General features: G+C 37.0%; 1 long non-coding RNA gene across 1 annotated transcript; it reads right to left on the bottom strand.

Annotated features, from left to right (window-relative positions):
- Positions 1–38,586: 38,586 nt before the first annotated feature.
- Positions 38,587–41,683, bottom strand: LOC113297494. Its single transcript, XR_003333507.1, has 3 exons — positions 41,375–41,683; positions 40,759–41,240; positions 38,587–39,074 (listed from the first exon to the last, which is right to left on the bottom strand). It is a non-coding gene; the product is annotated as an uncharacterized LOC113297494 (long non-coding RNA).
- Between the last annotated feature and the right edge of the window lie 30,406 nt (positions 41,684–72,089).

The following is a 72,089-nucleotide window of genomic DNA, read 5'->3' as shown; positions in this document are numbered from 1 at the left end:
CAAGCTATAAATTTCATTTTCAGTTTCATTTTATGTTTCACTTTCTCTCTCAAGCAGAGAAACGATTTCAACATAAGCACAGAAGACACAGTTTCTAATCGAGATTTTCAGTAAAAACCGATTTCGAAACCTAGATCTAAGCTTTAGAAACAAAGATCCTGATTATCTAACCTAAGTTCAACATCAACATCACTTGTTCTTGGGAGATTCAATGAAAATCAATGGAAAAGAAGTGATAATCGTCATCAGCAAATGAATATGGAGATTCTTGATTTTAACATTTCAATTCAATCGGTAGGTTTAACAGTTTGATTTCAGCTCAAATCTGTTATTAAAATCATAATTCGAGTTAGATCTGATATAATCTCACCTTAATTATACTTTTCAAAGAAAAATTTCTAGGGTTCTTGAATTTTTTGTTTATCTCATCCAAAGTCGGGTTTCAGATTCGAAATTGATGAATCATAATCTATTTTACCCATTTATTTCATTTAATTTGATTTTGAACTGACTTGGGAGATTGTTTTAACTTCAAGTTACATTTGCTACATTCAGTACCTTGTATTGAAGATGAAATCTTAATCGACGAAGATAACTGGAAGCGTACGGTTGAATCTAAGCAATTTCAGCAACTATTTCGATAGAAAATCAGTGAAATAAGATAAGTTTCTTTGAGTTTTTTTTTATGATCCATGAGATTGATGGATAAAACTTGTGGAACAGGAAGGAGAAATATGTGTGAAGTTTGATTTTAGTTTGCTTATCTTGAGTCTTGGCCTACAAATGTGGAGTTTGATTAAAGAATCTGTGGTGGTCTTGGTGCAAGTATTGGAGGAGGATGAGGAGGCAATGGTGGGGGTGGTACTGGATCAGGTTCTGGGGATAACTTGGATTTGGAGTTAGTGGTGGTGTTTTGGTATGAAGCTGAGAGGTTTGGTATGGATGCTGGAGTTGTACTGGATACTGTAAGTGTAGTAAAATTTTCTTTAACTCTCATTAAAACGTGAACTGATAATTGCATACAGTTGAAATTCTAAACTTGTAACTTATCTTGTCTTTCATTTACCATGCTCATGTTCTTCATTTCCATATCTGAGTTATTAGTTCTGCTGTTTTTTAGGGAGAACTCACACAACATGCATGCATTTGCTTTTGAAGATCCCTATCTGCAGGATAGGTTGCCTCTCAAAAACATGTCTTAGTTCCCATTTACTTACCGAATCCATAGTCTTCGCATCCATGTTTGAGCTTTGGTTTTGTTGATTTCGTTAGGGAGAACTCACCCAACATGCATGCATTTACTTTTGAAGATCCTTATTTGCGGAAAAGGTTGTCCAGAAAAATATCACATTTGGCTTTTCCCATTAACCATGCTCGTATTCTTCTTATCCATATCTCAGCTACTTGCTGCTGATTTTTGTAGGGAGAACACGTACAACACACATGAATTTGTGTTTGAGGATCACTATTTGCAGAAATGGTTATCTCTTTAAACTGTAACTTGTTTCTGATTTGTCAAGATCATATTCTGTATACATAACTGAGTGTTTACACAGATGCAAGAGCTCAGTAAAAACACATGGAGACATCTCATCAGGTGATTCTTGCTTTCAATTATTTTGAGATATGGATTTAAATCAAGTATGTTGCTTCTTCTTTGTATCTTTTTTTTCTCTTTCTTGTTGAGAATTCAAGACCCTAATGATTTCCTCCTCTAGTTTTCTGATGGTACCAATAGTTAAAAGGTTGTAAGGCTTCAGATGCTTTTACAATATCTAGTTGTGGTAAATTTACAGGATTGTTGCCTTTTTAGTGGTAGATTTCAAATTTTCAATAGGCTGGATGTTTTATAAAATTATAACCCCTAATTAAGAGTCCTTCCAGTGTATATTGTCTTACTTTTTCCCTTGGATTGATGTTGTATTTATTGGGTGATAAATAACGTAGCACATAATTACCGACACGTTTTGTAGCATATCCCCAATGCCTAAGATGCATAAGATGGTTGATTGAAATATAATATGTTCGGTGATTTGCATATGAAGTGTAGGTAGATCCATTTATCACTTTCCCCATTGGATGTTATCTAGTAATTACTTATATCTATTATCATATATTTGGATATTTATCCATTCAATATCTGTAGCACAAGTATAAGTTCAACATATCTAGTGATTACTAGTTGATTCTTATTAGGATGTTCTCGGGTTATATTATAACGGCAGGAACCCTTTCATTGTAGTAGATAATTAAAATAACAATTCATTTGTTTTTGACAAATAATTCGTGTTTTCCATATTTTACGAGTACATTATCTATATTGTCTACAAGTTGGATCTATTTTTTACATATGAAAATCTTATGCATTTTATTATGGATATATTTTTACATAAGATTTGCAGGATAATTGTTGTGTACTTTGCAGGTAGACAAGCTAATTGGATGTGTAGCTACTAGTTACACATGCTAATTACATGTGTAACTTCCAAGTACACAAGCTAAATAGATGTGTAGCTACTGGTTACACATGCTAATTAGATGTGTAACTTATAGATACACATGCTAATTGGAAGTTGTTCGTTTGTTTCTTGATTATGAAGTTGCAAGTAATTTCGATATATACTTTCTAGTCTAGCTGTGGGTATAAATCTTCATGAAGTTGTTCGTCTATTTCTTGATTATGAAATTGTTAGTCGTTCTACTTTTTTTAATAAGAGAAATGCAAGACCCCCTACGTGCCCGCTGGAATTTTGAGATAATAGAAACCCCTTAATCTTAGTTTCTAACATATACTGGATGTCATAGTTGGTTGGATGGTTTCTCTTATGGATTATGATTTTCAGTTATTCTTTCACAGCACACGCATCTTCCCTGATGATGGATCGTTTGCTGGATTTAAAGAGGCATTTGAGGGGTACAAATTTGTAGATTGCGAATGATACCCATCATGTCATCTTTTAAGTTGTATTTCAGCAAGTTCATCAATTTTTTGGTTGTCATTTTTCAGTTGGCTTATGTTTTCCATTTCTTTTGGAAGAAAAATAATCCTTTAGTCCAATTTAGAAAAGATACTCGTATTTCCAGTGAAGCACCTAACCAGCCCCATGTTATGATGATATTTTCTCGTGGACCGGTGAGCTTCTGTCTTGATTACAAAAACGCATGTGTAATTTCCAATTACACTAGTCATATGCATTTATAACTTCCAATTACGCATGTTACTTGCATGTGTAAGTCTTCATTACACATGATATATGCACGTTTAATTTCCAATTACACATACGAATTAGAGTCCAAAATATATCTATGTTATCCTTGCTGATCTTGTTGGCTTAAAGCTCGCTGGTTAGCCTATAATTTTCCAATTTTCGAATGATACATATTAACGTGCTTTTGAAGTCATTATTATGATGTTAGACTCCATGGTTATTGCGCAGCTTAATCTATAATTTTCCAATTTTCGAATGCTATATGCTAACGTGCTTTTGAAGTCAACATATGTTGTTAGACTCCGCGGTTATTGCACACATAGATAGACAAGACATATGGATGTAGGTACATAGTTTTGTAACTTCTGATTACACATGAATTTTTATATGGGTAACTTCTGCCTACACATGTAATATGCATGTGTAACCAGAAGTTACACATGCATTTTTGTATGTGTACCAGCGGATTACACATTCTATATACATGTGTAACTTCTATTTACACTAATCAGATGCATTTGTAACTCCTGATTACATATGCAAAAACAAAGGTATACAAGCTTTTATGGATGTGTAACTTCTAAGTAGATGCATGTGTACATGCTAAGATAAGTTATCAAGTGCCTTTCTGTGGTCTTTGTTATTCGCCTTGCAATTGTTTTATAATTTTTTCTTTTTGTTCATCCAACCTAATCCGGTTGATGTTTTTATTTTGTTGCAGATATGCAAGCATTTTGGAATCGAGGAAGACAAGAAGGGAAGGGAATATTTCTATTATAAGATGTCGTGGCTTCATTTTAACTCGTTTATTTGTTCAATAACAATCGATTACTATAATTGATGAAAAGATAAATTATTTTAAATGAATATTAAAGTAATACATGTATTTTTTGTATGTTTTCTTTTTGGTGTCTATTTTTTTGATGTGTAACTTCTCATTACACATGTCATATGCATGTGTAACTTCTGGATACACATGTCATATGGATGTGTGACTTCTGATTACACATCCATAAGTTGTTAATGGGAGGCGGTGGTCGTTGGTGGTGGTTGGAGGCGTTGATGGTGGTGGTGGACGCCGATAGCGGTTGGTGGTCGGAGGCGGTGGTGGTAGTTGTGGGAGGCGGCAGTTGTCATACGTGGTGGTGGTCGTCGTCGGAGGTGGTGGTTGTCATAGGTGGTGGTCGGAGACGGTGGTGGTGGTTGTGGGCGGCGGTGGTCGGTGGTGGTGGCGGTCCGTGGTAAAGATAGGTTTAACGTCATGTTTACTATATTTTAATAATTTTGGACTTAAATTTAAATTTTATTTAATTAGGTGCTTGACAATATATATAAGGTTATGAATGTCTTTTAATAATTCGGGACCTAGATTTATACTTCTTTTAATTAAGGGCTTGATTTTAACGGTAACCCATGGGTGGGGCCTTAGCCTAATTTTCCCAAAAATATATTACATTAAGTGGACCACATTGTTTTATATAAGTGCACTAAAATTAAAATATCGCAAATTTTCTATACTAAAATACTGTTGGGCTAGAAATAGGGATGGTCTGCTAGGATCGTCCATATTTTGAACGAGGTAAATGTTATTGAAAAGCAAAAATTCTCTAAAATTTTATACACTTTTTCTTTCTTCTGCATTGTTCGAGTATTTTTTATCTCGCAATAACATAACTGGTTCTGATGATACTTACAAAAATATAATTTCCCAAATTAACTGAATTGATTAAATATTGTTCGTATTTCTCAATGATTAGTGGTGATGTTTCTACATAAAAAAATGTTCAAGCAACAATCATTATATATTTATTTTTTTATTTTTTGCAATTACCGTTGCATGCAATGCAGTTGAGACTTTAAAGTATTAAAAGCAATTAGGGTGTAAAAATGTCGCAAATTAGCCGCAACTAAAGTTTAGTAGTGCTTCTTATAGAAATTAACAAAGCGTAAAGTGTCTTTTATGGCTTACTAAATATTTGGATGGTACAAAAGGTGTCAAGACAATGTTAAGAAATTAACGATGAATACAAATAGCTAAAAACGCCTGTTGATGGATAAAAACGATTTACTAGTTAAGGCGTAAAATGGTGGAGTAGGCGGATGCTCGTCTAGAACTCTTAGCAGATCCACTGCATGTGAGTGCTTTGAGTTCAAGATATCAATTTGTAAGAATCTATCCTTAACCAAGAAATGTTCGTTCCAGATTCAATTCATCCACAAAGAAAGGAGAATGGCAGATCTGTAGGGAGGGAAGCTGAGAATGTGTGAGATCAATGGTAAATGATTGATGATGATGTATTGAACTTCTTTAAAGATGATTTCTCAGTGTTAGACTGAGAGAAAGCTTGATGATATAGTTGTTAGATGGCTGATGTCTGATGAGATGAATTCGGTTTTTGTTGTTAAGTTGTCCATATCATAGGTCGAGGACCTATTTGTAGCACATGTAGTTAACATATTGATCTCCAATAAGTGGTGATGGTTGAAGGGGAGTGGAAGAGGAAGGAAGTGGGAAATCGTGGTTGAACCAGTTCCGCTTCGTTAGGGAGACTTGGTTGATTTTCAGACCCCTACTTCACTTACTCCTTCAACTTCCAACATGACTTGCTCCCTTTCTCATCGTTGATGTATTGATACATCATACATGTTGTAAGCCTCCAGATCAAAACCCTAGTGAACATCCTCATATGTGACATGATTGACGTCTCATGTGAAGTCTTCTTTACAGACGAGTATTTATTTAGTCAATGATTGACTTCGCTGGATTTGAGTCTTAGCATATGCGTGATTCTCAATGATGAATGTGACATGCTCTGTGACTCATTATTTTCATGAATGAAGCATAAGGTGTCTGTTGAGAGAGCAATGATGCTTTGCGTACCATGAACGTTGAGTCTGATGGATCACTGATGATTGTGACATATCATTGTGCCAGCTGAGGCAACAATGATATTTGAATGATTTTGGATTGATAAGCACATGTCTTATGAGATTGTTTGATGAACCAATATATGTTTCGATGTGTCAAGAATCTGATAAGAAATCATATGAGGATGAATAATGTTGAATAATCATAGAAGGTTTATCCTCTATCCACCATGTCATGAGCAATCAGAAGATAAAACAAATATAACATAATATTAAAATACTGGTAGACATACTAATAAAATATTGGTTGATGAACCAATGGAATATTGGTAGCGGATCAATATGAAATATTTCTTCTCAAAGCAATTGAACTTCTCAGAGCAATTGAATATTGATAGTTGAATCAACATGAAAAATATTGCTTCACAGAGAAATTGAATATTGATGGTTAAACCAACATAAATGTTCCTTCGCAGAGCAACCAAATATTGGTAGCTGGACCAATTAATTCATGAATGAAAATACTGGTAGTAAGTCCAAATATTAAATAATTAATTAAAATATTGATAGCTGGATCAGTATGAAAATTATTGGTGCTCAGACCTTATTAGGATTATGCTCTGCAGAACATCAAGTATAAAACCTTAATTTGGTAGGTAATGGACCACGAAGTAATTGAGAAAAAAAACGACCAATGGGTTTAGGAGACTGACCTTTGGTGGTGATGGGATTGGTCGTGCGGGGCCTAGGTTCTTTGCAGAGGATTTGGTGTAAAAAGATTAATTGGTGTTTAAACCTAATTAAAATTATGCTCCGCAGAGCATTAGGTAATAAAATATAATAATAGGAGAGAGAGAGGGGGACCGATCAATGGATAAGAGGACCAGCCATTGGTGGTGGTGGGATAGGGTAGGCGGTGTATAGATGATAGACCAATTAGTGTAAAGAGGATAAACCAAAATGGATCGCGAGGGATTAATTAAATGATCAATTAATGTGTGAAGAGGACCGTCCATGGTGGTGTACGGGCCACCATGTCGCCTGCAGACTGTTGCTGGTGTTTTGGTATTTTTGGTGGCCCTCGAGCATTATTTAGGTATTCATAGAAGAGTTTGATTTTGACTGAAACACTAAATTTTGTTTTGAAGAGGAAGCATGATTTTGGTTTAAAGATCAATACTTTAAAATATTTAGATATATTATATGGTAGAAAGACCTAGTGGTAGCGGGACCACTTTCTTTGTAAACAGTATGAGCCATGGACCAATATTTGATAAGATATGAGAAATCAAGAAAGTTGATCTAAAGAGGAAGTAATTTGAAAATAAAATAATAATTGAATAATAAAATATTAAAAAAGTAAAAAAAAAATGAGACTGGCCACAGTGGTGGTGGCATGGCCAGCCGATGGGCGCTGATCCCAATCAGATTTTTTTTCTTTTTTCTTAATCTTATTTTCTCTCCTCATTTTCTTCATTGATGAGCATTCCATATCCTCTTCAATCCATGTTTTTTGGGTGTTTTTTGGAGCATTATTTCTAAGTACACCAATGCCATTTTCTCGGTGCTTACTCGGTGTGGTGACCTGTATGCTCGAAAGGTGAATACTCATTATTAATTTATATGATTTAGCCAAGAAAAGGTATGAATTTGAGTAATGAAATATATTGGGAAAACAAAATATTTTATAGGAATTCAGTAAATGAGTATAGCACTAGAATTTATTTATAAGTCGCTTTATACTAGTAGACAATCTATTTAGAGAACATTATACTCATTCGAGATCAGGGTACATGATGGTAGTAGTACTGTACCGGATGGTAGTAGTACTGTACCGGTTCTAAATATTTATTCTGTAGGAAACACCTAGAGGGAAAAAATGTTACCAACACCAGTGACATCCTAAAGACATTATTGGTATATACTAGTGGTCAATCCATCTAGGAGTTGTCCAATCATTCTCAATTCAATATAAAAGTTGACTGAGTTGCACAATATAATTGGTGAAACATGCAGAATATTGAAAGCTCAGCTGAGAGACTCTAATTATTCTCTGAAGAGGTTACAAGATTAGTCAGAGATCATCGTAATAGAGCTTTTATATTTAAATTATACAATATGAATCTCACATATTCTTCTGAACCCAAGTCAGAGATATATCTTAACTATGGTTTTACAATTTTATCCCTCGTCAAAAATTTACCATCAACATTACTCTTGCTTAGTGAGATACAGTCATGTTGCACAATAAGCATTGGATGGTGATTTTACTAATTATAAGCGAAATAAGTAATCGAACATAGTAATTAGAATTTTTTTACCAAAAATCTTGATTCGCGGTCTAATGATGTCAAAGTAATCGTCTGAGGAGCAATAGTTGAAACGTGTAAATTCTGGAAGGATGATAGACCATCGTCTGGAGAGCATAAGTTAGATGAAGTATGCTGATTTGGATGGTCGAAGGACCAATTTTGCATATTTGGGTTTGTCTAGCACTACTAGGCCCATTGCTCGAAAGAGTAAACCCTTTTACCAAAATTTGGAAACCAATTCATATAAAAGGGAATGAAACCATTTTTTTTCTTCTTCACCCCCACCAACCATCACATGCGCTTCTCTCTCTCATCTTCATCCCAAGCAACATCAAAAGTCGTTCAAATCAGTTAATGGTAGATCAGCACGGGCGACTTTTTGACCAACTTCCGGCCGACACCGACCAAACTTTTTTTTTTATCTTGGAAGTATGTCCATCTGTTTTTTCAATACGTGGATTTTAGGGTAAAATCAAGTTTTGATTTTTTTAAATCAGACTTTGCTTTTCGATCGTCTTCTTAGGTACTTCAATCATCATTTACGTAGCAACGAGAAGGTCTTCGAAGCATTAAATTTTGTATTATCATCACCAAGTACTAGTGACACTAGAAAACAAGTAAAAATTGGGGTTACTGTTTTCCTTCTTCTATATCGTTTTTAACTGATATGCGTATTGTTATGAGTGATAAAATTATCACCCATATTGTTGCTCTTCAATTATAACCTTATGCAGGAGTATCCATTGATATGATTTTTCTCACATTATTTCCAAAACTCGGTATTACTTTTTTTACGAAACCCGAATAATAATGTATTGTTCAATCATTTCCTAATGTGTTCAAGTCGTTATTTCTCACCATGAATATGATTGGAATGTTTATTGGTATATTCTTGTTTCATTTCGGTGCCATTTATTTCTCAATGATTCCCTACGTGACAAAAAAAATGTTTCCCTCTTGGAGTTATTTAATAATATAAATTTCCCGATAAATCAATGTAGATCTGCCGGTTACCAACTGGTTAACAACTATGGGCCCCACTGCTCATTACTTCGAGTGTGCTCCAACTCAAGAGTGATGCATGAATGTTTGAAGAATTTAAGGTGGCGGTAGGACTATTATTATAATAACCGTGACAAATCCTTGTGATGGAATTTAATTCTTATGATTGATGTTAAATACCCAGAGAACTCAGAAGTAACAAATACGTAATATTCTCTTTGTCAAAGACAACCTTTTAAAACTATAAAAGAAGTTCAGCCGAAGATATATCAACTACGGAATGTTCTTCTTTTTGGAAGAGATATTTCTTCGAGGTGAAATTCTATTTTTGGTAAAGAACAATAACTTTAAAAAAAATCGTATTCCTCTTGAGTTAAAGAAGGAAATTTCGCACCTTTTCGTAAATCAATGCTTTTATGAAGCTTGTGTATCCTTAAGAATCCTAAGATTTGCACTGCTTTTTTTCTTTTGAAAATTAACTTTTTAAAAAAACTATCGAAAATAAAGGAAAAGTAAAACAACACAACCTTTTTCAAGATGAGATATCTAGTCTCCGGTCAAGTAAGATTAATCATTTTAAACTGTTGTTTGTGTTTCTAGCGCCAAAATATAACCGCAAGAAAACTTATCGTTACACCCAAATATGTATGGCATTCCAAATTTAAACCTTGGTTTGAGAGATTAGTGCAAGGATGAAAACAAAAGCTAACTTAGACAAACACACAAGGTTTTACGTGGTTCATTGTTAAAACTTACATCTGCCGAATGATTTCACTGGGTATGATTGAGGTTACAAATATGTAATGGGAAAATCTTCTTCAAGAAAAGGAGGATTTAAGTTGCTGGTAATCTAGTGACCTCTCTTGTTTTGTCTAAATATTTTTTTAACCCTTGTAACGTTGTTCAATTAGTGATAACAGCTCATCTGAATTAATATGGAGGCGATCTACCGAAAAGCATACACAACAAAGTATTTGATTATTTCATGGCGAACTCGCCACTTCAAGCACAACAGGAGACAAATCTGGCCTCGCCATGGTCTTCTGACGATATGACCATTTTGACTCGTGAACATGCAAATCTACCCGCTTCAAACTCCATTGTTCATCTCATGCTCTCTTTACATGTGATATCATTTTGATCAAATGATAGATAGATCTTTTAAAGTAGGGGAAGGATCCGTTGACATGCTTATAATGACATAATCTTGACATTTTGGCGATTTTCTCTACCAAACCCTACCGGCAATGAATTTGAATCTTCGATTTTTGTGACATGTTCCTCAAATAAAACTCTACATTCCCACCAAAAATGAGAGTATTTCGAAATACGAAACTTCACCATCCACAAATTTTAATTTCATATTTAAAATGGTAGATGATGATCTTATACATCTCGGAATGCTCTCATTTTTGGTAGAACTGTGGAGACCTATAAGAAGAACATGTCATCAAAAAATTAGCTTCAAATACATTTTCGGTTGAGTTTGGTAGAGAAAATGGCGTCAAAATGTCAAAATTATGTCACTATAACCATGCCAACGGATCTTACCCCTTTAAAGTAAAGGTGATTATGAGGATTTATTTAGCACTTTGTCACCCATCATTTATTTATGTATTTGTGCCTTGAGATATCTCCATGTGACTCATAAAATTTCTGCCACCACAAATATATTTAGTAATTACATTTTTCACTTCTGATTTTCAAAAGGGAGATGATACGCCGGCCAATTTTTTTTCCAGAAAATTCTCCCGATACACAAGGCCCACACTAGAGGATTATAGGGGGTGGGTTTTGGGCCTCATTAGTGTTTGTTGTGGGAGGGAGAGAGTAGTAAGGGATATATATGGAAAAAAAATAATCTCTTTCCATTTTCTTAATCTACGTGAAAATTTTCCCGATTCACTTATGATTCTCATTATTATTAAGGGATATATATGGAAAAAAATTAATCTCTTTCCATTTCTTAATCTACGTGAAAACACATTTCCCTTCATCTAAAATAGGACGGAGGGAGTAGTAACAAAACTATTTATTTTTAAACCCAATAAAATTGAATAAAACTATTTCCAGAAATATGTCTGTTTTTGTCATTTACCGTAACAATAATGGTTGAATATGATATTTTACCAAACACATTTTGATTGCTTACCTTTAACTTTAATTAATATTTTACCAAACATATAACTGTTTTTTTCTCACAACACAGCACAACAACGCACAACAGAAAAGAGATTTTATAAAAGTTGCAGCAATACCAACCTAAGCCTAAATGTATTAAACACCTAACTTGCAATTTCATAGTTAACGATAAATGTCATTCAAAAACTCTGTAGTCTGTACAGGATTGGTTCGTCACTCAATTTGGTAACCAATCTATGGGAATCACTCAAACTCACTAATATCTTTCATAGGCGTCAATGGCTAATTTGACACTTACGATCTAGTACTCCTTTTTAACCCCTCATCAACAAGTATAGATACCCCTTAAACCAATGGAATTTCTCATGCCATTATATTTCTCCTCGTCCGTCGATAACGAACTCACATATCTTATAATGGGAAGACAAATAATCAAATTACAGGGTATATGATTCCAATAATCGGATTACAGGAATCCATTCCCTGACTTGAAATTTTGTCTGTTTAGATGAACATGTTTGATACGAGGTAATTGAAGTGCGGTAAAAAGAAGTAGTAAAATTACCTCCACCTCTTCACGTATGGTTTGGTTGCACATCTCTCATGCGGGAGTCGTGGCAAACTGTTTTCTTGTGCCGAACAAATTGAGGCGGTTCTGAGGATGAGAACAAGTTTCGTTTGTCCATAACTCACTTGTTTTGTTGGTACTAGGCAAACTGATCCGTGACTACAAGGTCGTTTTTGTTTTCCTCTTTAGACTGTAGACTTTTCGGTTTAAGGTGGGACCAAGAAGTTGTGACCTGATGTGCTAAGATTATGTGTACTGGATTCAGTACACCAATATACGACTTCAAAACCGAGTCTCGGACTCTCAGTAGTTTTGTTTTTAACTAATTCGGATTAATCATTTCTTTCTTTCTTTCTTTCATTTTTCCGGGTCAAGTCGGGATTAATGATTTCTCTCGTATGATTTAAAGGATAGTAAGGAATTCAGTGTGGTGGGACATATTTTAGTTGTTCATTCATGATAACTGAAAACTTGGCCCACGATCAGTTATGCGGCCGAGAAGAGAAATTGTAGAATCCACTAGTGTTCTTCTAGCATTTAGGGTTGCCTTTGTGACAAGCAAGCCAGTTCAATCAGTATCACACAATTAACTCATTCATACATCAATCCCACGTTACTTAAACTGACGTAGAAGCCTAGTTAGCAATTCGGGGTACGGGAAACGTTCGGGACGGCATAGTACGTGTATTATTCGTTTCGACGGAAGGTTAATTTGATCAAAGATCCGGTCAACGGTTCGTGATATGTCAGTCATTAGGGACGGGATACGTACGTGCATAATTCGTTTTGTAGATATGAATTCGGGACATAAAATTCGGCATGTATTAAATACAAATTAAAGAATAAGTAGTGAGGAAATGCTTGATTTGTGCACAAGTGTAGATATATAAAAAGATATGCAACATTATCACCAACAAACCTGTGGTTCAGTGGACTGGAGACGCGTGAATGATTTGCATGATAGGCGTTCGAATCTCTGTTAATGTTGAGCTAATGTTGAGCAGAGATTAATCCGCCGGTTCAATTCGTAGTATTCAAGTTCTGTTCGAAAAAATCGTGTATAATTCGTGAGGCTCAGAAAATTCACGTACTGGAGTCGGAGTTTCATTAAGACGGCCGTTCAGTGCGGGAATTCGTGTTTCACAAAAATTCGTGAATCATTAACGAATGATTCGGCGAATCCCTAACTAGGCCTAGAAGTAGGAGGAGTGGCACTTTTAGAATGCCACATCTCACCCTAACTAGATTTCACCCCGTTTGCCACCAACTATGCTACACTGACAACGTTTTCTTCCGGAATTTATTCCGAGAGTAAATTATGGCAGTTGTGAAAGATTTTTGTTAAAGAGAGAGCAAAAGCAGATCCGAGGAGAGTGAAAATCGTGATTGACTCGCTGAGTTGGACTGATTTTATAAGTTGGACAAAATTACCCTAATTCATCACACGTATTAATTGTACGCACTCAAAAAATGGAATTCAACTCACCCTTTTTTTCCTCACTTATTCCCATCGCAGTTGAAATTCATTTTCAGGCAATCAAAAATCACTCAAAAAAATGAAATTCAATTCCTCTGATATTCCCATGGCAGTTGAAATTCATTTTCCGATAACTAAAACCATTAGACAATTTTTCATCATAATCCAGCAACAATGAATATTTTGTCGGACAGAAGGAAAATGGGAGTACATGACCACTTGTAGGGATTGCTAGACCTGCTTCATCCGCATCACATTTTGTTACCACCAACATCACGTTTAAATTACGATCCTTGGTGTTGATGAGTACATTAGATATCGATGGGTACATTAGCTGTATTAGTCCGTCTTCTTTATTTTATTTCTGATCGACGATAGTAGTATGCCTTTAGGTTTTGATGATCCATTGCTTATCAGACAAAAATATTTCACTTCTCACGGAATAGAACAATCTAAGTCTTTTTTCTTGCGGATTTTGATTTTTCAATCAAACTTATGTATGGATTTTCAAAATGAAATCGAAGTAATTTAACAATCATTATTTGGGTGGAGATCCAACAATAAAGTGGCAACTATTGATAATGGTGGGGATACAGTTACGGCAGTGATAATGTGGGATTAGGTTACGGCTGAAGCGGGCGTTTCCGGTGATGGAAAGAAGAAACGAGACAAGTGGCAACCTAATAAGGGTAATTTTGTCCGATTCAAGTACATTTACATAACCAGGCTCACTCAGTGAGTCAGTCACAATTTTCGCTCTCCTCATATCTGTTTTTGCTCTCCCTTTAATAAAAATCGTTGTGAAAATCCCTCTACCATTTGGATGTGTACGGCTAAATGGGTGATATTTCTCGATTTCATTCCCAGGATATCTAGACTCTAGAGTCATTTTGGCATACTACATCATTCGTCATATTTTGTACGCTAGATATTAATTTTTGGAGTCCCAAAATAGTAATCAAAATCATTCTCCAAGGTGGATCACTCACCTAGTATTTGCTACTAGTTATATAACCCGATGCAATTTCGGATTTTTAGTGATCAAGGCGTCCGACTATGTCGATTCAGACTATTTTTTGAGGAAAGTGAGATGGCGATTTTTTTCGAGTTTTTTTTTTTTGATGAAAAACGAAATTATATTAAGACTAAAAGATATTGTACAATAATTCTACAATTTCATTTTTTGCAAATATATTGGAGATGATACTCTCCTTTTTGACCTTCTGGTGAATGTGGCTAGTCCTGTGTTGAGATCTCGAAATCCTCGCTTCTTTAGCTATTGAGTCCGCCGCTGCATTATGGTCCCTAATTATGTGCCTGATTTTTGCTTGAGGAAGTCCTTTTAGAATTTGCATAATGTCTTCAATAGTATTCTCAGTGACCCAAGAAGTGACCTCACTAGATTTGTTGATAGAATCAGCCAAAATTTTGCAATCTGTAGCTATTGTAACACTTGAGAGGATATTTTCTTCTAACCATTTCAAAGCTCTTAGGAGCGCCTTTGCTTCTGCATGGACGGCTGTGAAAGCCAACTCTGAACCCACTGATATATGCATGAACGCTTCTTGGTCAGTTGAGTAAAGTATGAAAGCGTACCCCATAGAAAAATCCTCCTTTTTAAAAGCAGCATCAACAAATATTATCCAACCTGAATTGAAGTCTGACCAAGAGGATCTATTAGTCTTATTTCCCTTTTTAGTTAAAAGACTGTCGTTTGTGCTTGCCTCTTTCATATAATTCTTGATTTGTTCGATCAGTCGTATGGGATCTGGGTTTGTTTGTTGAAAAACTACCTCACACCTGTATTTCCAAATAAACCACGTAATAGTAGCAATTTTTTCCTTGAATTGTGAGAAATTTGGGTCTTCAATCCAAGTTTTAACCCATTCCTCAATCGAAGCTGTGAAAATTTGCGTATTTGCTGCATCTAGAGAACACCCAAACCATATGGCCCTCGCGAAGGGGCAATTTTTGAAAAGATGTATTTCCGTTTCCACCTCTTGAGAATTGCACATGGGGCAAATTGGCGAGATTTCCAAATTGTGTGATGCCAGTCTACTTTTTGTGGGTAAGGCCTTTTGAATTAACTTCCAGATGAATGGTTTAATTCTTGGGATAATTTGTATTTTCCATAAAGATCTGCAGGGGAAATCCTTGTCGTTCTCATTATCCTGACCTTGATTTATCAAAAAATTGTATATATTTTTTTCCGAGAAGACCCCCGCATCATGGTGTTTCCATCTAATTTTATCCGAATCTTTTATTCTGGGGTGAATTGTCAGAATCTTTTCCTTTATTTCGGGGGTGAATAAGTTAGTTACTAAATCACAGTTCCACTCTCCTTTTGCATTTAATAGGTCTTTGACTTTCTGTGGTAAGGGTTCTTCTTTATCAATTGGTTGGTTCACGATATCTTCATTGGGCATCCAATTGTCTTCCCAAATCTTCACCTGATCTCCATTTTTCACTTGCCAAGTGTAATTTCCTTTGATAATATTCAGACCTTTTTGAATGCTTGTCCATATCCAAGAAAGCTCATAGTTTCTAGTTGCTTCCATTGGGTTTCCGTTATCGAAGTATTTCGCTTCTAAAAGTTTTACCCATAATTGGTCTTTTTCAATTATTAATCTACTGGCTAGCTTTGTGAGCAGAGCTATATTAAACTTGTGTGGGTTCTTGATGCCCAATCCTTCCTAAGATTTAGGTCGACACATATTATTCCACGCCCTTATATATCCACCTTTCTTCTTGGAATCGTCTTTTTTCCACCAAAAATCTCTATGAATTATGTCTAGTTTATCCAAAGTTCCTTTGGGAAGAGCTAACATTTGCATTTGGTAAGTGGGGTATGATTGAAGAGTAGCTTGTATTTAAACTGTTCTTCCCGCTTGAGATAGCAATTTTGCCTTCCAAACCTGAAGGGTGTTGTAACATCTTTGTAGGAGAGGTTCAAAATTTTCTTTTCTATTTCTGTCGAAGAAAAGGGGAGTTCCAAGATATCTATCTTTTTTCGTCATTAAGGGAACTTCTAGAATTTTTGTTATTATTTTCCCATGTTTGGGATGGATTTTTGGGCTGAAGTAAATTCCATATTTTTGGAGGTTTACCATTTGGACAGTGATCTCCCCGAATGAGGATATGATATCTAGAAGATTTTTTGCTTCTCCCAGGTCGGCTTTGGTGAATAAGAAACAATCATCGGCAAAGTAAATGTGCGAGATGGTTGGGGCATTTTTGTTTATTTTTAGCCCAGAATTTTTTTTCTCTAAGGTAGTTTTTTCTAAAAGTCTGGAAAGGATCTCCATGCTAATGAGGAAAAGATAGGGGGATAAAGGGTCCCCTTGTCTGAGACCTCTTGAGGTAGTGAAAATTGGACCTGGGGAGCCATTTAGGAGGATTGAGAACGAAGTAGTGGAGATGCATTGAGAAATTAGGTTGACCCAAGTATCGCTAAAACCGAACGAGGATAGCGCCTTTTTTTATAAATGGCCTCTCAACCCTATCAAACGCTTTAGAAAGATCTAATTTTAGCGCTAAGAAACCTTTCTTTTTCTTTGATGTTTTCATCGAGTGAATTAGCTCATGAGCAATGATGATGTTGTCGGTGATTTGTCTTCCTGGTAGAAAAGCGGATTGGTTTGGGGAAATGATTTTGTTTAAAATGGGTTTTAGTCTATTTGCGAGAATTTTTGAGATAAGTTTGTAGACTGTAACTGAGGCTGATGGGTCTAAAATCGCCCGGAGTTTGAGGAGTGGTGGTTTTTGGGATAAGGGTAATGAAAGAGTGATTTAAATCCCGGTCCAAAACTCCTGTTTTAAAAAACTCATGGATCGTGTAGGTGATATCAGGCCCTAAAATTTCCCAATTTTCTTTTAAGAAGCCCGGTTGAAAACCATCCGGGCCAGGAGCACCCCAAGGATTCATATTGGATAGGGTAGACCAAATTTCTTCTCGAAATTGGATTTGAGTTAAGGTAATGTTTTCTTCATTGGAGATACAAGGTGTAATTATTTCCGACAAATCGACATTATAATTACTCATATTCGAGGTTCCAATCTGGGTGAAATGGTTTATAAGAACGAAATTTAGTTGTTCTCTATTTGAGATCCAAAGACCTGAGGGTTCTCTGAGGGTGTGGATTACATTGATTTTTTTCCTTATGGAAGCTGAAGCATGGAAATACTCAGTATTTTGATCGTAATCCTTAAAAAACTTATCACGAGAGAGCTGGTGGTAATAATCATTTTTGATTTCATACAATTTCCCAAGCTCCCCTTGAGAATTGTTATTTTGGTAGAAATATTTACCGAATTGTGAATATTCTCTATCCTGGTAATCAATCTTTTTATATTTTTGTGGATATTATCAAAAACTTCATAATTCCAGTGGGCTAAATCCGAGGATAAGGATTTTAGTTGTTGGGCTAAGTTTGAGGAGGTACTGGATTTTAGTTTGCAAGAAGCCTCAACAACTGAAGTTAACGTAGGGTGGTTTAACCAGGATCAGATACATCTAAAAGGCTTTCGTAGTTTCTTGGGTTCCTGGTTTGAGTCAAATAAAATCGGTGTGTGATATGACCCTACTCTGGATAGATGGCTTACCTTTGTATCCGGGAATAATTGAATCCACTGGAAAGATTCAAGTGCTCTGTCAATTCTCTCGCAAATGTTTGCTTCTCCACTCCTATTATTTGACCAAGTGAATGGTGCACCTTCATAACCCGCATCTTGTAAACCCATTGAGTCTATTACATTTTCCACAAAAGCTTTACTACTCGAGCTTGTGTTGTTTCCACCTTGCTTCTCTCCCGGGTCTAGGATGATATTTAGGTCTCCGATTAAAAACCATGGATTTTTAATTGCTTTAGTTAAATCTGAAATATAAGATCACTGGGAAAGTTTTTCATCAGCTTCCCATGCGCCATATACACAAACCATTTCTATAACTGTATCTCTTATTTTTGATTCTAAATGGCAAATATTGAAATTTTCAGAAAATAATATCATTTCCAAGTTATTATGCCAAGAAATGGCTAACCCCTTAGCTAATCCCACAGATGGAACAATAAACCAGTCATGAAAATCAGAAAAGAATTTTTTTCTGATTTTCGAGTTCACCTTGCATACAATTTTTTTTGCAACCCCTGAGATGTGAGTTATCAAATGTAAAATTCTCTAAGAACATGATTAATAGGTTCAATATAACAATGTTATACACTTATTTACATGATAGTATTAAAAACTTTAATTTTAATTAGGTACAAGTCATAACTCATGAGTAGTAATATATAAGTCTTTAGTAACTAGGTTCCGAGTATCAGGTCGAGTTTCGACGATTTCCAAGTCCGAACTCATTCCTCCTCGCACCAAGCTCCCCAACCGAGTAGGACGGAGGAGTGATTTTGACTAATTATATATAGATATTTAGGATAAACACTCGATATTTCTTGGTTTGTTTAAACTTTAATCAACGCGGGAGTACAAAATGAGACATAAAGAATATACCATAAGCGATAGCAATAGCTATATGCCTAATATGCACGTGCTTACATTTATCAATTACTTTTTAATATGTGGGAAACATCTAAAATATATGGCTCAACCATTAGTCTGAACAATCTCATTCTTAACCATTACTCTGAACAATATATGGCTCAACTTACAGTTATAGATGAAGATCTTTTCACAGATATTAATCCCAGATTATCTCCCATACAAATGGACGTTCTTACTAAGGAAGTAAATGCAGTAAAAATCAAACAAGCTCTACTCTCCATAAAATCAGAGAGTGCTCCTGGTCCAAATGGTTACACCAATAAGTTTTTCAAAGTTTTTGGGAAACAACTCATCCCAATTGATAGTTATGGATCAAAGTTTTTTTAAGGACCTTGATATACATCTACTCATGAATCACACAAACTTGATGCTAATACCTAAAGTGGACCACCCATCAAAGCCTTCTCAATTCAGACCCATAAGGCTATGCAAGGTCATTTAAAAAATCGTTGCAAAAATCCTAGTTAACCAAATTACGGAGCAGCTACGATGTGGTCGGGCCACATCATACGAGTATGTGGCACATCTTCTTTTTTCGCCACGTCTTGGAAACTATTTAGTTTTCTGCTTTTCAAGGAGTTTTAGAGGGGGCGAGTTTTTAGTTAAAACTAAATTTTTTATTACGTGTAACTAAATAAAGAGAGGCCACATACTTGTTTGATGTGGCCCTGACCCTTACTCCCTTTTCTAATAAGCCCTTATCAAAGTGCCTTTGTACCGCAAAGATCAATTCATGATAACATAGCAATCGCTGGAGAACTGTTCCATCATATAAAAACTCCAAGCCTCACCAAGGACCCCAAAATAACGCTCAAACTGGATATCCAAAAAGCTTATGACAGCATAGATTGGGGATTCATCAAAACCGCTTCCACCAAGCTGGGATTTTCAACAATCTTTATAGATTACATTATGTTATGTGTCATAAAGGTTACATACTCAATCAACATAAATGGTACAACACATGGATATATCAACCCAACTAGATTTATTAGACAAAGTGACCCGCTATCTTCATACATCTTCATAATATGTTCGGAGATCTTGCCTGCGAATTCGGAAAATCTTCAAAATCAAAAGTTGATTCAGGGTCTTAGCATAAAAAAAAAACCATTGTTCATTTAATGTATGATGATGACCTGCTAATCACTTATAAATCTTATGCTCAGAGTAGTCTTCTTCTCAAGAACCTGCTTCACTCTTATGGCACTTCGACGGGTCAGGTAATTAATACTTCCAAATCAGTAATTATTCATCACCCGAGATTGGATCCGATCAAGGTTAGTAATCTTCAAGAATTCTTCGATATGCCGGCAACATTAATATCTCCAATCTATCTGGGAGTCCAATTCAAGCAAGGAAGAGCATCTAATCACACATTTGCGCCACTCCTACAAAGATTAGATTGAAAAGCTAAAGGATGGATGGCAAAATGCCTAACCCAAGATGGAAGGTTCGTACTCATTAAAACCTCCCCAATCCCCACCTCATACACCTTATGCAAACACAAAACTTACCCGTCAATGTCTGATAGACGCATTTATATGTCTAATTTGTCCTTAATGTTTCGTATTGTTAGTGCTCGTTTTTGTCCTTATTATGGTCTTTTGTGTGTTTGTAGGTATTTTTTTTGGAAATAAATATTGTTGGAAAATTCGGCTCGAAAAGTTGCTCGGTGCACCCCTGGAGGACATTGTTATACGGACCCTCACTTTGGATAAGGGGTAACCTAATTACTAAGGGGCACCCCATTTCTAGGCAGTTGCTAATCGCACCCCCGGACTGGATAAGGGGCCTTCATCTTCCCCATTCAAATATCAGTTTTGGCGGGAACTCAAGTGGCAGAATTAGGGTTCGCATCTTGGTCGGGATTGAAGGAGACTCAATGGCGGATATTTGTTGGGATGACTAGATTTGTCTTAAAAGGCCTGATAATGGGTTTGGATTCGATTAAAATTGGTCGGAATTGCCGTTGGAAGAAAATAGGGAATGTTATTCTCGAGTTTATTCCCGGAATGATTTGTTTGGATTTGTGAGGAGTTTAAGGCAGACTTGAGCACAAAAATGAATTGGTATCGGCCTGTTCTATCTAAACAGGGTAGTGATGAGTCACAGAATCGATAAAGGAGGAGTTTTGACGAAACAGGGAAACAAAATATTCTCGGTGATATTTTTGGAGTTTTGTGTGTGGCTGGAGGAAGTTGGATTCGTGCTGGATGTTGACTGAGTCTGTCGGAATGTGTCAACACCATTCAGACACGCGACAAAGTTGAATATGGAAATATATTCCGGAGAGTATATTTTCTTTACCGCCGAAGTTATGTGGAGGATTAGGAGAAGATTCGAGAAGTTAATGAGGCCATGTCAAGTATTTAAAGTGCTGGGATGTCATAGAAGAGGATGGAGAGTTGGGGGGAGAGAAAGAGAATACAACAGAGACAAAAAATCAGAGTTTCAGCAACCTCCATTGCTGCTGCACCAAGAACACGAAGAACATAAGACCCACACCGAGCAGTCTTATTTTGCTACAAATTTTGCGACACAAAGGCAACAGTATTATTTTGCTACAGTTATTGCGACACAGCGGCAACAGTCTTAGAGCAACAGTATCAGTGACACATACTGTGGGTCGTTCTGGTTTGTAACAAATATAATTGTTACAAACCCGGTTTTAATTGTTGTTCCTCCCTTTTCATCCTTGTAAGCACCTTTTTGAGCAATGAAAAATTCTTTTGAGTGTGTTTTCACCATAAGAAGCTAAACCCCACCACCGGGACAACGGAGCAAGCAACTTTTCATGATTGTGGTAAATGAATTAATTATTTTATTGACTTTTTGCATAGATTTAATTGCTTTATGATTTCTATTAATTACTTGTTATTTTGTTAGATGCCGCATGCTTAGTTTTAATTACTTCAGATGCGTCATGCTTTTAACTTACAAATAATATTTTACGAAACCTATTTTTGGCAAAGAACTAGAGTCACAACTTATTTTGTTTGAGCTATATTGTCTAGAAGTAATGACTGAACCACAACAATATGAAAAGTAGTGAAATCCCGAGTCCCGGTCTCTCTTCATCCTTGACAAATTTTGTATATATACTTTTCCTTATTTTCTTTATTAAGTCTTAAAACAAATTCTCAACAAATCTGAGTGAACGAATCATCTTACTACAACATCATTGAAAATCACATCAATTTTTGGCGCCGCCGATGCGGATTTGTTTATAAATTTGTTTTTAGTTTTTTTTTATTTGTTCCTTTTTACGCCTTTTGGTATTTCTTGTTTGCTTTCAGATTTGTAACTGAGCTAAAGAAAAGGGGAGAAAGTGTTGAAAATAAAAGCGAAGCCAAAGAAAAAAAGAAGGAGGAATCCAAAAGGAGTGAAGAAGAAATTTTTTGTATAAAGATTTTTTTTTTAGAAACTGTAATTAAGGTTTTTATTTTTGGACATTTTTTATATTTTCGGACGTTGGAATTTTATTTATTTTTTTAAAACCCTACGGAAGGGTACTTTTAAATAAACTGTTTGCAGAGAAGGACGACGATTACGATATCGCCTCGGCCCCTCGGGTTCGTACATGACATTGGAGTCGTGGCCCGAGTCGACTTCAACGGTTCATCCCCCGTCTGGAACGGGAGGTAAGAATTCTAAACACCCGCGAATCCCCTGTCAGCGGGTTTACTGGATGATTTTGTATGCTTATATGTTGAGGACCTGAAATCGGATTTAATTTTTAGTAAAGGGCAAGGCCTGGCCAAATCAAGATAAGGACTCGGATTTCATCACCGTTTCCTTCTTGCCCGCCTTAGGAACACGTAACCTACGCGAACCTAAGCCTAAAATTTGGACTAGAACGAGACCGATAGGGTAACGAGCTTAATAGGAAAGTCATTCGAAAATATTGGTTACTCTTTTAAGCATACTTCGAAGTTCATGATGGTTTCTGTGAGTTGAATGCGTGACTGCGCCGCTTGTAATGCGGTGAGGCCTTGGGTATCAAAGCTCCACGCAGCTTCCCTCGCCTCTATTCAACTTACTTTGACTCGGATTGATTCCAGAGGGGTTTGCTCAAATTGTAACGAATTCCCTTTCGAAGGATTAGAAGCTGGTCTAGAAACAATCTAAGTGGAGCCATCATGCTTTTTGTTTGCTAGATAAAATAGGCTTGTTGTGGTCGAGTCAGCCTTCTTTGTGTTTGTTTAGAATTCCCTTGCAGTTAGGATGTCGAACTGGTATTATAATAGCCAATACAATGAGTATCCGACTGAGCAGCTTAGACATTATCCTTTTTATGACCATAGTGTGAATAGTGATTGGGAACGCGAAACCTTTGAAGGTTATGGTCCATACCATTTGAGCCCAATTACTATCCACATACCCACAGGTCATACGAGCAAAACAATCCTTCTATTTCTCTAGAAGAGTCTCTCAAGAGTTTCAATGAGTCAACGGAAGTTATTTATGAAAGATACTTATAATATTCTTCTCCCAGAGTCCGTAGAGCGGTCAACTAAGATATCTCTAGAAGAGACCCTCAAGCAATTTACTGAGAATACAAATAGGATTGTGGAAAAACTTGCTCAGGATAGTCTTAATTTCCAGTGTAGTTTTCCCAATACCACCCTCGAAAATAAGGATAGTTTTTATTCACATAATCAAGATGACGAGGTTAGAATTGGTAACACTACTTGTTTTGATAAGGTTCGATCATTTTCATGTTATTATAGTGATGATTATGATGAGGATAGTATTGATGAAGAACATGAAATGTAGGCATAGTGATCAGGAATTTGTTACTCCGATTGAGCTTTATAATGATAGTGTTGTTTCTAGTACAAATCCAAATAATTTTAATAATTATTCACCTATTCAAAAGGATGTGGATTTGACTAGAGATACCACCGTTTTAGACGATGTAGTTCATGATCCTTTAGCCTGCAGTATGTTGGATAATCCATTATTTGATGTGCCTATCAGTGAATCGGAGGAGGTAACTATGATTAAAACCTTAGTTGATGAGCCTTTATATGAAACTTTCTTGATAATCCTTTATATGATTGTGATGATGGTTTAGAGGAAAGAGTTTACCCTGAGAATACTGTTTTAGAATCTAGCGATTTAGAAACACTAGTCTTAGAAGATGATAAACTCGTAGAAATGAGTGAGGATGAACCCAACTTAGAAGAATCTATTGACCATTTCCAGGAATCTGATGACCTAGAAATTAGGGAAGTTGTGACTAGTCTTTCTAGAGACACAAAAACTCTAAGTTTGGGGGTGATTATCATTCTCCGTGTGCTTTAACTCTTAGAAAGTACCCTCCTGTAGGACTTGACATTTGTGCCTCAACCATCTTACAAGATTATCTTCATACACGTTTTCCCGAACCTAATGATGTCCAGAAAGAAGCTCAGTTGTTAGAAACCCATCCTCTGGTTGATGTGGTTAACCCAGGTATGATACCAAGATTGACTTTGTTTTCCCACCAAAAACTTTTCTTCCAATTGTGGGAACTTTTGATTTTAAGATGTGTCGGTTATTAAGTTTTGATACTAAACCTAATCACTTTAGGATATTAGGTCGACACATTTTCTTAAGGAAGACCACCTCTTTCATTGTGGTCAGCTGTGTGAGTCAAATCTAATTGACTTAGAGGATCCCCAATTATTCAGGTTATTGTTATGTGCTTCTAAGTTCTTAGTTGAGTTTTCCCAGACTCTAATACCTGAACCGGATCTTAGCTTTGAGGAAATCCAACCGATGAAAACCTGTTATCTAGACCCAGTTATAAAACCTGAACCTGAGCCACAACTAGATGTAGTTGTCTTAAACAAGGGTATGTTCGGTATATTTTTGGTTTGTTGCAGTTTTCTCTTCTTGTGGGTAATACTTTTTGATCCATATGACCCACAGTTATTCTGACTACTTCTATATGATTCTATGAGGTGACTAATTCCTTCCGATGTCTGGCTGAAGACTTTAAACTTAGCACTTCTTGGGAGGTAACCCAATATTCTTGCGACACTGTAATATCTTTCCTTATCTCTTTTGCTTCAAGTGGTAACAGTTCCTCCTTGTTCATGCTTTTAATTTTATCTTTAGAACATTGAGGACAATGTTAGATTTAAGTTTGGGGGTATGGGAGAAACATTTTAGTCGCATTTTTGAAACTTCTAGCGTCACATAGTACCCAGTTAGCTAAGTTTACATATTGTTTCTCACCGAAAAGATAGAAATTAGAATGCTAGAGATAACAACCTATTGAGACATTAGATAAAAAGACATTGAGATTCTTGAAATTCAGGAGAGAACTTGTTCCTTTTAGAGGGTAACCGTGATGGACCTAACCATCCATGATGGAAAGACGAGTAGGTCAGGAGGAAATGCCAGAAAGACAAAGCAACTTCACAATGTAGTCTTAGTTACTGGATTATTACGACTCTCTCAGTAGAAACTTATCATCATCAACAAGCGGAGCGACATCAAAATATATGAAGAAAGTTGAAGACGTTTAAGGTTTAGAAGTAATAATAGAAAATAATATTTCAAAAATCAAAGTTGAAGACTTAGTTACAAAAAGTTATAAGAACAAATGATATAAGTTGTTGAAGTTCATGATACCAAGACATCACAAGTTGCGAAGATCCAAGTTCTAAAGTCCTTCTCTCATGGCCATTTAAATTTTTGTCTTGTTATTTTTGTCTACAAAAAAAATGAAAAATGAAAAAAAAAAATGAAAAAAAAATCATCGTTAAGTTTTGTTCAATAAGGCCATAGGGAAGTAGAAATCTATAAAGAAGTTTCAAGCAAGAAATTAAGGAGAAAAGTTTATTGTCAAGGTTCTACGAGGTTCGAGAGTTTATCATCAACAGTTGAAGCCGAAGAAGACGTTGTTTCTACTGAGCACTATGAGAGAGTCGAAGAGAGATGCATTTTGGTTGCTTTGTTAGTCCGCTATTCATCTGGCACAAGATCTTTCTAGCACTGGTTCAACTCATCACACGTAATTAGTCCAGCTGTGTAGCAGATGTCCCTCTCATCTTTATCTCTCTCCTAATCTTATCTAGCTGTAAATCAGCGGACGCATCTTACAATGTTTATCTAGTTGTGTAGCGGATATCTCTTTATCTAGCAGTGTTGCTGATGTGTCTCCCCTTTGCTTTAGTCAGCTTTAGAGCTGGCACCTTTAATTTCTCTGGCATTCTAGTTACTTGGAGATAGGTTGAGAATATGTATGTCCTCATAGATCTTTGGACACTTGTGACCAATTAGAATTCAAGGTTTTGTGGGTACAACTCTGGTAAACCCTTCCGAGATTAACTCGGTTTTATTAGTTTTGCTCGAGGACTAGCAAATAATAAGAATGGGGGTATTTGATAGACGCATTTATGTGTCTAATTTGTCCTTAATGTTTCGTATTGTTAGTGCTCGTTTTCGTCCTTATTATGGTCTTTTGTGTGTTTGTAGGTATTTTTTTTGGAAATAAATATTGTTGGAAAATTCGGCTCGAAAAGTTGCTCGGTGCACCCCTGGAGGACATTTGCTATACGGACCCTCACTTTGGATAAGGGGTAACCTAATTACTAAGGGGCACCCCATTTCTAGGCAGTTGCTAATCGCACCCCCGGACTGGATAAGGGGCCTTCATCTTCCCCATTCAAATATCAGTTTTGGCGGGAACTCAAGTGGCAGAATTAGGGTTCGCATCTTGGTCGGGATTGAAGGAGACTCAATGGCGGATATTTGTTTGGATGACTAGATTTGTCTTAAAAGGCCTGGTAATGGGTTTGGATTCGATTAAAATTGGTCGGAATTGTCGTTGGAAGAAAATAGGGAATGTTGTTCTCGAGTTTATTCCCGGAATGATTTGTTTGGATTTGTGAGGAGTTTAAGGCAGACTTGAGCACAAAAATGAATTGGTATCGGCATGTTCTATCTAAACAGGGTAGTGATGAGTCACATAATCGATAAAGGAGGAGTTTTGACGAAACAGGGAAACAAAATATTCTCGGTGATATTTTTGGAGTTCTACGTGTGGCTGGAGGAAGTTGGATTCGTGCTGGCTGTTGACTGAGTCTGTCGGAATGTGTCAACACCATTCAGACGCGCGACAAAGTTGAATATGGAAAGATATTCCGGAGAGTATATTTTCTTTACCGCCGAAGTTATGTGGAGGATTAGGAGAAGATTCGAGAAGTTAATGAGGCCATGTCAAGTATTTAAAGAGTGCTGGGATGTCATAGAAGAGGATGGAGAGTTGGGGGGAGAGAAAGAGAATACAACAGAGACAAAAAATCAGAGTTTCAGCAACCTCCATTGCTGCTGCACCAAGAACACGAAGAACATAAGACCCACACTGAGCAGTCTTATTTTGCTACAAATTTTGCGACACAGAGGCAACAGTCTTATTTTGCTACAGTTATTGCGACACAACGGCAACAGTCTTAGAGCAACAGTATCAGTGACACATACTGTGGGTCGTTCTGGTTTGTAACAAATATAATTGTTACAAACCCGGTTTTAATTGTTGTTCCTCCCTTTTCATCCTTGTAAGCACCTTTTTGAGCAATGAAAAATTCTTTTGAGTGTGTTTTCACCATGAGAAGCTAAACCCCACCACCGGGACAACGGAGGAAGCAACTTTTCATGATTGTGGTAAATGAATTAATTCTTTTATTGACTTTTTGCATAGATTTAATTGCTTTATGATTTCTATTAATTACTTGTTATTTTGTTAGATGTCGCATGCTTAGTTTTAATTACTTCAGATGCGTCATGCTTTTAACTTACAAATAATATTTTACGAAATCTATTTTTGGTAAATAACTAGAGTCACAACTTATTTTGTTTGAGCTATATTGTCTAGAAGCAATGACTGAACCACAACAATATGAAAAGTAGTGAAATCCCGAGTCCCGGTCTCTCTTCATCCTTGACAAATTTTGTATATATACGTTTCCTTATTTTCTTTATTAAGTTTTAAAACAAATTCTCAACATGTCTGAGTGAACGAATCATCTTACTACAACATCATTGAAAATCACATCAATGTCCACAAACAAATAGATCGTATCACCTGAAATTTCTTCTGAGGACATGATTCATCAGTTAAGAAGCTTCATCCTATTGGTTGGGACAAAGTAATAAAACCAATATCTGAATGAGGATTAGGCATAAGGAAAAGTCGTGATCATAACAAAGCACTTCTCATGAAAATAATTTGGAGTTTGCACGAACAACCTAACTCCATTTGTGGAAGTCTCTTCAGTGAAAAACATTACGATCAACAACCAATTCTATAAGGCATTGATAACATACCATCTTCCTCTAGCGCCCAATGGAGACAATTGTCATCAATCGTCCCTACCATGCAACAATTGATATTTCATCGTATTGGAAATGTGTTATCAATACTAATAGAAGCAAACTGGATTGCACATTCACCAAAACTAGATCCAACTCAATGTTACCCATTCTGAAAAGTGGCTGATATCATTGATCTGATCTTTTATAAATGGAGCTAGGAAAAATTAAACACACTCCCCAATTTTGTAGCCCAAAAAATCATAAACATCCACCTCCCCCAAGATATCCCAAGGACAAAATTATCTGTCCACATTCAAAATATGGAAAATACATTACTTCATCGGGATACAAATGTCTAACACATAGTCAACCTAATCATACCTCCCTCCCACCCACCAAATTCCTGTGGACCTTACCGTGTCTACCAAAAATTCAGCTTTTCTTGTGGAAAGCAATCAATGAAGGTCCACCAATCTTCTCTCTCTCTTTCATCACATCCATTTGACCAATTCTAACATTTTCCCCAGATGCAATACTGATTTGGAATCGAAACTCACCTACTAATTCACTGTCCAATGGCAACTATATCTTGGAACACTTTACTCACTCAATCCTCAACCACACCAAATTCCAACAATACCCCCATATTTACTTTAATGCCTCAGACAACCATCTACCAAATCCTATAACAATCAACACCAATATTTGTCATCTCCTCTTTCTGTTTCCTATTATGGACCCTATGGTTAGATAGGAATGAACTAATATATCACCAAAAGAAAACAAAATCAGCATAAATTTTCGCTTGGGCTCAAAACAACAACAAGAATATTCTGCGGTGTCACAATACTTACCTCCGGTCCTACCAGGAGGTTCATGGATACTTAACCTCTCAAGAAGCACCAAAAGGATCTCAACAATCTCGTTAAGATGGTCCATCCCGAACATGAACTAGGTTAAGATTAACAATGATAGGGCGGTCAGGGGTCATCCGGGTTTCACAGGTGCAGGTTTCATTTGCAGGGGATCCGATGCACAAATGGTAATGCTTTAGCTCAACCTCAGTAGAAAGGCACTGGCCAAAAGTTCTATTCGAAACAGACTTAGAAACCTTATGCGCTTCATCACATCCCTTACTCCCCCCCCCCCCCCCCACATCTCAGGGATGATTGAAGAAATAAAAAATAGGATGCGACAGATTTTGCAGGATGCTATCCGACACAACTACATAGAAGAAAATCAAACAGCAGATGGTTTGGCCAATCATGCGGCTGATGGAAGTCAAATGGGAAATTTGTTGACCAAAATTTATCTGACTATACATAATATATATTCAAAACATATTTTTGTTCCTAAGCAAATACCAATATCGAACCTGTTCTAAGTTGCAATTAGTCCACAGCTGAATTCCTTGAACTCGTTTCATATATTAGACTTACATTGAGTAATATTGAATATCGTCTCCAGTTGCAAAACTTCCACGGTTGAATTCCACGAACATGTTCCATTAGTCAGCATAATACCAACACTAGAACTCATGCAATGATTAAGAATTCCTAAGCAAACCACAGGCATGGCCGTGGCCACTGGCAAGCGCCAGCGCCAGCAGTGCCTAGCCAAGTTACCAGCAGCGCCGGCCAAGTTGCCAGCGACGTCCAAGTTTCCAGCAGCGCTCTATGTTGTCTGCACCAATAATAGATCCACCGTTGTTTGCGCCAACATCTCCATCCCCTTGCCAGTAGCGCTTGCCTGCGTCTGCACCGGTGTCATTTCTTGGCCTTGGCCAAGCTAGCAAGCCACGACAACCTATCCATCCTTATTTCTCGATCTTGGCCAAGCTAACAATCCACGACAATATGGCCATACTAATCTCTCTGCATTGGCCAAGCTTGGTCAAGTTATCTTAGGCTACAATACCATGGCCAATTATTAATTCGGTCATAGCCAAGCCATGGCCCAGTTATCTTGGGCTACATCATTGTGGTTGTACTCTTTTAATCATAGTCAATCCATAAACACAGCACTGTGAAGCTATCACTTGGCCAAAACAAGAGATAGTCCTTGACTCCACTAATTCCTACGAGAAATCAAAACATGTTACATAGGGGGATTTTCATAGGGTATTTTTCTGGTGGTTTACAACAACATGCAGCGTGGCAACACCCCATGATGAGAAAGTGACGAGTAGTGGTGACAGTTAAGATCAGTTGAATAGATGATGGAATAATGGTCTACAAGTTTCCATAAATTCTCATAGCATAACTAGGGTAGCTTTACCATTACCTCCACTATCTCCATCTCTTCTCGACCTCCACTACTTATGAGGAAAGCAGTGTGTATCTATAACAACTATAAATAGATCCCTTCATTTATTATTCAAGAAGAGAGCAAGCTTACTATTCAGAACTATGATGCTTCACAGTTATCACAACCTTACCTACACAATTCATCACCACTATTATTCCTCAACAATCTCTACTTTTCCTCCCCTAAGATCAACCCATCTTCTCTCCTTGTAACCGAAGCAGGACGTGAATGGCTATTGTCTTGGTTTAGGCTCGTCATGTATGATTTTGATACCCTAACATAAATAATGTACATCGACGGTATATTGTTTTACCTAGGACCAAATTTTAGGTACAAACAAAATGAAAGATTGGTTCCAAGCGATTCTGACAAAGATGACATGCAGGATTAATAGTGGAATTGAATCATGCTATATTTATTTTCACAACTACACCATCATGCATTATGTTCCATATAAATGATTGAACTTGGGGATATCTTTGTGAATTTTTCAGAAAATCTCCTAAGGGAAACCACCGATAGAAAAAGTAGAATGACTCATGCCTGACATAGTTTAGTAAAAAGATTTGGTTGTGAATCTTCTGGATGGAGTTTTTATCCACATAAGAAAAATTGTTAGAGAGTCTTCATTTCATAAAAATAAACCTTTTATTTTAGCCACAATATCAGGAGAAAATAATTCTTGTAACAACTCAACATTCTAGTTCCTTGTATTTGGTATAATGAGATCTTATACCATACTAACATGATCAGAATGATAACCAAATTTCTCAGCCGATTACCTAAAAGATTAGGCATCCAAGGATCATCTCAGACGCTAATATTTTCTCCTTTATTGATCATGTAACAAACATTGTCTTCCATAATCTCCCTAGTTGACGAGATACTTCTCCAAGTGGAAGAACATTGATTTATTTCCTTTATATTCCAGAAAGACTCATTCTTCAAATTTTTTGCAGATGAAAGTTGAACCCATATTGTTTTCTTTTTTTTTTATGAACCTCCAAACCAGTATGCATAATAAATATTTATTGATCTTCTCCAAATCTCTTATGCCCAAACCTCCATCTTCTTTTGCTTTACAAATTTTTCCCAACATATAACATGTAATTTCTTGATATCCATTTATCCCCCACCAAAATGAACACTTGATTTTTAAAAATTATGTGCAACACTTTTTTAAGAAGTAAACATGTACCAAAAAAGACAAATGCAATAGAAGATAGTATAGTCTTTGATAAAACAATATTTTCTGCAGTTAGGATAACATCTTGTTTCCATCCAAATAATTTGGTTCTAAACTTTTCAATCAAAAAATCGTATCTTTGAATTCTTGAATCTACAATTAAAGAAAAAATTCCTAAGTACTTCTCATCCTTCTTCATCTCTCTTACACCCATATCTGAAAGTATTGTTGTTTTTCTAAAATCTTCCACACACCCACTAAAATGATAACAATAAACTTATTTAAATTGATTTTCTAACCAGACCATTCGGAATGTTTTTGTATCAACTTCTTAAAGTTAGCAACATTTACCCTGTGATTTTTTCCAAGGAAAAATAAGTCATCTGCAAACATTAAATGAGGATCACAAGAGCCCATCTGTTAATTTTTAACACTTGATGTAAACTCTTGAGAATAAATAATAAATATATATGGAGATAATGGACAACCCTTTATGATCCCACTTTCTCCCTAAAAGAAGCCTTTTGAGGCACCATTCGAAATAGAGAAACTGGCTGAATAAATGCAATGCATGACCCTGAATACCAAGTACTTCCCACATATGTTTCAAAAGAAAAAAAAACAGTTAACTTCAATGCAAAATAACCTTCGTTAAATTCACACTTCTTCATAGAATGCAATAATTCTTTCGCTATCATTATGTTGTCAGTAATATGTCTTACCTACAAAAGCATTAAGGGACCAAGAGATCAAATGAGACTTCAATTTATCTGAAATAATCTTTGATACTACTTTATATAAAATATTTATTCAAAGATATGTTTACAATCTTCAACAGCTCTAGGAGTTTTATATTTTGGAATCAACATAATGTCTGTGTGGTTCAGAGTATCTGGTATTTGTCTTTTAAGAAATATAGTTTGAATAAACTTGGTAACTTCATCTCCAATAATTTTCCATATCTTCTTGAAGAATAAATCAGGGTAAACCCATCAGGTTCTGGACAACTTAGGTATTAGGAGTATCCTTACTAAAAAGAATACCAAACTTATCAGAATTTATTTCTTACACAGAAGCACAACAATATTTCTGAAGATAATCCTTGATATTTAAAATCATGTGCAGTAGCCTTTGAGAAAAGCAAACAGTTTTCAGCAAAAAGCGGGTGAGTGATAACTTGAATATTTCTACAAATCTTTACCCCTTGAACAAGATCGAGTCTTGTCAACTTATCAATGTAAGAGGACAAATCTTCATAACACAATATATAGAAATAAGGAGATAAAAGGTCTCCTTGTCTAAGACCCCTTTCAGGGTTTTATCAAACCAGCTGAGATACCATCAATGAGGACATAACAGGAATCTGCAGAAAGGCATTGTATAATTAAGAATATCCAATGTTTATACATGCCAGCTGTTTGAGGACCTTTTCCAAAAAACTCCACTATTATCATAGGCCTTTGATATATCAAGCTTTATAGCAACTATACCTTCCTTACCCTCATGATGGTTAATAGCAAAAACAACTTCGTTAGCAAGGAGTATATTATCAGATATACTCCTTTTAGGCATAAAAGCACTCTGATTCTGAGAGATAAAACCATCCATAAGGGGTTTTAATCTATTGGCTAAAATTATAGATATGATCTTGTTAAAAAAAATACACAAGCAAATGGGTCTGTATTGAGTGTGTTAGAAAATCCATAGGTGGAACTCGCAAGTTTTGTTATCTCAAGCTTGTTTTGAATGTTAAATGTACAAAATTATATCTTCATTTCTAGTATTTAAAGTAAAGTCTTGGGATAAGATTAAAGTATGATAGTTGAGTATCAGACATTCACCGAATAACCCTCGAAAATTGAAGATGGAAGAAAAAACGAAGAAATTTGCGAGAACTTCATCAACAAAGAGGAATGTGAAGTGATGGGTTGTCGTAGGCTCAAAAAATTAATCAAGATATTTCCCACTAATTAACTGGTAATATAGCGGTAGTAAGAGATCGTTCCCACAGAGAGCTGTGTAATTGGTAGGTTATTTGTATTAGCAAGATAAAGTAAATAACAAAGGGGGTTTTGGCTGTAAGATAATTATAAATACAATAACAAAGAAAAGGATGATTAAGGAATCCTTCGCCGTTACCAAGCGTTGACAAGATTAGAATACTTATCTATCTTTCGTAAGAACCATTCATCACCAACCGTGGAATAACAGCTAGATCAGTGTTATCCCCAAAACTCCTTCAATCACTGGATACGGAAGTTCTCGACTACCAGATTCTATTCAACGAACCACCAAGTAGTAGATCGCTCAAGGTGTAATCCAATCGAATGCCTTAGGCTTTGTGAATTTAGGTTGATCCCAGTAGTTAAACTCTTAGATCAAAGTTTACTTGCTGGTGTTGTTTTCACACACGATTCCTCCACAGAATCCCTCTGTAAGGTCTCGCGATTTCTACTTGTGTAGAGAGTTAATCGACGATTACTTATCTCCTAACTTCCACAAGCAATAGAACAATTAATATATCAATCTAGCATGCACTCCAAATCAATCCAATAATCACTCATAAACCCTAGATATCGTAAAAACAAACGATGATGATAAAAACTCTCAATACGTTTGTATTATTAATAAAACTTCACGCTTAGAACATTGAATTCATCCTTAATAAACAAAGGATTTAGCTACTCATATTACAAAGAAGATGAAGAATGGTGGTTTCCTCCTAAATGGGAAAACTTTAGGTTTTGATGTAGAACTTGTGATATGAGATTCGATGATTTATTTAGTGTTACATAACCTAATACCTTTTTATAGGTTTACATTGCTTGGCCTTCAAGTATTTAGTTCGGTTCAAGAACCCGGCCCGAAAATACGAAATAACGAATCCAAACGTGCCCTTAGGCTTTCCAAGGTGTAAATACACGTTTCCTACTACCTAATTCAAATTCCAGCAGATCTTTTCGGAATTAAAGTGTGAAAACCCGTCCACGAACTTTACTATCTTCGGTATTCAATAAAAGCTTGTTTTGGCCACAACTTCTTTATCCGAACTCGGAATGACCTCATTCTTTTTGAATTATTTTTATATTTCAATTCTATTTAATATGATGATGAGAAATCCTTAATTTGAATGAGTTAAGTTCAGACTTTGGCACTTCTCTTGATTTTGAGCGTTTTGCTCCTTTTCGTCGATTTTCTTCCACTTCTCTTGGACTTGGGCACTTGGATACTTGGAATACTTCTCTTCATAGATCTTTTCAGAAATTTGTAGCTCCTTTTTGGATGATTCACCTATTGGAGGCAAATAAGAGAAAACAAGAGTAATAATACGAATACATGCAAGAATAATAGCTAAAAGAAGTATGGAATGGATACTAAAATAATGAATTATGCACTTATAAAATTCCCCCACACTTAGCTTTTGCTAGTCCTCGAGAAAACTAAATAAAACTAATGCTAAATACAACAACTCCATGTCGTGAGGATACAATTACTCTTAGCATGAATAACAGGCCTTTAAACCCCTAGGTGTCCCTAGTGGACGAGTTATAGTCTCGTGAGGGCTTACAAGAGGTATACCCACAAAACCTACTCCAATCTCTCGCCTTGAAAGAACCACTAAGGATAGACACAAAGTAGAAAGCCAAATAATTAGCTTGCATATGTTCTTTAGCTGCAAACATCCCACATACATTCCAATCATCACATGTAAGCCACTACTTACGTGTGACATTCAACCTGATTGCAAAACTCTACTAAGATAGTCATCGTACTTGTTCCAACGTTTGTCACAACACTCGCATACTGAAATCACATGGATAGATAAGAAAATGGAAATAAAAAAGTAAAGTGTGCAAATATTGACTAATGTGAAAGATGTTACCCACAATACTTGTATGAATGTCGTCAAAAGATTCTTATTTATAGCGCAATAGTTGAGAGAAGCACCCATTTAACTCGACCACATGATTAGATATTCTAAGCGCATGTTCCTTTTCAGCAAGTACATGATAGTTGCCTTGGATCCTGCATTCCACGCTTGCTTAGGCGACGGAGACAGGGACAACGTTTCACACATACTGTTATCCAAGTGTCAAGAACCTCATCAATAGTCTTTTTGACTTTCTATATAATGATGATATGGTTTTTGTTTTCATCGACTATGATTAATCCGCAATTCCGGACATATCCTTTATTAGTGTCGATAAATGAAGATGAGCCTTATTTATTTATTTATTTTCTTTTTCTTTCTTTTATTTTCGGCTCACTCTCTATGAGTGTTAGACAATTATCTATGGGGATTTCAAATACTCAACCAATGATTACCTTGTTACAACATCCACGGTAGTATCAGGATCCTACCAAATCACTTTAGAGAAACATAAAACTGCAAAAATAAAAAGAAAGTGATTCAGTAATGATTAATTGCGAGGATGACTCTTTCAAATGACTATCATAGCTTAGTTTCGCATTCAATTATGAATGTACATATAACGATTGTGGAATGATAAAGTGGAACCCAGTCTGTAGCCGTAAGAACTGTTTCAACCTTAAAAGGTTTAGAGTGTCATCCTAATTAGCTCATAATTAACTCCAAAAGATGAAGTCTCAATAATGCAAGAAATCAAAGAGTATTATTATTTATTTTATATGCAAACCAAACATGCTTAACTACTCCCCCACACTTAAACTCAACATTGTCCTCAATGTTCAAAACCGAAAATTCTGATTTCTGACATAACAACCCTGAAAAACTCAAAAACTGTACAAATGAGTAGGGAACTAGGAAAAACATCCTAAACGAAAGTTGTTTACCTATGTTTTTTTCTAAAAAGTGTCATAATTTCACAGTGTTTCGATAAACGGTCTGACTTTTATGGCCTCCGGACTGACAAACATGCAATCTAAAAAAGTTCTGGAAAAATATCGAAACTCAAATGTCCAGGCCTATCGCTGCAACTTAACAGACTCCGAATTCAAATATTCTTTTTGGAAAAGAAAGGTGAGTCTGTCCTATTTAAAATTTGGGGTCAACCACTCAAATCGGACTCCATATGAAGTCTCGAGAGCTATTTTGGTGACAAGTGCGCAGTCAGAATTTTCTGACGAGAATTCGTCAAAACTTTCATTATAGACATAGGACTTGTAAAATCTAAGATGGGAATGCAAGATATGATATGAAAAACTAAGAAAATTAAAAACAAAAGGTATAGAGATACAAAACCGATGGGTTGCCTCCCATTTAGCGCTTGGTTTAACGTCGTCAGCCCGACGTTATTGTTATCGTCCGTACACCCACAATCTGAAAATTTGGTAATTCTTCCAAATAACAATCTGCAATTCAAATAATAGCTTCACAAAAACGTTATCACAAGATATAAATATTGAAGCTATCACTTTATTGAAGTTTCTCACACGGTTAGTCCTTTCTACAGTCGAAAGTGAATAGAGAACATAAAATTCGGGAACTTCAAAAGGTTCCACACCTTGGTGAACCTGCACAATACTCGAATCAAACACATTAAGTGGTGGATACTTAGAAGAAAAATAATCCGTTAAAACTTTGGAAGCACACAAATTCAATCCTAAGTGAGGTATTTTCTTAAAAGTTGGGTTAACAACTCTTTTAGAATCTACTTCAGTTGGATGGAAAGGATCAATAGATATAGAATTAAGCAAAGGATTAGAAAAACCTTGTTTCGGATCCTCATCAATTATCTCAAGTGAATTATTTACCTCAAGTATATCGTGGTCCTCTATCAAACTATTATTATCTAGCTCAACTGGATCTTCCACGACTTCAATCAACTTGGTTTCATTCTCAATCTCCATCTCTTCAACAACCTCGTCATCCGAATCAAATTCCGCTTTCAGGAACTCTTCTTCAGTATAGATTTTAGGGTATTCTGTATGAGTATCCATCGAGGGAATAATCGGGTCTACTTCTTGCAACTCAACCGGCCTAAAAACATTGTAATTCGGACATTCATTGTAACATTGATATGCATTCGAGTATGTTACACCGTTCATAACAATGGTTCGGTCATACCAAGGCTCCTCCTTTTGAATAGGCGAATGATCATTATTACGATCCGGAGCTGGGATAACTTCATCATCATTACAACGATTCTCCAAGGGTTGCTCATCTTTTTCCAATTCTTCCTTAATTTGATTCATGTCTCTCCTTAAGTTTTTCGTGCCCTCTTGAAGTTCTTGGAGTGTATCTTCGGTCTTTTTATAGTATTCTCCCGTATTTTGAATGTATTGGTCCAACTTTTGATTATCCCGATTCAAATTATCCATAAATTGGTGCATTAGATCTGCAAGACTAGAATAATTATCATTAGAAGAACAACTATCCCCCCATCCTTGTGGTTTCTCACTTACATACCCTTCAAAAGGTTGTTGATATGCATGAGAGTATCCATAAGATTCCGTGGGATATTGATCATAGCCAAAAGATTGGTTTTGATTATACCCACTAGTATAGCACGCACGCGCGATGCGCCTGCTGTTCCGTTCGGTAATTTCGTTGTTTTCGTGTAGTAATCACCGGTCAAAATCAACGCTCAGTCAATGATTTATGTTGTTTTAGTATCCTAGCCTAGACGCAGGCGCACCGTTCCGGTTAAAAGGGAATTGAATACTTTACTCAATAATTTTTTTAGTCTAAAACATCCATTTATACAAAATGTATCTCTGATGCACTTTATACAGTATACTTTCCAGGACATGAAAACTTCCTTGTACAGAAAAATTTGTCAAACTCACATGTTGAGCAACAATATAACCCACCACATCAAAATTGTTTGGTTCCGATATAAAAAATGCACAGCAAATATGACTAAAATTGAGATCATATACTTGTTATTGTGCAAAAACTCACAGCTCTAATCGAGAACCCCGGTTACTCAACATCACCGTCCTCAATTGATTTTCTGGAATAGATCAAGCCTTCTGACTCCCCAAGAAGCTCATTTTGTAGATCCCGATTGACAATATGTCTTTTTGAGATGCCCAACTTTAAAGCACCAACCACAGCAAATAACATTCATTTTCCAGTTTACTTTAATAAAGAAGCATTTGCAAGAAAAATAGTATCTTTTCCAGCATTTGACCGCGTCCATCAAACAACCTGCAACGCAGTAGAGCAAAAATAAGCACCCTCTCATGATAAGGGAATTAAACATCTACAGGAAACAATATGACATCGTTACTAAATAATAACTAATTCAGCATGACATAACTAAAGTGTAACAAAGAACCAAAAGCTTAGAAAATCCTGAAAATGGCTTGTGCTGACTCAAGATAACAGTTGTCATATACCGGCATGATGCTTATAATACGATTACCACAAAGAAAATCAGATTGCATCAAGCTAAATAGTAATTCTAGTTTCTACCTGAATTCGTCTATAATGTTCATATAAGAAAGAAATGCAATCATTTTTGGCTTTTCGAAAAAAATGAAGGTATGATCATGGAGTGACAGATTGGAAGAGCAGAATGCTCAAACGTAAGTATCATATATGTCACGGCTTAAAAGTTGATTCATTCTCTTCTCGACGCTCACACTACCTCCACATCATCACCGTTCTCTAAATCAGCTCTAGTTATGTATCTTTTGTGTGTAAAATATGACCAACTTATGAGATGACTGTTTTGAATTTAGCAATGTGTGCATTATAAACAAATGTTATGAGTCGCATAAGTTGATCTAAGTCGGAAACCAAACTTTTTATCTTATTTGTGTATCTAACAATTAAACTGTAACCTGGCCATGTTGACTCAAAACTTATAAACAACCAATAGTTACAACTGCATTGCACTAAAATGCCATATGCTGGAGCTCAGATACATATACCAGATCAATCGCACTTCATTTTCGTAAGTATATATATTAAAACAAATAAAAGCCAGTCATTTAAACATGTTATTCCCACTGAGTTGGCATATGCAAAACATACAAACCCACTAATTCAACCCATATGAATTTTGAGGAAAACATTAACAATTTACACACCCAATAACGAATTTTTCCCAAGTTTCATTAGAATATCCATAATACTTTATTTATGTTACATGGATGAAATCATGTGAAAACAAACAGACCCATTACTAATTGACTTTAACTTCATATTAGGAAAAAAAAGGACCAACCTGGTAAAGTAAACCTCTTCGTGTACCCAATATAATTGATCCTACTATAGTTTATGGCTCATTCTGCCAAGCTCAAATAAGGTGCAGTAAATAAAACATCATCTTGCTCCACCCCTCCCACTAAGTTACTTTGTTCTATTTATCACCATTGTTTTCTAAGGTCACACCTATTATATGTGCTACCTGGCCCAAACATATTCATATGCATTTTACTTAAAGACAGCGTACGGCTATTTATTGTAATCCTACATAAATACCTCGACTAAGTTTCATAAAACTTGACGTGCGACTATATATGTAATTCTAAAAATAACTCGCTCAAGTTTCGCAAATGGATCTGAAGCCACCAAACATCCAGCCTCAAATTTGCAGTAGCTCATTCTAGACCATGTGAAACAACAAGAAAAAGCTGTATGTTACAACTTGGGCATAATCCTAAGAGCAATCTGAAAATGGAACCATAAACAAAGAAAAATCCATGCCTAAACAATATTCACATATACTAAATCCTAGACAGCAGCAAGTTAGTTTAGATTCCAAAACATTTTTTGTTCTAACTTCCAAGTCCAGAATAAAAATTGGAATACCATATGATACAAAAATTTGAAAAAGAAATCTTAAGAAAGAATACTATATGATACTTAAGAAAGAATAACTCACTTGATCACAAACGATCTCAGAATCTGCAAAAGCAACAACATGACGAATCTTGTTGTGCCAATGCCTCCACCAGACCATCAATCAAAGGAAAGTAGTGAGCAACTTGCTCCTCTACATAAAAATAAATTTTATTGCTGAATACCCAGAACCCAAATCACATGCCTCAGGGATAGATACACCTTTCAAGAACATTTTCATGATTCTTACATCCCCTCCTTACCTAATATCATAGATTTTTGTTCCTTCTCCTCCTATATTGTCCATTCTTCTTCTTCCTCATCACAAAAGCTACAAAATTCTTCTTATTCTTCATAGTCTTGCTCCAACATCATTTTATCTACAATTTCCCGATAAACACCCCAGATCTAAACCCACTTGTATCCTCCATTATCTTACACTAATGGGTCAGAACCCAATTAGTTTCTTCTCCATCAAAATGAGATGGAACAAAAAAAATTAACTAATCAACCTTAAAAAAGTCCCTGCATTTCCCAATTCCCACATCCAATTAAACCAAATTAAGAACAGATTATCATAGAAACAAAAAACTTAACGATAAGTATAAATTCCCCATTTCAATTAAAATAAAAATCAAAAAAGTTACAAATTTTCTCACCAATGTGAACTGATAATTGAAAAGAGATCGATGAATATCCTTCAATTGAAATCTAGGGTTGTTCGTTTCCTTCTATTCTACCGATTTGGTGTTTGCTTCCGAATGAACCATCTTTCTTATCCCCGATTTAATCTGCTTTATTTTGGTTTATTTTGGTTCCGAATGGACCAACAATGGATGATTGGCGAGAGGGGAAAAATACCAATTCTTCTGCTTTATTTTGGTTTCGAGGCGTCAAGATAATTGAGAAGAACGAAGAAGAGGAATGGTGTTTCTCATGAATCTGCTATTCTTCTTAGAGCATCCACGGTGGGCGAGTATAACCAAAAATTTGGGATGAGATCGTAACACAGTGGGACGGAGTAAAGATCAAATCTCAACCAAAGATCAAATTCCAGACCAAATATGGTCGCGACCAAATCCCAAATTTTAATATAGTCGGGCGTAAATTTAAAGTACGCTTGTTGTTGGGCGTAAATTTAAAGTACGCTTGTTAACTGGCGGAGATTTAAATTACGCCCGATGAAATTTTAATTAAATAAAAAAAAAAAAGAATGAGACGGACTTTTAAAGTCCGCCTGATGAAAGTTATAAAGAATGGGGCGGACTTTTAAAGTCCGCCTGATGAAATTTTAATGGGGCGGACTTTTAAAGTCCGCCTGATGAAATTTACAAAAAATGGGGCGGACTTTTAAAGTCCGCCTGATGAAATTTTACAAAAAAAAAAATGGGGCGGACTTTTAAAGTCCGCCTGACGAAATTTTAATCATGTACCGTTGCGTCACAACACTGACTAAACCCAAATTTTGGTCTTTTTTTTGATCTTTGATCTTTGGGTTTGATCGCACCACTGCAGTTGCTCTGAAGATACCAAAGAAAAAGAAATTCTAAAGATAGGAAACAAAGAAAGAAAAGGTTAAAAAAACAAATGCTAAAATGGGGACAGCAGGATTCGAACTCAGGGTCATTATGTTGACGCTTTACAGATCCGTCCTCTCGACAATTCCTTTTTTACGTAACTTTTAGAAGACAAATTTAAAATCCGGAGGGGCATTTTTGTGATGTGAAAAAGCTTCCCCAAAAGAAAGACTTCACCAAAAATACCTCTTTTCTTTATATTAGTATAAGATAAGATGGTTGGTAGTTATCATATGAATGAGATTGAAAACCATATTGATTACCGCTGTTGCATGTGTAATCTTGTGCTCCGTACATGTTATTTCCGTAAGGAAACATGACGACTCACAAGAACAAAAGAGAAAATAAAAACAAAAATAAAAACAAGCTAAAAAAATAACAAATCAATTAGCGTCTGCTCCCCGGCAGCGGCGCCAAAATTTGATGGCCTGTCGTAGGCTCAACAAATTAATCAAGATATTTCCCACTAATTAACTGGTAATATAGCGGTAGTAAGAGATCGTTCCCACAGAGAGCTGTGTAATTGGTAGGTTATTTGTATTAGCAAGATAAAGTAAATAACAAAGGGGATTTTGGTTGTAAGATAATTATAAAGACAATAATAAAGAAAAGGATGATTAAAGAATCCTTCGCCGTTACCAAGCGTTGACAAGATTAGTATCCTTCGCCGTTACCAAGCGTTGACAAGATTAGAATACTTATCTATCTTTCGTAAGAACCATTCATCACCAACCGTGGAATAACAGCTAGATCAGTGTTATCCCCAAAACTCCTTCAATCACTGGATACGGAAGTTCTCGACTACCAGATTCTATTCAACGAACCACCAAGTAGTAGATCGCTCAAGGTGTAATCCAATCGAATGCCTTAGGCTTTGTGAATTTAGGTTGATCACACTAGTTAAACTCTTAGATCAAAGTTTACTTGCTGGTGTTGTTTTCACACACGATTCCTCCACAGAATCCCTCTGTAAGGTCTCGCGATTTCTACTTGTGTAGAGAGTTAATCGACGATTATCTCCTAACTTCCACTAGCAATAGAACAATTAATAGATCAATCTAGCGTGCACTCCAAATCAATCCAATAATCACTCATAAACCCTAGATATCGTAAAAACAAACGATGATGATAAAAACTCTCAATAGGTTTGTATTATTAATAAAGCTTCACGCTTAGAACATTGAATTCATCCTTAATCAACAAAGGATTTAGCTATTCATATTACAAAGAAGATGAAGAATGGTGGTTTCCCCCTAAAGGGGTAAACCCTAGGTTTTGATGTAGAACTTGTGGTATGAGATTCGATGATTGATTTAGTTTTACATAACCTAATACCTTTTTATAGGTTTACATTGCTTGGCCTTCAAGTATTTAGTTCGGTTTAAGAACCCGGCCCGAAAATACGAAATAACGAATCCAAACGTGCCCTTAGGATTTCCAAGGTGTAAATACACGTTTCCTACTACCTAAGATTGCGAACCCATTCCGCAAACTTCAAATTCCAGCAGATATTTTCGGAATTAAAGTGTGAAAACCCGTCCGCGAACTTTATTGTCTTCGGTATTTAATAAAAGCTTGTTTTGGCCACAACTTCTTCATCCGAACTCGGAATGACCTCATTCTTTTTGAATTATTTTTATCTTTCAATTATATTCAAGATGATGATGAGAAATCCTTAATTTGAATGAGTTAAGTTCAGCCTTTGGCCCTTCTCTTGATTTTGAGCATTTTGCTCCTTTTCGTCGCTTTTCTTCCACTTCTCTTGGATTTGGGCACTTGGATACTTGGAATACTTCTCTTCATATCTCTTTTCAGCACTTTGTAGCTCCTTTTTGGATGATTCACCTAATGGAGGCAAATAAGAGAAAACAAAAGTAATAATACGAATACATGCAAGAATAATAGCTAAAACAAGTATGAAATGAATACTAAAATCATATGAATTATGCACTTATCATGAAGACTGACTTATTCTATTTAGTCATGGCATATGCCATTCTATCTAATGAGACTATGTCATATTATTTTAGTATATTTAATATCTCAAAAGAAGAAATTTCGAGTTCAAGCGTGTCTTGGTTAAACTCTCGAGCAATGGATGTTCATAGATCCTTAGCAATATTGGTTAGAACAATTTTGTTCATAAACTCTTTTTGTTTCAAATTGATTATTTGTAAATTTTCCAATGTCTATGGCTATTGGGAATGTTTCAAATTCAATTATGAGAGATTTCGAACTGCTTTGCGTAAGGTACACATACTTGTATGTATTACCAAGTAGTCTGAATTCTGCGAACTGTAGAGGTTTGAGAACCCGGTTTGCGAGCCCTTTACATCTGGGTTTGGGAATGAGGTAGGTTTGCAAACCCTTACCATTTGACTTTGCGGACTGGCATAGCTTTGCAAACCCCTACGTCCTGACTTCGCGAACTGTTGGAGGTTTGCAAACCTATACATTCAAGTTTAGCTTAAGGTCACAAACTATTCTATATGACTATGTTCCCTTTTGCTACAACTCTCATAGATACTTTTAAGACAATTTGTAGATGGTGGATTTTCAACAAAGAACAAAATCGTAAAATCATGATACTGCATGTTTCTGACACGACTTTCAAGCATGTGATGATTCATATTTTACGATCCATGGTGAATTTTTTTTCCGAAAGGCCTCCAGTAGCTGAGCGTTCGATACCTCGCATTTCATCATGCCCTTTATGTAGAATAACATAATTGGGCGGTTCTCCGTAGGATTGAGAACATTAACGCCTTCAAGACGTCGGTGATACACACTGTTCCCTGACTACATGAGATAAACCCCCCTCTACAAAGAAGAACGATTGGGCGGTTCTCTGTAATATTGAGAGCAATAACGCCTTCAGGACGTCGATGACACTCACCGTTCCCTGACTATGTAAAGAGACTGTGTATAGATCCAGGCGGTTCTCCGTAAGATTGAGATCAATAACGCCTTCAGGACTTCGGCAACACTCGATGTCTCCTGACTATGCACCTTTCAGAACGGGTATGACGCTTTAACTGGCTAATATCCCTTCTGTAATAGATTAATTCTACCGTGACATTCACCACTGAATTCCTAGATGATAATCTATTTTATCTCATTTCTCCGATTTCATGATCGAATCCACGGGTGATCTCATGGAATGGTAATGGATAATCTTATTACTCCAATTTCATGATCGAATCCACGACTAATCTCATGGAATCGTAATAATCTTATTACTCCGATTATGTGGTCGACTCCACGATCCCATGGAATGGTAATGCTCATTTTATTGTTTCGAATTCATGGTTGTCCTATGGATTGATAATAAACAACTACTCACTTTTATTACTCAGTTTCATGAATCATTCTCCACTGAATTTCATAAATTAGTAATAAATACTCAACAATCGGGCATCTGAACCATCACTGAGTAAGCCCCACAAAAATGGTGCAAGTGTACTCGACAATGATGCACGAATGAGCACTCGTATGCACAAACGAGCATTCAAAAATATGGACAGATGAGGAATCCTACGCAAAACAGGAGAAAATAATAAATAACAATAAAATAATAAGAAGCGCCATGGGCCGGGGCCACCGGCTGGCCGGCCGTGCCCTAGCCGTGGCCGGTCCCATGCCTCTCCCATTATTTTTCTTTATCTTGTTATTTTTCATGAACTCATGAAAACTCCTCCATCCCAGCAACTTTCCTTGTTTGAAAAAAACTCACGGTTTCTCCATATTTTCACGGATTCATGAAAAATAATAATAACATAAAATAGGGAAAGGTATGCGGGACCGGGCAACCTAGCCGGTCGGCTATGCCCAAGCCGTGGCCGGTCCCACAACTTACAATCCCTAGGCTTTTATAATTATTATTTCCCAATTTCATGAAATTCCTCCATTTCAACTAAACATGGATTATCTATAATATCACGGTTTCATGAAAAATAATAATATAACATTAGAGAAAGTGTTGTGGGACCGGGCAACATATCCGGTCGGCCATGCTCTTGCTGTGGCCGGTCCCACACCTTGCAATCCCTAGTCTTTTATAATTATTATTTTCCTCAATTCATGAAACTCCTTGGTTTGAGCAAAAATCATGATTTCATCATAATTTCTCAAATTTTGCTCGAATCATGAAAAACCAAAAGCCAATATGGTCACACCACCAGCTAGCCTCTCACAACGATTTTAAATGTTAAAATACTCTTATTTTAATATTTACAAAATATTGATCAATTGAGCATACATGCTTATTCCAACAAAAATCAAGAATTTCAGTCAAGATGAAACTCTTCTGAAAATTCACAATGTTGCTCGAACGCACATCAGGAAATACTGAAACTCTCAGTACGGAAACATGGACACCATGGTAACACGTGCATGCCTTCTTGACCGACCAGGGTCATCCCTAGGGCTTGCACAAAGCCGGTCCCACACGTTTTCATAATTCTGACCTAATTTGCTCAATTGCTCATACTGGGCCCAAATTGTCTACAACTAACCTGGGGATTGCTCAAACGACCAACAGCTTGTCCCGTGACCACCAAAATCCGGTCTCATGCTCTCTTGGTCGGTCCCTCATTTTCATACTCAGGATTTATCACTTAATGCTGAATCGAGCATTAAATGATGAAACCGACATTTAATCGTCATTCCTTCACCATCCGGCCAACTCAGGACCCTGGTGTACGCTCACTCGAGCAATTGGGAATCACATGGACGTACATAGTCCCATGTGGTCGGTCCCTCCTTCGCTCATGACCTATTTTCAGCAATTCGTCAATTAATGAGCAAATGATCAAAAATCAGGGTTTTGAACAAACACTTAACAAATCATCATTCTGAGCAAGTTCAAACACTAAATAAATTTATGTTGATCCAGCAAATAACACACGGATTAATTATATAATGTTCGGTAATCTACCAATATTTTAATTAATATTTTATTGGGTCACGTTACCAATAAATCAGTAATTCGTCGAATTGAGCAATACTTGCTCAATTGCTCGAATATTGATCCAACTATCAATATTCAGTAATTTGTCGAATTTAGCAATACTTGCTTAATCCCCCAACTATCAATATTCAGTACTTCGCAATACTTGCTCAATTGCTCGAATATTGATCCAAACCATCGATATCCAGTAATTCGTCGAGCAATACTTGCTCATTTACTCGAATGTTCTACTGAGCAATTCGTCATTCATGCTCAATTCAACAAAACCTAGACTCATTGTCTAATCAGTCAACGTGACTAATCAAATACACGTCTGTCATGTAGACTCCACGATTCGTGAGACTTCAATCACGTCAGATGGGGGATATCAATTAGGGTTTTGGTGTGGTGGCCTACGGCACGTGGATCCATCCACGATGAGAATGTGAGTAAGTCGTGCAACGGTTGAAGGAGTTAGAAAAGTACTGGGTGGACGGTTAACCAAGTCTCCGCACGACCTGGAACTGGTTTCACCACGATCTTCCACTTTCCCACTCTTTCACTCAAGAAACCGTCACACTTACAGGGATCATTGGTTCATCAGTCTTGCAATATAAATAAGTCCAAATCGAGGACAACAGATCATTATCATCATTCGTCAACAACTCGATTAGAATTTACTCACATAACTCAACTTCAGAAGTTCATCAATTTGCAGAAACCTTCAACACATCCACAATCCTTGATCATCATTGATCCCACACAATTCTCAGCTTCCCTCCTACAGATTAACCCATCTCCCTCTTTGTGGACGAATTGACTCTGGAATGGCCATTGACTTGGTTTAGGCCGGAGTCCTACAGATTGATCTCTCGAATCTAAGCACTCTCTTTGCAGTGCATCTGTGTGAGGTTCAGCAGTTTGCTCGGTTGAGGAGTCTTGTCCACACGCTTGATTCTTCACTTTCCTAAAAAACCAGCAAACCGTTTTTCCCCATCCACAGATTAGCGACCACAGTGGGATATTAATCTCTCGGTTGCAATCTCGCGTTTTCACAAAATGGTTGGTCTTAGGTCTAACTCAACTACTTTGAATTCCAGTCAGAATCTTTCAAATAAAAATGTTCCTTATTCCAACACTCCATCCAATGGAACTGCCGACCCGGAAATCCCGACCTTGATCGAGTTGGCACGAGTACAGGGGATTCATACAAGGAACATGGACCTGATGAAAGAAATGCTGAACAACATACTGAATTTCCTCGTCAGACTGAAATCGGATTTGGGTGGTGCCCCTGCTCAGGAAATCTCGACGCTAGCCAATCCTTCAATCGATGATCATCCTCGAGCCAACAACTTCACCACTTATGAAAAGCCGGTGGAACAAGAGGTCACACATTTAATCGAGAATCTATGTGAGCTCCTGCACTTCTCCAGAGATCAGCGTACGAACACTTTTCCTGCACTTAACAAAATATCATCTGACGCGCGAATAATTCCATCATCTCTGATGGTTGAACAAGTTCCCATGGTATATGAACCTTCGGTCAACAACATCACCTTCACTGAGGAAAACCTAATGGCGGAGGAAGGACATAACCGAGCGTTGTATGTAACTGCTTCTATTAAGGACTCCGAATTCAGGAGAGTTTTCATAGATACAGGTGCTTCTACAAATCTCATCACTATGAATACTCTCAAGGAGTCCAAAGTTTCACAATGAAAGATCGTTCATCATCCCATATTGATGACGTGTTTTGAAGGAAGTCAGAGCCACACATATGGGTAAGTTTATGTGGATCTGAAAGTAGGGCCGATTCAATCCACTGTCAAGTTTCATGTGATTGAGAAAGACCCTGATTATCACATGATACTCGGGAGACCGTGGCTTCATGATAATAAAGTTGTTCCTTCGACGTACCATCAATGTATGAAAGCTTTGGTCAACAGTAAAATTTTCCGCATCTCAGTCTCAGTGTCTCCTTATGCTCCGGTTTATGATGTTGAGTTGTTGGAACCTCCAAAGAGCATACCCAAACCTCCAAGCAAGATCTGCGGTACTCCACTCCCAAATTGGAAATCTATTGAGAAAGCTGACAGACCACCATTAACAGATGCTAAATTCATCAAACCGTCTACCACACCACTCAAGCGCCGTCAGGGTCAAGGTACAACTCATAAGAAGTCCAATTTTATTACTGATTATGATGCAGAAGGGAGAGTCATCTATCTCCGTCGAAAAGATTAGCAATTAACAGGAGAGGTCGATGAAAAGTCTCCCCGCCCCGAAGAATCATGCCAGAGTGAGCAATCACCCGACGAAGAAATTCGAGACACACCACGACAGCTGCAAGATAGCACGGATTCCACAACTGACGAAAACCCAAGGCCGATTTTAATCAGTTCTGCTCTCTCATCTGAGGAACGAGAAGGGTTGGTAGGTCTGTGGAAAGAATATTAAGATATCTTCGCTTGGACATACGAAGAGATTCCCAGTCTAGATGACAAACTGGTCACTTATCATCTCCACATCACTCCCGGATCCAAACCTGTCAAGCAACCGCCCAGGAAGCTCAGACACGAGGTTGAAGAACAAATCAAGGTGCAAATTCAGAAACTACTAACAGCATGATTCATCAAACCCATTCAATATCCTACGTGGCTGGCGAACATTATCCTAGTCAAGAAGAAAAATGGCCAGATCCGATGTTGTGTGGATTTCAGGAACCTGAACAAGTGTTGACCGAAGGATGACTTTCTATTGCCAAATATTGATATGCTCATCGATGCAACCAGCGGTCGTGACATGTGCTCGTTCATGGACGGTTACAGTGGATACAACCGAATCAAGATGTATGAACATGATGCTAACAAAACCGCATTTCGAACTCCCATTGGAAACTTCCACTACACAGTGATGCCTTTCGGATTAAAGAATGCAGGAGCCACTTATCAGCGAGCCATGACCGCAATATTCCATGACATGATGCACAAGCAAGTAGAGGACTATGTTGACGATGTGGTGGTGAAATCAAAGACTCGGGCATCCCACCTAGACATCCTGAGACAAGTCTTCGAAAGATTCAGGGAATATAAACTAAAGATGAATCCTCTAAAATGTGCTTTTGGCGTTTCTTCTGGAAAGTTTCTTGGATTCCTAGTCACTGCAGAAGGAATCAAGGTCGATCCAGACAAGATAAAAGCCATTACTACCATGCCTCCTCCACGAACTGTGAAAGAGCTCCAGCGTTTCATGGGGAAAGTCAATTATATCCGGTGTTTCATTCCTGGACTCGCTCAACTCATTTCTTCATTCACTCATTTGTTGAAGAAAGGAGCAAATTTTGATTGGACAGCAGTTCAACAAGAAACATTTCAGAAAATACAGCAAATATTACTATCACCCCCTTTCATGAAATCCCCAGTGCAAGGACGACCATTGATACTTTACACAACCTCCAGTGATGTCTCCATTGGAGCACTCCTCGCTCAAGAGGATGAAGAAGGTATCTAACATCCAATTTATTACTTCAGTCGCACAATGAGGGATTCCCAACTCCGATACCAAAAGGCTGAAAGGGCGTGTCTAACATTGTTTCACGTAATTCAGTGGTTCAGACATTATCTACTATCAAACAGAGTTGTGCTGGTGGCCAAAGCTGATCCCATAAAATTCTTACTGTCGAAACCTGCTTTGATCTGGAGACCAGCAAAATGGTTACTTCAAATGTCAGAATTTGACATAGCGTGTGTCCCTCCAAAAGCAATCAAAGGAAAAGCAGTTGCAGACTTACTTGCTGCTTTCCCTGGAGAAGACATCACGATGTTGCATGAAGAAGTGCCCGGTGAGTTTCCAGAAATTTCAATAATTCAAGAAGAAACATGGATATTATGTTTTGATGGATCTGCCACTCCGAGCAATGATACTGGTGGAGCGGGAATTGTGCTAGTATCTCCATCCTGCGAGGTATTCTCACATTCATTCAAGTTAGATTTCCACTGCACCAACAATTCAGCAGAATATGAAGCTTTTCTCGTAGGGCTATCTTTATCCAAGAAGGCAGGAGCGATGTACCTGGAAATCAGAGGAGACTCAAAGTTGTTAGTCAATCAAATGAATGGCGTGTACTCCCTCAAAGAATTAATACTTGCTCCATTCAAAGCCGAGGCACAATGACTGTTAGCTCATTTTTCAGATGCAACAATTGTCCATACTGGATGCACCCACAATAAACATGTCGATTGTTTGGCGACTCTGGCATCCAAATTGCAATTTGAAGGGTCATAGAAAGCCATCACTGTGCAAAGACGTTCTGTATTATCTACCAGGCTTACTCAAGTCGAAGATGCTCAATCGAGCGACTGGCGAGTGCCCATCATTCATGAATTGAGCAGTTCTCTTACGGAAGGGAAAATCAGCCTCAAAGAATTGGGAAAAAAATCTGTTATATGGAGCATTATACTATCGCAATCCTGATGGATCCCTGTCACGATGTCTTGGATACGAGGAAGCAAGTGAACAACTCAAACACATACATGAAGAAATATGTGGGCAAACCCTAGTGGTCACACTCTACAGGAGGCTTCAACGACTCGGATACTACTGGCCATCCATGGAAGCTCAATAAAGAGTGTTACAAGGATCCTGTTGTTAGAGCATAGCTCGGTCAACCTCGCATGCGTTGCTATCTCAAGCATGTTTGTCAATGTTAGTGATCAAAACTATAAGTCTTGATTTCTAGCCTACATAGCTAAGTCTCGGACTAAGATAGAAAAGTGTAGCTGAGCTCAAGGACTTCATGGCGATTCATCATACAACGAAGAAGATCTATACAAGGAACCGTGGAACTTCATCAACAAAAAGGTATGTGGAGACTTGAACTTATCTATCACTCAAAAGTCTATCTCTTCTATCTCCTACTTCTTATGAGACAAAAGTCGTATGCTATATAGACTAGATCATACACATTTGACATTTAGAGTTGAGCATTCATTGCTTATCTTTTATCTCGAAATCGTTTGTTGGTAAAGCGTTTCGCTTTGATCAAGTTTATCTTCTCCTAGTAACGAATGTCATGAAAAGTTTCAATCACTTTGAGAATTGCTCTGACGTGAATCGGTCTGTGAATAACGGCTACATAGCGTCCTCTGAGAATGTCTCAATGATTGAAATGAGAGTTTAGATTACATAACCATGTATTCCTTGAACCGAAGTTTTCGAACTTTGTTGATCAAGAGAAATCGGGAGGATTGTGGAATTGGCTTTCCAAGTCCGCGAACGGTCGGAAGTTCTCGACCGAGAATTTCTGCTGGGATTTTCCAAATACTCGTTTGTGTGCTAAGTCCACGAACCCAGTCCGCGAACTCGCGGAAGTTCTCTTTCCGAGAATTTCTGCTGAGTTTGGAAAACTCAACCGATTAACTTAAGTCCGCGAACTTATTTGTGAACTTAAGAGGTTATGATCTAAAGATGTGCTCTGAACATGAAACATTAAATTACTAAGGAATGCTTTATGCAAACCGTGGCTATAATGTTCATGAGCCGATTCAATCGAATCGAATCATCTTTGCTTCAATTGTGTCTTGTGTATTTACATAAGATCTCATAGCAATTGAACAACTCTTTAACTAGTTCATTTGAGTCAATTGAACTAGTTATGGTGAAGAAGAACAAGGTTAATATGAAATGCTCATATGGTTAACCTTTTGGGTTACTATGTTGAACCGACATACACGTACACGTTTAGGCATGGTTTTCACGAACCCAGTAAACGTCTACCCAAGTGTGTGTGACAATCTAAGTTTTCGATCTAACGGTTGAGAAATATTAGCTTGAATCTAAATCAGGTTTTCATCTAACGGTGAATATGGATTGCTTTGTAACTAAGGCAAAACCCTGATTTGAAGACTATATAAAGGAGACATCTCGCATTATGAAAAACTAATCCCCACACGTCTGTGTGCTACTAGTGCGCCCGCTAGAGTCGATCTCCACTAACCTTTGATTTTCTTCTCTAAAATCAGGTTAACCACTTAAAGACTTCATTGGGATTGTTGATTATGATATTTTTCGTGGTTGTAGTAGTGAAGGTTCAAACTCTCGGATTTGTGAAGGATAATTTTTTTTTAGACTTAATAAAAATAAATAAATTATTTTATATGCACAATATTAACAAAATATGGGAGAGAATTTTTACCGGGGATCAGGATTCCACCATTCACCAAAATTTATGTGATTCAATAACAATTCTTATCATGCAATTCTAGACAATATAACTCCAATCAAAGGAAATTGTGATTCTAATCATTGCCTAAATTAGATTTTGAAAACATCCACTGTTAATCGCGAGCATGAAGTATCAAAAGCAATTTACTAAGCATACTCCATCAAGAGAAAACACAATTGATTAATAAAAATCATTTACTCCATTTTTATTCGGTGCAATTAATCATAAAAGAGTTGCATAAATAAATTTAAATAAATTTTACCACATAAATTTTGGAAGAATGGCTTCCCCCGTCACCCTGGGATTGGGTTTAGCTACTCATGATGAAAAACCTCTCAAATTGATTCATTGATACTCAAAAGTTGTTTACAATCAAGAGAAAATGGAGAAAAACGGTTTACAACAGTGTTTGCGACACATATAGAGCGTTCAAAAAGAACGATACAACAGAGGTGCTGTTGTTCCGAAGTCGGGGAAAGGAATTGGTATTGTCGCAATTAAGCGACACTAATCAACGACTGTCCCTGAGGGTATTATGTTCTTCGTGTTCTTCCTTGCACCAGCAGCAAGCTTTTCTCCTGCGTGACGTTCTTTCGATTCTTCTCGGCTCCTAAACTCTCCCAAAGACTCTCCAACTCTTCTAAACTCTTTAGCCTTGTATTTATAGTGTTTTAGAACAAAAATATCCGACCATAACACCGTATAATCTCCCATTAATCCCGTCATTGCTCGCTGCCCATATTTAACAATAATTTCCATTTTTGGCTTCTACACACGTAAACTTTGATCCTGCACGCTCTATTTAACCTTGCCCACGCCTCCGAAGTCATCGAATTCCTCCAAAACACTCCATGCATGGCAAACACACGATCAAACTCGTGTTACAGGACACGGTGTTCTGTTTTGAGCTTGTGACTCAAACCAGGATTTCCAGCCAATTCCGATCGAATCATATGCCCACAATGTGTTCCCTATCCCATATCACAACTTCCCACCAAATTTCAGCGATTGAATCGCACTAAAACACCTTCATTTTGTCGATCACAAAAACCTGCTAGTTTTGAATATATTTTTCCCGCCAAAAAGCTGTTTTTGAATTTAAAGAGAAGATGGATGCCCCTTAACCAGATTTTGGGTGTGAATAACAATTGGGTGGAAATAGTAATTTTTATGGGTTCCTCCGGGACATTTCTGGGATGCTTCCGGTGCATTTCTGGGGTGCCTACGATACATTTCTCCGGGGTGTAAAACACTGCTTTTTGAGCTCATTTCGCCGCAAGGGCTTATTTCTCTAAAAATTCCTACAAAGACATAAAAGAACACAATAAATACAAAATTGAGCACTAATAATACATACAATAGAGACATATTAGACACATAAATGCGTCTATCAACACCCCCAAACTTATTATTTGCTAGTCCTCGAGCAAATTTATTCTAGAAAGGAAAATCATTTGAACCCCTAGGTGGCCCTAGTGGCGGAGTGTTGTCTCCGGAGGGTTTACCAGAGGTGTACCCACAAAACCTTTACTCCATACCCTATCTATCTATGCAAAACCTTGGAAAGCACTAAAGAACCTCCTTAGTTGGCATACAATTATTGACTCTAAGAGGAAGAACCCTGATGCGAAATTCCAATTGTTGTGCACGAGTTTGCACTCAAGCATACTAAAATTCATATAAGTGACAGAGCTCTACTAAGATAGTTTCACGATGGACATCATACTCGGAGTCAGACTAATCACATGAAAATATTAAGAAGATGGAAAAAGAAAAATGTAGATGGTTGAAAAGTGAACGGTGTTTCCCATATCTGTCTGAAGGCATCTGCCAAGATGAACCTAACCTAAATGACTGAGATACCGGTCTGACTAATATTAACACACTGGCATATACAAGGGAACCAGTGGTTAATAACCTTAACTCTAGGTCAACACAACTGGCATATACAAGGGTACCAGTGGTCGACTTTATTAAACACACATTTATTTAAGAACTAACAACATGATTGGACCTTGTGGAACGAAGCGCATGTTTCTTGTCAGCAGATTACATGGTGATTCCCGTGGATCTTGCATTCCACGCTTGTTTAGGCGACGGAGACAGGGAGAACACACACATATTGCTATCCAAGTGTTAGTATTTATTCCGATTGGTCTACTGGTCTGGTCTAAATTTATTTATTTTTTTTTTATTTATTTATTTATTTTGAAAAGGTAACTCAGTCACTCTATTTCACCCTGGAAAAGGTAACAACTTGAATCGTGTGCCCCACCAAACCACTTGAAATAAAAGAAAACTAAAAATAGAAAGTGAAAAGGACTCGACGAGATATGGCAAAACTATCATGTTAATTCTAACACCTGAGCTCTGTGCTTTTATAAATAGACTCTATAGATTTTTCCATCTAGTCAGATTGGTTCCTCAACTCCTAAAACAAAAATGTTTCCATCCACTTAGATTGGTTAGTGTTATCCTTAATAGGCGTAAATTTCTAGGCTCTGGAGTTTATTTATTTCAACTGAAAAGTTTCTCCCATACCCCCAAACTTAAAATTAACATTGTCCTCAATGTTCTAAAGATGAAATTATAAGCATGAACAAGGAGAGACAGTTACTATTTGAGGCAAAAGAGTGAAGGAAGGATATTACCGGGTTGCATGAGATTGGGTTACCTCCCAAGAAGTGCTAAGTTTATAGTCTTCAGCCAGACTAAGAAAGGTTTAATCACCTCGAATCATATAGAAATAGCCGAAATAATTGTGGGTTATCGAAACCAAATAGAGCTATCACAAGTAAAAGGAATCTGCAACAATCCAAGAAAATGAACATGTACTGCATACCCTTATCTAGTTTCCTGATTAAGATACCTATGTCCCATTGTGGTTCAGGTTCAGATTCTATGAAAGGATCTTGATAGAATATTTTCATTGGATGCACTTCCTCATAGCTAAGATCCAACAGTTCAGGTTTAAAAGTCTGGAAAAACTCAATTAAAAATAATAATAACCTGAATAACTGGGGATCCTTAAAGTCAATCAGATTTGACTTACACAGCTGACCACAAAGAGAGTGGTGGTCTTCCTTAAACAGATGTGTCGACCCTAATCTCCTAAAGTAATTAGGTTTAGTCTCAAAACTTAATAATTGACACATCTGAAATTTATATGTTCCCACAATTGGTAGAAAAGTTTTTGGTGGGAAAACAAAGTCAATCTTGGTATTATTTCCTGGGCTAACCTCATCAAACAGAGGATGGGTTTCTAACAGTTGAGACTCGTGCTGAATATTATTAAGTTCGGGAAAACGAGTACGAAGATAGTCTTGTAAGATGGTTGAGGCATTGATGTCAAGTCCCACGTGAGGGATTTTTGTAAGAGTTAAAGAACATGGAGAATGATAATCACCCCCAAACTTAGAGTTTTCGGCGTCTCTAGGTAGACTGGTCATAATCTCCCTAATTTCTAGGTCATAAGATTCCTGAAAGTGGGCAATTGATTTTTCTAAGTCAGGTTCATCCCCGCTAATATCTACGAGTTCATCTAAGACTATTGTTTCTAAATCGTTTGACTCGAAAACAGTACTCTCAAGATAAACTGGTTCCTCTAAACCATCATCGGTTTCGTAATCATCATCTAAAACGGGGGTATTTCTAGTCAAATCCTCGTCCTTTTGAATAGGTAAATAATTATTAAAATTATTTGGATTTGAACTAGAAATATCATTATAATCATCATCACCATCCTCCTCCTCATCATCTTCACAATATAATTTTTGATATTCACGAATTCTCAAGCTTTGTTCCCAACTACATGGTCTATGTTTATAATATTTCTCATAGATCGTTAGAGGTGATTCCTCAATAAAAGTTGGAGTATCCATATATCGCTGCCCACGCATATATTCACCAAGAGTCATTTCCGAAGACGTCTCTTGATAACGAGAATTTCTAGACATATATTCTCTTAACGTCATCTCAGGTGGCGTCTCCTGAAAAGGATTCATCACCGAGGGAACACAAACTACAGAGGAATTCTACACAATCACAAACAAGGCTGACTCGACTAAATCAAACCTATAAATTCTAGCAAACAAAAAGCATGATGGCTCCACTTAGATTGTTTCTAGACCAGCTTCTATCTTTCGAAAGGGAATTCGTTGCAATTTGAGCAAACCCCTCTGGAATCAATCCGAGTCAAAGTAAGTTGAATAGAGACGAGGGAAGCTTAGTAGAGCTTTGATACCCAAGGCCTCACTGCATTAGAAGGCGGCGCAGTCACGCATTCAAATCACAGAAACCACCATGAACTTTGAAGTGTGCTTAAAGAGCAACCAATATTTTTCGAACGAGTTTCCTATTAAGCTCGTTACCCTATAGGTCTCGTTCTAGTCAAAATTTTAGGCTTAGGATCGCGTTTGGTTTCGTTTTCCTAAGGCGGGCAAGAAGAGAACGGTGATGAAATCCTAACCCTTATCTTGTATTGGCCAGGCCTTTCCCTTTACTATGAATTTAAAACAGCCGTATTCAAGTCCTCAGCATATATTCACCTTAAGGCAAACAGTAAACCCGCTTGCAGGAGATTCGCGGGTGTTTAGAAATTTACCTCCCGTACCAGACGGGCGAAGAACCGCTGTAGTCGACTCGGGCCACTGACTCCGGTGTCAGTGTGCGAACCCGAGGGGCCGAGACGATATAGTAATCGTCGTCCTTCCCTGCAAACAGTTTGTATTTAAATTTTTTTTAATTTATAACCCTTCCGTAGGGTTTTAAAAATAATGTTCAATGTCCGGAAAAAAATAATGTCCAAAAATAAAAGATTACAAAAATAAAAACTTTAATTACAGTTTCTAAAAAAAAAATTAATAAAAAAAATATCTAAAAAATAATAATAAAAAAAAGTCCTTCGTCTTCTTTCCGTTCTTTTTGCTTTAAGCTTTGCTCCTAGTCTTTATGAAATCGCCAAAAATCTTTGACAACTTCTTCTTCTTTTTTTTCTTTTCGGTCCAAGCCTCAAAACCTGTATCACATAGACAAATACCCAAAGAACGTAAAAAAGAACAAAAAAAAAAATTCTACCTAAACACAATTCCGCGTCGGCGGCGCCAAAATGATTATGATATTTTTCGTGGTTGTAGTAGTGAAGGTTCAAACTCTCGGATTTGTGAAGGATAATTTTTTTTTAGACTTAATAAAAATAAATAAATAATTTTATATGCACAATATTAACAAAATATGGGAGAGAATTTTTACCGGGGATCAGGATTCCACCATTCACCAAAATTTATGTGATTCAATAACAATTCTTATCATGCAATTCTAGACAATATAACTCCAATCAAAGGAAATTGTGATTCTAATCATTGCCTAAATTAGATTTTAAAAACATCCAATGTTAATCGCGAGCATGAAGTATCAAAAGCAATTTACTAAGCATACTCCATCAAGAGAAAACACAATTGATTAATAAAAATCATTTACTCCATTTTTATTCGGTGCAATTAATCATAAAAGAGTTGCATAAATAAATTTAAATAAATTTTACCACATAACTTTTGGAAGAATGGCTTCCTCCCCCACCCCTGGGATTGGGTTTAGCTACTCATGATGAAAAACCTCTCAAATTGATTCATTGATACTCAAAAGTTGTTTACAATCAAGAGAAAATGGAGAAAAACGGTTTACAACAGTGTTTGCGATACATATAGAGCGTTCAAAAAGAACGATACAACAGAGGTGTTGTTGTTCCGAAGTCGGGGAAAGGAATTGGTATTGTCGCAATTAAGCGACACTAATCAACGACTGTCCCTGAGGGTATTATGTTCTTCGTGTTCTTCCTTGTACCAGCAGCAAGCTTTTCTCCTGCGTGACTTTCTTTCGATTCTTCTCGGCTCCTAAACTCTCCCAAAGACTCTCCAACTCTTCTAAGCTCTTTAGCCTTGTATTTATAGTGTTTTAGAACAAAAATATCCGACCATAACACCGTATAATCTTCCATTAATCCCGTCATTGCTCGCTGCCCATATTTAACAATAATTTCCATTTTTGGCTTCTACACACGTAAACTTTGATCCTGCACGCTCTATTTAACTTTCCCCACGCCTCCGAAGTCATCGAACTCCTCCAAAACACTCCATGCATGGAAAACACACAATCAAACTCGTGTTACAGGACACGTTGTTCTGTTTTGAGCTCGTGACTCAAACCAGGATTTCCAGCCAATTCCGATCGAATCATATGCCCACAATGTGTTCCCTATCCCATATCACAACTTCCCACCAAATTTCAGCGATTGAATCGCACTAAAACACCTTCATTTTGTCGATCACAAATCTGCCAGTTTTGAATATATTTTTCCCGCCAAAAAGCTGTTTTTGAATTTAAAGAGAAGATGGATGCCCCTTAACCAGGGCTTGGGTGCGAATAACAATTGGGTGGAAATAATAATTTTTTGGTGGAAATAGTAATTTTATGGGTTCCTCCGGGACATTTCTGGGATGCTTCCGGTGCATTTCTGGGGTGCCTACGATACATTTCTCCGGGGTGTAAAACACTGCTTTTTGAGCTTATTTCGCTGCAAGGGCTTATTTCTCTAAAAATTCCTACAAAGACATAAAAGAACACATTAAATACAAAATTGAGCACTAACAGAACATACAATAGGTTGTGTGTTCGTGATCATCAATTGGAAATCCAACCTTTGGTTGTTGACTGATATTGATTGATCCTTGGACATTGGTCTTTGGCACCGTCCAAGTATTCCTTGTATTTGATAAAGACTCGCTATTGTTTTTAGCTTCAGTAAAAATCAAATCAAGAGAGAGATATTAACTCATTGAGATACTTTTATCTAGATTGAGTCTGACTGTCTAGTTGATTCTCTAGCAAAGTATTTCGGAGTTAGTCCATACAGATTGCTAATCGAAATATTGGGTGGTGTTGTTAGACCCCCGCTTTTTCAATTGGTATCAGAGCAGGAAAACACGGTAAACCTAATAAGTTTGTGTTTGTTCGTTCCATATAAATTGCCCTATGGGAAATTTCTTTGGAAAACTTGCTCCTGGCATCTGTAACGCACGCCATAATTTCTTAAAGATTGTTCAGAGATTGTTATGGTTAAAACCTATGGGTTCTCATGATAATCTTACTTCATCTAAAAGTGGAGATTTAGATGTTAAGATGCAATCTGAAAGAACAACTAAAAAGAAGGAAAATTTGGGAAAACGTTCAATACGCTTAAGGATATAGAAGCTCACTAGATTAACTCTTGATCTCTACTAGGAATACTTTCGTGATGGATCAATTGATAAAGATCTATTTAAAGCGTTTGAAGGCGTTTTTAAATTCTTAAAAAAACTTAATTCTTTTAAGTCTAAGAATCTTTCCGGAAAGGGTGTTGGTCGTGTTAAAATTGTTAATACTGAACAACCCAGAAATCGGAAATATCCTTCCTCTAGCCCTAACCAACGAAGGATAGAAAGCTCCAGCTGCCCTGACTATCATCATTATTTTGATTATACTACAGGGACTGTTCACACTTATCAACCAGACGTGTCGCATGAGAACTCCTCTGCGCATTATGCATCTTGGTAACAAGACTGGCTTTTCCCAATTTGTACATATCTTGAAGTGGGGCAAAAAAATGGATTGTGTTGTGTACAGTTGTGTTGTTGATTGGTTAACCTTCTATTGCTTCTGTTTTCTTCCACTTTTTGTTGGTTGTTTACCTCTAATGTGTAAAGGGCTAAGATTTTTCCTTAAGTCTTGTGAATTACGGTTCGTGTACAGCCCAAGCCCATGAATGAGGGATATATATATGTTGGTGGTCCACAAACCTTCTTCTCTCTCATATTTCGTCCGCGTACGTGAACTAGGGTTTGTGCTTCTCCACCATTAAAGCTTCTTTGAAGAAATCAAAAGGAAAGGTGTTTGAGGTTCTCTTCAAGTAATTAATTCCCTCTTGTATATCTATTTATGATGATTTCTATAAGCATGAAAAGAAGTTATAAAATCTCAAAATCCTCTAGCTTGAATCCTCCTTGTGATCAAAATTCTCTTAGAATTAGGTTTGTGAATGATTCTTGTGCTAGAACTTTTGATAGGATTGCTTCCAAAGGTTTTATTCTAGAAAAGAAATTGGAAACATTTAGTGGACATGAAGAGGATTTAGTTTTCTTCAAATAATTCAATCTTGGGAATATCTTTAATGGCCTTGGTGAAGGTTTTGATTCTCTAACAAGGATTTTTTATGCCAACATTCATGATGTTGATTTTAAGAAGATGGAATTCAAATCCATGATAAATAGAGAAAGGTTTCTTGTTAATAGAGAGTTAATTTCAAGGGTCACCAAAATACCGTTGGGCAACGTACGGTTACCTAGACCAAGTGATGAACGTCCTTCATATGATTATATCTCTATTGGACTTTGTGGAAAGAAGGTTGTTTGGAGTCAAGGAAAGTTTCCTACTAATGATCTTAGTATTGCTTTAATGGAGTTTGGAAAACTTGGTATCTCTAATATTTGTCCCTCCACAATTGAAAATTCTTGGTGGAGTTATGAGTTTGCGGAATTGGTCTTCTTCCTTGCATCTGGCAATACAAATCTTGATATTTGTGGTTTTATCATCTTTCAAATGATGACGATGACTTTTCGCATCAAGATGTTAGGCTATCCTTGTTTGATGAGCCTAATTTAGCGTGATCGTGGACTTGATTTTATTGGAAATTCTCTTGGGGTTCCCAAACTTGTCCGTCCATGTACCTTTCGGCGTATAAGGGAAAATGTTCGCAAGCGACAAAGAGGTACTCCTCTTGATGTTGAAGACCCTACCACCTTGAGGATTACTCAAAAAGTTTACAAGGGTGTATGCAAGGTCAATGCAAGAGTAAAGTGCTTAAATGATCAAGTGTCGTTAATTGGAACCAAGTGTCCCGAGATCAAGGAAGAGTTGGATTCAATTCAAGCTACTTGGAAATTGTCCGATGATGAAGGTGATGAATAATGCGTCTTCTTACATGCCTAGTAAGTCTTCTTTTTGGATTAGTTGGAGGAATAACTAGTGCTTTGAATAGCGATGATTGTGACTACACATAGCTATTTTTGTTTTCATCTTCTTATGTTATTTTTTAGGTTTATTGGTATTAAATTCTAAAAATATTTGGAGGATGATGTTTATTACAGTATTTTAATGGTTTATGATATTGCAATATTTTTGTGGGATATGTATTGTTTACGTCCGTGAACTTGAAGGTCCCATATTGCAGTCAAAAGTAAAATCGTTCATAAATCGGTATTCGTATGGATGAAAGGACGAATGGACTTTTGACATATACAAAATTTATGCCTATGCAATCATGTATTTGATGGAAAATAGGATAAAATCTTTTGTTCAACAAGGATAAAGTCTATTATGTCGTTATGATGGAAAATAGAATAGATCCTTGTATGTTATCCACGGTATTGATCTTCATTGATCCATTTTATTATGTTTTACCGTGAAGGCTCCATTGTGTGTCTTATGTTGAGAACCTTACAACTAAGTCGATTTACCTTGGCTTTGTTGGTTGTTCCATAAGATGCTATATGTCGAGCATTAGGAACTAAATTAATCAACTAGTTTGGTTATTTAGTTAGTACTCCATAAGTCTTCTTTCTTATGTCGAGTACATGTACGGTTAAGGTTGTCATATTCTATGATGAACTTAGTCATGGTTCCATAAGTTCTCTTATGTTGATCCCAAAATAATTAAATTGATTACTTCGCTGATTAGTTTGGTTATTTGTATTCCAATTAGATTAATTATAGGTTCTCTTGTAATTAATCTAGTTGAGTTTTCATATATTCCACAAGTTCTTGTGTTGAGTATATGAAAGGCTACACTATCATATTCTTTGGTTAGTGTACTCATTAATTCCGTAAGGTTTTCCTTACGTTGAGTATTTGAACGGTTAAGTTAGTCATCTCCATGTGATTGACTTAGCCGTAGCTCCGTGAGTTTCCTTATGTTGAGCACTTTCAATTAAATTGATCACTTTTGTGGTTTGATTTTGTTGCGTATTCCAATTGAATTAATCATGGGTTTACTCGTGGTTAATTTGGTTGAGCATTGGATATAGAAAATCATTCCTATGGTTTTTGGTGTCCAATAAAAAATCCTTCTTTTCTTTCGAAATTAAGGTCGCTCTTGTTGTTCTCTCGGGAATGACATCAAATGGGGGAGAGTTCTTTTGAACTTCTGCTTAATGGTAATATCTTGCAGGGAGTGCGGTTGTGGAATTTTATAGGGGTTATCTTGTATCTTAAAACTCCTTGATGAATGTTGTTAGCTTCGGCTATTGGATTGCATCTAAATTAAGTTGGTATGTATTTTTCTTTTGGTCATGAAATGTCTCTTGAGGAAATTTCATTATGATCCAATTCTTGTACCTTTGCCAATTTTATTGACAAAAAGGGGGAGAAATATTGTAGTTCACACTACAAATACATATGGTTTTCGGATCATTGTGTAAGGGGGAGTGGTTTCCATGATCGAGATGGAACATTGACTAAGGGGGAGTGATACATATCACCGTAGTATTATTGTTAAAGTCGTGATACAATTGGACTTTGATGTTATATAATAATACTATGACACTGTATAATAATGATCGAGAATCTCGATTTCTCTCATTGTTATAGCTACGTATCTTCAACAACGATGATGCTAAACTTACAACCTTTGGGATCATTGGAGTACTTGGAAGGACGAAGATTTCAAGGAACGTTGAAGATTAGACTATGGAATAGGAGCCACTAAAGTTTATCTTTTTTGTATTCCATATGTATTAATAGTTTTGTCACTAAAATTGACAAAGGGGGAGATTGTAAGAGCATAGCTCAGTCAACCTCGCATGCGTTGCTATCTCAAGCATGTTTGTCAATGTTAGTGATCAAAACTATAAGTCTTGATTTCTAGCCTACATAGCTAAGTCTCGGACTAGGATAGAAAAGTGTAGTTGAGCTCAAGGACTTCATGGCGATTCATCATACAACGACGAAGATCTATAAAAGGAACCGTGGAACTTCATCAACAAAAAGGTATGTGGAGACTTGAACTTATCTATCACTCAAAAGTCTATCTCTTCTATCTCCTACTTCTTATGAGACAAAAGTCGTATGCTATATAGACTAGATCATACACATTTAAAATTTCGAGATGAGCATGCATTGCTTATCTTTTATCTCGAAATCGTTTGTTGGTAAAGCGTTTCGCTTTGATCAAGTTTATCTTCACCTAGTGACGAAAATCATGAAAAGTTCCAATCACTTTGAGAATTTCTCTGACGTGAATTGGTCTGTGAATAACGGCTACATAGTGTCCTCTGAGAATGTCTCAATGATTGAAATGAGAGTTTAGATTACATAACCATGTATTCCTTGAACCGAAGTTTTCGAACTTTGTTGATCAAGAGAAATCGGGAGGATTGTGGAATTGGATTTCCAAGTTCGCGAACTGTCGGAAGTTCTCGACCGAGAATTTCTGCTGGTATTTTCCAAATACTCGTTTGTGTGCTAAGTCCGTGAACCCAATCCGTGAACTGGCGGAAGTTCTCTTTCCGAGAATTTCTGCTGAGTTTGGAAAACTCAACCGATTAACTTAAGTCCGCGAACTTGTTTGTGAACTTAAGAGGTTATGATCTAAATATGTGCTCTGAACATGAAACATTAAATTACTAAGGAATGCTTTATGCAAACCGTGGATATAATGTTCATGAGACGATTCAATCGAATCAAATCATCTTTGCTTCAATTGTGTCTTGTGTAGTTACATAAGATCTCATAGCAATTGAAAAACTCTTTAACTAGTTCATTTGAGTCAATTGAACTAGTTATGGTGAAGAAGAACAAGGTTAATATAAAATGCTCATATGGTTAACCTTTTGGGTTACTATGTTGAACCGAAATACACATACACGTTTGGGCATGGTTTTCACGAACCCAGTAAACATCTACCCAAGTGTGTGTGACAAGCTAAGTTTTCGATCTAACGGTTGAGAAATATTAGCTTAAATATAAATCAGGTTTTCATCTGACGGTGAATATGGATTGCTTTGTAACTAAGGCAAAACCCTGATTTGAAGGTTATATAAAGGAGACATCTAGCATTGTACAAAACTAATCCCCACACGTCTGTGTGCTACTACTGCGCCCGCTAAAGTCGATCTTCATTATCCTTTGATTTTCTTCTCTAAAATCAGGTTAACGACTTAAAGACTTCATTGGGATTGTGATGCCAGACCGATACTACTTTATCGTAGTTGTGTGATCTGATCTTGCATCTTCTATCGTAGGAGTACAATTGATTGATTGGCTTGAGATCGTGAGATTTCTCCGATATGCAAGATAAAGAAGTCACAAACATCTTCGTCTCCCTGTTTGTGATTCCTAGACAATCCGCTTGTGTAGTCAGGAAGGATTGTAGAGAGGTGATTGATTAATCTAGGATGTTCTTCGGGAATATAAGACCGGATTATCAATTGGTTCCTGTTACCTTGATTTTATATCTAAAGACGGAACAAAACCTAGGGTTTATCTGTGGGAGACAGATTTATCCTTTTATAGATTTTTCTGTGTGAGACAGATTTGTTTATTATCAAGTCTGTGATTTTGGGTTACAGCAACTCTTGGTTGTGGGTGAGATCAGCTAAGGGAATCAAGTGCGCAGTATTCTGCTTGGATCAGAGGTGTAGGAGTAAAACTGTACCTTGTATCAGTGGGAGATTCATAGGGGTTCAACTATAGTCCAGTCCGAAGTTAGTTTGCAGTAGGCTAGTGTATGTAGCGGCTTAATACAGTGTGTATTCAATCTGGACTAGGTCCCGGGATTTTTCTGCATTTGCGGTTTCCTCGTTAACAAAATTTCTGGTGTCTGTGTTATTTCTTTTTCGCATTATATTTTATATAATTAAAATAATACAGGTTGTGCGTTCGTGATCATCAATTGGAAATCCAACCTTTGGTTGTTGATTGATCCTTGGACATTGGTCTTTGGTACCGTCCAAGTATTCCTTGTATATGATAAAGACTCGCTATTGTTTTTAGCTTGAGTAAAAATCAAATCAAGAGAGAGATATTAACTCCTTGAGATACTTTTATCTAGATTGAGTCTGACTGTCTAGTTGATTCTCTAGCAAAGTATTTCGGAGTTAGCCCATACATATTGCTAATCGAATATAGGGTGGTGTTGTTAGAACCCCGCTTTTTCACCTGTCCCAATTGTCATACACAACCTCATCATCTGAAAGTCATGACAATTCACCATACTAGGGACTGGAGGGAGCCTTACATCAAATATTTTCATGATAACGTTTTACCATCAAAAAAGAAAGTAGCGATCAAACTTACCCAAAGGGCCAAACGGTTCGTCTACCTGGAAGGGGTTTTGTATCGCAAAAGCTTTGGTGGGAACCTGCTGAGATGCTTGGCCGGACACGAAATTCCAACGATCTTGAAAGAGATGCATGATGGTGAACACCAAGGAAAAAGGAAATTATTTCTCCAAATCCATGAGAAATATTACTGGCCAACCATGGAAGATGATGCAGCTGCTTATGTTCAGAGATGTCATCAATGCCAAATTCATGGTAATCTCATCCACACCCCTTGTCTCCCATTAAATTTTGTGAGCATTCCATGGCCCTTCTACAGCTGGGGACTGGATATTGTCGGTAAAATCAATCCAACGTCTTCGAAGCAACATGAATACATCATTACAAAAACTGAGTATTTCACCAAGTGGGTTGAAGCTATTCCTCTTTGAAGCACCACTGGAGTCACAATTGCATCTTTCATCAAAGGATATATCATATGCAGATTCGATATTCCTAAACATATCATCACATATAATGGAACTCCTTTTGCCAAGAAATATGTTGCAGAATTGCTCGAGGAATATGGAATCAAACAGATTTTCTCCACACCATACTATCCCCAAGGAAACGGACAAGCCGAGAGTACCAACAAAACCTTGATCTGGATTCTCAGTCGAACAGTTCATGACAATCCGCGAACGTGGCATGAGGAATTTCTTATGGCTTTATGGGCCTACCGTACTGCACCAAGGAGTTCAATTGGGACTTCACCGTATTCTCTTGTCTATGGCGTTGATGTTATTCTCCCAGCTGAGATCAAGATTACCTCTGCAAGAATTGTGGCGGCCAGTGGAGTGCAGTGGGATGAAGCCGAAGTATCTAATTCAAGGATTGCTGAGTTAGACATGCTTGAATCGAGAAGGACCAAGGTAGAAAAATATGTGGAAACCTATAAACAAAGAATTTCCAAGGCATACAACAAAATGGTAAGACCTCGAACATTTCAAGTAGGAGATTTGGTTTTGAAAACATCAAAACATATCCTGCAAGACATGTCCGCTCCCAAGTTCTCTCCTAAATGGGAAGGGCCTTATGTAGTTATCAAGGCAGTATCTAGCGGATATTACAAAATCTTAGTTGTTAATGGAGGAGTCGAAGGAAACATCATCAATGGCAAATGGCTCAAGGCATATTACGCTTGAACGATCATCAAAATATTAAATTTCTAAATGTAATTTCTGTTTTCTCCAAAAGAATATGCAGTATGCTCATTCGTTCAAAATTCAAAGTATTCTATGAATCTCACAAGAATCTTTCAATCATCTACTATATTCAAAACAAAATCTCAAACCTACATAAAAAATCTTTCTCTCAAACACTCACTTAGAGCAAACCATCCAACAACAAATAATCCTTACTGGAGGTTGTTTCAAGCATCTTTTGAAAGTTTTCATTCTTCACTCTCAAATCCTGGACAGCTTTCTCAACCCTTTCCAATTCCATAGCAAGTGCTTTCTCCTCTTCTATGATAGCAGGCGTAGCAGAAATCATATTTGCAGCAGCAGTGGCCCTATCAACCTTAATGACCTCGACTCGACGACGGATCCAGCTTATGTTGAATCGCAAGACCTCACAGTTCGAGATCATGTCGTCCCATCTGTGCAACTCTTCATTTTTGACATCCTGCAGTTTTATCTTGTTCATTTCGTCAATGACGGACAATAATCCGGCGACCGTGGTTAATAGAGTCTGCGGAAAACCTCTACATACCTCGGTAGAGAGATGCATAACATTTAGGGACGATGAAACCATCAACCAGTTGATTATCTGGGCAAACATTGATCACTGGAGTATCAAACGGGTGTCCACCATTGGGTATTCACGAGCGGAAACCCTGGGATCAGCATCTACAGAGTACTCTGAATTCTCGGCATAAATGACGCCATCACTATTAGCTGCAACCATGGATTTTCCATTATTCTTCTTCCTGGCTTCGACAACAACGTGAACGTCAACCTGCAACAAAACGTTCAGAAAATATGGACAATGCTCGATCAAGGGAAATCTTCGGTCGATGACTTACAGATGTCCCAGTCCCAGCTTCACGAACAGACCTATAACGTGCGGGAGCCCTGACAGTCCGCTTGGGTCTCATACAAGGTTGATTCTCCTGATTGGCCTGTAACGGATCACTTTCTTTGATCAGGATTTCTGATTACATGAAAATGACAAAAAACACGCTATACTCACCGGGATGGGCGTCCCAAGTTCATGCTTCGTCAAGGATCCATTTCGAGAAGAAGCACTGCTACCATACATGATGATGAGAGAAGTCAAAACTCAAGACGGAGGATATTTATCTTCTACAAACGGTCAAATCAATTGCGATTTCTACTGAAAAGATTTCAAACGGGATTATGTGATAATTCAGAAGTGCAACAATACTGGGGACTGACAGCTCAACTAGTCGATACTTTGACTATACACGTTTCCTTGGCTTTCTCATGCAACTATACTTCCGGAGATCACGACTGAATTTACACACGTGGATATGAATTCATTCAACATGAAAAAGGTTGGGAAGAAGATGTGATAAGGGATTGTTCGAAAATAACGAAAAAGAATAATTTGTAAATATCTCTACAGCCGGACTACTCAAATAATGGATAATAACTACTTCAACAGAAAATAAATAATCTCAGAAATATTCGCAAGCAAGACTAATTGTCGGAATCGTTGGATTCATCGTCATCACCATCATCATCGTCATCCGGGGAATCCTCATCAGACTCTTTTTCAGAATTAATGTCCGAGCTAGGGAATTCTTCTTCCTCGACAAGGTCGCCATTTATCGCGTCCCAATAGTCTTCTTCATCATATTCAGCCTGGAGATCATCCTTAACCAGTCGTTCAATCTCCCTGTGCGGTGGATACGACCTACTCTGTGCTCTGTCAGATCCCATACGAGTTCTTCCTCGGCATCTGAAGCATCTGAGTCTGAAGCTACACCATCACGACGAGATCGAAGTTTCTCCTCAGCTCTTAGTATTTTTTGTTGATTTCTACGTCTCTTCTCCCGATAATCAGCTATTATCTCATCCCTCTCTTTTTTTTTCAAGATTTCATCACGAGCAGCTTTCAGCTCATCGAGGGGCATCCTATTTATTATTTCCTTAGCATGATCCGCATTGGCATGTTCTCTGGTCACATAAATCTTGGAATCCTCTTCAGAGGAGCTAGAAGAATAATCAGAATCATAATCGTTGTTGCTGGAAGTCACCATTACCCGAAACCAGAATCACAGACATTCTAATATCGAATTTGCGGCAAAATGGTAATCCGCAACTCTTACCTATTTACGATTTCACAAACTTAGTGATAACAACGCAAAACTCTGAAAACTTGCTTACTCCTTCGAACCTCCGAAGATGAGCAAAACCTATCATTCAAGATTCAAACACCTGACTCTTTACTAAACCATGAATAATTCATGTAACCTTCCATATGAACATTCGCTGATTTTTTACGTGTGCACACACTACGAATTCATCATCTCATAAAAATACTATTTGCTTTCAACAATTTTCCATAAATCAAAGTTTGATTTTTCTTTTTAAACAATAAACGTGAACAGGTCACATAATTTAAAAAAAAACGTGAGTTAATAGTTCACGTAAATTATATAAAAAAAAATTATTTTGCTCAAACGAGCATTCGTCTATAAAACGAGGATCTTTGCTATTTTTGTAAAAGTCTACATGTTCCAAACAAAGTTTTGAATGTTCACAAATAAATTTTATCATGAACTACAGGTCTTTTCAAAATTCCTTTAACTCTAAAGATCATTATTTATTGCTTCTACTACGAACGAACCTACGTTCCTAAAAGTATTTGTGAAAGTTCATGCTTTGAAAATAGATTTGGGTTTTCATGAAACCTCATAAACAAAATTTTCTCTACTGCAACTAGACCCTGTCTACTCAATAATATATGTATCTCTTTCATGTTAGGGATTTTTGCTCGTTTCTTAAACTATTGGACAAACGTGCATACGTATTCTCAAAAGCAACAAATTTCATAAAACCTACGTATACATACTTGCATGAAATTTTTGTGTTATGAACAACTCATGAAAAACACCAAACACACACAAAAAAAAGGGTTCGGACTTACCTGTCGGCGCCGGCCGGAACTTGATCGGACGACAGTCGGTGACGGTCGGCGATGGCTGAATTCGGCGGAAAATCTTCCCCTCCTGTTGCTACTCACGTGAAGGTGATGAAGAGATGAAGAATCCTGGTCGTTCAAGAATAAAAATTATTAGGGTTTCTTCCCTTTTATATCAAATTTTATTTCCAAAACCTAATAAAACATAGGTTTCCTTTTTTTGGTCTTGGGTCCATAAATTCTAAATCGACCAAAACTAGACTTTTGACCGGCCAAATCAGCGATGCTTCATCTCTCCGTGCTCACGAAATCACACTCTATCACACTATCAGGGTCCTCATCCGAACATTTGCTCGTACATGACACCATTGAAGCAAATCGAGGATTCTGAAAATACCTTTGTAATACCTTTGTACGACTGAGTTCAACCGTTGATCTCATCGATTAAAAATCACCATTTAATGCTTACTGCAGAACATGACTGTCCCTCACTAAGCAGGGGACTTAATGTAGATGGTGGATTTTCAACAAAGGACAATAAAGTAAAATCATGATACTGCATGTTTCTGACACGACTTTCAGGCATTTGATGATTCATATTTTACGATCCATGGTGAATTTTTTTTCGAAAGGCCTCCACTAGCTGAGCATTCGATACCTCACATTTCATCATTCCCTCTATATAGAATAACATAATTGGGCGGCTTTCCGTAGGATTAAAAGCATTAACGCCTTTAGGACGTCGGTGATACTCACTGTTCCCTGACTACATGAGAGAGAGACACCCCTCTACATAGAAGAACGATTGGAAGGTTCTCCGCAAGATTGAGAGCAATAACGCCTTTAGGACGTGGGTGACACTCACTGTTCCCTGACTATGTAGAGATACCGCCTATAGATCCAGGCGGTTCTCCGTAAGACTGAGAGCAATAACGCCTTCAGGACTTCGGAAACACTCGCTATCTCCTGACTATGCACCATTCAGAACGGGTATGACGCTTTAACTGGCTAATATCCCTTCTGTAATAGATTAATTCTACCGTGACATTCACCACTGAATTCCTAGAAGATAATCTATTTCATCTCATTGCTCCGATTTCATGATTA

The sequence above is a fragment of the Papaver somniferum genome, chromosome 7 (genome assembly GCF_003573695.1).
Source record: "Papaver somniferum cultivar HN1 chromosome 7, ASM357369v1, whole genome shotgun sequence".
In the NCBI taxonomy this organism is placed as follows: Eukaryota; Viridiplantae; Streptophyta; class Magnoliopsida; order Ranunculales; family Papaveraceae; genus Papaver; species Papaver somniferum.
This window is presented reverse-complemented; position numbering and strand designations above follow the sequence as displayed.